At 40.6% G+C, this 72,089-nt stretch overlaps 1 long non-coding RNA gene across 2 annotated transcripts; it reads right to left on the reverse strand.

Annotated features, from left to right (window-relative positions):
- Positions 1 to 7,296: 7,296 nt before the first annotated feature.
- Positions 7,297 to 38,587, reverse strand: LOC117347821. Of its 2 annotated transcripts, none has more exons than XR_004536844.1 (6): positions 38,541 to 38,587; positions 30,404 to 30,474; positions 29,450 to 29,533; positions 15,873 to 15,914; positions 10,481 to 10,572; positions 7,297 to 7,517 (listed from the first exon to the last, which is right to left on the reverse strand). It is a non-coding gene; the product is annotated as an uncharacterized LOC117347821 (long non-coding RNA). The 2 variants fall into 2 exon arrangements; XR_004536845.1 differs by lacking the exon at positions 38,541 to 38,587 and adding an exon at positions 32,662 to 32,866.
- Positions 38,588 to 72,089: the final 33,502 nt, after the last annotated feature.

The following is a 72,089-nucleotide window of genomic DNA, read 5'->3' on the forward strand; positions in this document are numbered from 1 at the left end:
GGCTGCCTTAAAAACGGCCGCCAATCATGTGTCAATGGCGCAATGGCGCCATTTATAGAATTGCAGCTTCAGGAAAGATAGGTCTACATTTCTGGTGCCTACCTTTCACTTGAATCACACCTACGGAGGCATTTTATGATGCCTAATGTCACTTCTGGCATTAGCCATGCCTACAGTGGTATAGGTGTCATAAAGAGCCTCCATAGGTGCGATGCAAGTGCCATTTTTTAAGACGCCGATCAGTGCCTACATTTTTTTTTTAAAGACTTAAAAGGTTAGGGCTCTTCAGCTTGGAAAAGAGACGGCTGAGGGTAGATAGGATTGAAGTCTACAAAATCCTGAGTGGAATAGAACGGGTACAAGTGGATCGATTTTTCACTCCCTCAAGAATTACAAAGACTAGGGGAACGCTCGATGAAGTTACAGGGAAATACTGTAAAAACCAATAGGAGGAAATATTTTTTCACTCAGAGAATAGTTAAGCATTGGAACGCGTCGCCAGAGGTTGTGGTAAGAGCGGATAGCGTAGCTGGTTTTAAGAAACGTTTGGACAAGTTCCTGGAGGAAAAGTCCATAGTCTGTTATTGAGAAAGACATGGGGGAAGCCACTGCTTCCCTGGATCGGTAGCATGGAATGTTACTACTCTGGGGTTCCGGAATCTTTTATTACTCTTTGGGATTCTAGAATCTTGCTATTCTTTAAGATTCTTGCTACTCCTTGGCTTTTGGCCAGGTACTAGGGACCTGGATTGGCCAATGTGAGAACAGGCTGCTGGGCTTGATGGACCATTGGTCTGACCCAGTAAGGCTATTCTTATGCTTTTATGTTTTCAACTTAAGTTAGGCGCTGGTAGGGCATTTACCGGTGCCTATCTTAAGGTGCCGTTTATAGAACATGGGTCTTAGGTGCTAATTCATAGACTAGTGCCTACATATAGTTAGGCTTGTAATTGCCATTTTCTCCTAACTTCCACTTGAATGCCTATAATTAAGTCTCAATTGGTGGTTAACTTGTGGTGCACTATACAGAATTAGGGGGATAGTGTTTTTTCTTTAACAAGAGGGTCAAACAACTATCCATCCCTAATCACAACTTGCCCAGTCATGTGATTGATGTTGGTCTTTTTCCTAAAAAAATATCCAATTTTGTTGTCTAAATAACCTTGAGGTGAAACATTGAACTATTAAGTTCAGGACCAATAAAAAATCAAACAAACATGCTGATAATTTATGGAGTTATACTGATGAAAGTCAGTGGAAAAGCCTAAAAGTTATCACAAAATGTAAATTTTTTTTAAAGAGCATATTTAATTAGCTTACTTATTCATTATTTAAAGTACTTTGTGAGGATATGTAACTAAGCTCCGTTAAGCAGCTAGCACAGGTCTTACCATGTGCTAGTCTTTAGCATGGGCCCGTGATATAAAAACTCATGATAGTTGCTTAAGTTTGAAGTTTATTAGGATTTTATATACCGCCTATCAAGGTTATCTAAGCGGTTTTTACAATCAGGTACTCAAGCATTTTTCCCTCTCTGTCCCGGTGGGCTCACAATCTATCTAATGTACCTGGGGCTATGGAAGATTAAGTGACTTGCCCAGGGTCACAAGGAGCAGTGTGGGGTTTGAACCCACAACCCCAGGGTGCTGAGGCTGTAAATCCAACCACTGCACCACACACTCCTCCATGTAGGTAGGTAGGGGCTTAATGTAGGTAGGGGTAGTAACTGGGTGTGGCTTGGGTGGATCAGAGGAGTGGCCAGCTGTGGATAGCTGGTACACAAATCAGTTCCTTGTGCTAGCTGTCAGGACTGCCAAAAGTGGGTGGGACTTTGAGTTGGACAGAGGCTTATTGGAAGGATGGGATGAGGAGGTTGGGCCATCAGATTGGGGGTGTTGGGGGTATAATATCAGATAGGGAGTATCAGTAAGATTGAGGAATCAGATGGAATGTATTGGGGAGGCTGGAGCTTCAGATCAGTCAAGGAGGCTGGGGAATGGGGTTGGGGGCTTGGCAGGAATGTGAGTGGGAGAACACTGCTTTGACATATCCATGACTTATATATTTTTTGAATTTATTTATGATTGGGCTGTACTGTGTTACTTTTAGTGGCACTGCATGTAACTTACTGCTATATGGTAAAGCTCTGCCCCGTGCCATAAATGCAAGGTAGATGCTAGGTACACCTCCTTTTTTGACATGTTTCGCCGATTGCTGTTTCAAGGATGCCCCTGGATGAGAATGTGCACGTTATATTTTCTTCCCCCATATCTCTTAAGGATCAATCAGCAAACAAGATTTTTATTCACCAACTACCTTAAGCGCTCAACAACACTCTCACCAGCTCTTCCCTGGATCAAAATAGCATCAGCGTCATAGAGTAGAATTTAAATCCCGACTTTAACTCCTCCCTTCTTCCATCCTCCACCAATCAGAATCTCCCCTAATCGGAAAAGGCTAGCCCACTCAATTTTCACATTTAAACCTAACGGAGATATTGTATTTAGCAGATAAATCCATTTTTTGTTCCCTCCAAAATTTCTTCTAAATTACCACCTCCCCTCTCCCCATCCCAGTCTGCAACATGATCAATAACCTGCCAGCCAAGCTGTTCAATCGTGTGTCCCATAAGGAGGAGTTAAAGTTGGGATTTTAATTCTACTCTAGGATGCTGATGCTATCTTGGTCCGGGGAAGAGCTGGTGAGAGTCTTGTTTAACGTTTAGGGTAGTTGGTGAGTAAAAATCTTGTTTGCTGATTAATCCTTAAGTAAGAGATATGGGGAAAAATATAACGTGCTCATTCTCTTACAGGGGCATCCTTGAAACAGCAATTGATCAAACATGTCGGATTAAAGCCCCTGACCAAGCGTACTGAATGTATCGAGCTCATTAAGCTAAGTTCTTATTCCTTTACCTAAGATACGTTTAAAATGTTAAAACTTCTTAAAAAAGCTGTTTATGGTTAGAAGACACTTAAAAAACTAATAAATGTATATCAAGAGGGATAAATTTTTGGACCAGTGACGATCAGATATTTAAAGCTTGAGAGTATTCAAGCCCTGAGTGGTATCGCTGAGGTCCTGGGAAGCTGATCTATATGTATGTATGTAATATAGATTTCATTTGCATTTGCTATAGAGCTCTTAATATTATAATAATAATAATAATTTTATTCTTATATACCGCCATACCCAGCGAGTTCTAGGCGGTTTACATCAGTTAGATTAGGATCTGCATAGACAAGCAGATTTACAACTATTTATCAGAATTACAGCTTTGATCGAACTAGAGAGAGGAGGTGGAAAGTCAGGAAAAAGGGATGGCATCATGAAGGAGGGGGGGGGGGCGAAGTGTTATTGTCCAAACAGTAGTGAAGCATTACTATTGGATGTGCAAGGAGCAGACAGCGTTTGCAGAAAACCAGGAACAATTGCAGCCAAATGCAACAGTCGCCTACTGGCCAGATTTCAACAAAATCCACTGTGCAATTCGTCTTTGGCTCTAATCAAGTGAGCAATCTATATTTTACAAGCAAAAATTGAATTGTCATTTTATTCTTTCTTCCATATATCACAGCACAGGTGACTCAAGGTCTCTTAGCATATCTTACCTGAATCCTTCTCTCACAGGGATTAAACTCTCTCACGTCGTTTTGTGCAAGCCCCAGGGAAAGCTAGGAGGTTGTAGAGTTATCTCCCTTGATATAATTCTAAACTATACAACCTACTACCTCAACTTGGATACTTGCAGTCAAACAAGCTGGAAAACACCATACAGTCAATGCAATTCCATTCTTTTTTAGGGAAACATATAACCTCTAACACGTTCTCCTCTTCCTCTCTGCTTAAATTCCATCGCTCACCTGTCCAATAGCTGCAAAGAGACGTGCACTTGGACTTAAGATTGAGGTTTTCGAGCGATCGCGCACGAGCAGATTCATCCATGATGAGGATTAGTCCATAATTAACCATGCAAATTTAACATAAAGGAAAAGTTGTGAGGAAAGATGTGAAAAAGATGTTTTATTGACCTTGAAGGGAAAAAGTATCATGTGACCACAACCATCTTTATATACGCTACAAATAGGGTTCTTGCCATCTTGGCAAAATTATTAGGACACTACAAGGTGAAGATAGGCAAACGATCATACCACAGTACAACAACCACATATAAAAAGCACTGAAATTGAACTTGCAGATTATTTGAACCCCATCTTGCTGCAATTCTAAGGCAAGAAGGATGTCAATAAAACATCTCAGTTCCTCCCAAAGGGAAGGCATAAGTTGATTTCAACTGGACATGGCAAATAGTTTTGAGCATTAGTCACATACACCAGACACTTAAGAGCAAAATTTTATCGCTGGCCTTCATTGCTATGAGGAAAGTACTTAATAAAAGGCTAATAAAACAGATTTCTAATGGGGTCCTCAGAGTAGATGAAAGTAGCCTCAAATAATGCACATCTGCTAGAAGACAAAACCAAGAAAGCGGGAACACTTTCTTGGTTTTGTTGTCTATTTCTGTGGGGTATGCTTCCTGTTTGTTTGGTTTGCCATCTACTAGACAAACCAAAATAAGCTAAGAATAATTAAAGGGGCCCTTTTATTAACAGGAATTAAGCTGTTAACATGTGATTAGCATGCACAAACATGCGTTAGAGCATTTTGCTTGTTTGTGTATTTTTTGGGAGGAGGTATGTCATGGGCAAAGAGCAGGTATGGAAGCATTAACCCGTTATCACATACTTAACATTCACCAATTATATAACACAGAGTTAAACAAAGAAAAACGAAGGCCGATAAAGACCATATGACCTATCTCAGGGATCTCAAAGTCCCTCCTTGAGGGCCGCAATCCAGTCGGGTTTTCAGGATTTCCCCAATGAATATGCATTGAAAGCAGTGCATGCACATAGATCTCATGCATATTCATTGGGGAAATCCTGAAAACCCTATTGGATTGCGGCCCTGAAGGAGGGACTTTGAGACCCTTGACCTATCTAGTCTGCAGGAGCACTTAGGACTGCTAGTTCAAGCTCAGTCCTTGAGAGCTGCAAACAGGCCAGGTTTTCAGGATCTCCCTAATGAATATGCATGAGAAAGATTTGCATGCCCACTATATCCACTGTATGCAAATCTATCTCATCTGTATTCTTTATGAACCAACAAATCCTCCACTTGTACATACAATTCACACTCCTATTACTAACTTACAAGTGTGTTTATGCCACAGCACTTCATATCTCTCCTTATATGCCTCCCCCAGAACTCCGTTCATCAGATAAGGGTAAAGATAAAAGCAGCTTCTCCTCCACTGTCAGTTTCAGACTTTGGCCTAGATTTCACCTTTCCGATCTGGTCCATGGCCGAGTCTTGCAAGGCGACCGGTTCACTAGAGTCCCCATGCAAATGATCTGATGGGACGCACGCCCACAAGCAATCCCACGGACCCCTGTAGAGCGATCGAGACGTGTGCGCAAGAAGCATTTCAACTTCGCGAGCCCCGCTCCTGCTCTTCATTTAGGCAGGGACCTGGGGAAACACCGCCCACTCTCTATAATGTCCGCCCAATCAGCGCTATAGGGGGAAGGTTGCCAAGTGGAATGCACTTCATTATACGCTAACAGTTATTTGATTCATATCTTCAGGGCTTTGCTAGTTAAAAATTGCTTGCCCGACAACTCAAATTACTGTTGTTTTAGGACTTTCACTTTGCAGCCAGACTACGGAACAGAACACATTTTAAAACCACGGGGTTAAAATCTATTTGCAATGAAAATCTATTTGTATATTAGATTTACTTATTTCCTTCAATAAAATGTTATAAATTAAAACCGCGGGTTAAAACCACAGGCTGGCAGAGAGCAGGGCGCTTTTTGCACAAGGGAGATGTTTTATTTTGATGGTTTCAGGGTTGCAGGGCTGGGATTTCAGGGCGGCAGAGAGCAGGACAGTTGGCAAGGTCCTCAGCAGGTGCTTCTTTTAGGATCGGCCAAGCCCAATCGGCGTTCCTTCTTCTGTTTAGTGAATCGCTGCCTTCCTACTTTGCATGCCATTTCCCCTCATTTGCATGTGCGGATCAGATCGGGCAGAAGGATTGTGAATTGGGTCGGGATCGGAAAAGGCTCACAAACTGGTCGGGACATGTTCGGTGAGCTTAGTGAATCCAGCCCTGCGTTCCTTTCATCTAACTGCCCCATATTCTTGGCATAAACTACCTGAGTTCATCTGTCATGCCCCTTCCCTTTTTTAAAAGCAGACTGAAACCCCACCTTGTTGATTTAGCCTTCAGTCCATAACCCTACTCCCCTCTGTCCACTGCTCACCACCCTAGCCAGCAGACTCCATCCCCCCTAACTGTAACCCCACCCTGGCATCCTGTTTATCTGTCTTGTCCATTTATATTGTAAGCTCTTTCAAGCAGGGACTGTCTCCTTTGTGACTCTGTACAGCGCTGCGTACGTCTGGTAGTGCTCTAGAAATAATTGGTGTCAGGTCAAAAGCGCGCCGGGACAAAGGTGCGATCAGACAATTGAGCGCAGCGTGGAGGCGCGCGCCGAAGAAAATTACTGTTTTTAGGGCTCCGACGGGGGTGTGTGTGGGGGAAACCCCCCCACTTTACTTAATACAGATCGCGCCATGTTGTGGGGGCGTTGTGGGGGGTTTGGGGGTTGTAACCCCCCACATTTTACTGAAAACTTCACTTTTTCCCTGTTTTTAGGGAAAAAGCTAAGTTTACAGTAAAATGTGGGGGGTTACAATCCCCCAAATCCCCCACAACGCTGGCGCGATTTGTATTAAGTAAACTGGGGGTGCTCCCCAATAAAAACCCCCGTCGGAGCCCCTAAAAACAGTAATTTTCTTCAGCGCGCGCCTCCGTCTTGCGCTCAGCTGTCGGCGCGCATCTTTGTCTTCCGCGTTGTTGTCTATGAACCAAATAATTAATAGTAGTAGTGTTTTTTATGTTAATTCTATGGAGGTACCACATTTTAATGACAACGTTAGCAATAAAATATATTTTAAAAATCCCCTCGTTGTGCTGTGTTAAATCTGGACTTAAGAGTTCAGTAAAATCCCGCGTAATCATGTGTTAAGCCCAGATTCTAGTGCATTTTAGTAAAAGGGTCCCTAATCTATCTGAAACTGGTTTCGTTACTCTTTGTAAACTTGACTGAAATGAAACATGAGATGCCAAGCCACGGTTCTCTTGATATACTGCAGCTACAAATTTCAAACTGTTTCAGCCTTCGTACTTTCCCCAATATTTTGAATTCCAGAAAGAGAACTCACCTTCCGAATCTTCAACTGTCTCTTCTAGTCTCCTCTTTGATGATTCTTGTGTACCTTGATAGACGACATAGCTGCGTGACCATTCATCACATTCCCACATGCGCTATCAACAGATCCTTGAAGCTCGCAGACCAGACGGTGGTGAAAGATGTCAGCGAGCTTCTGAGATACCACTGCTGGAAATATGAGCTACCTGAAATACATTTTTCCCTTTTAAAAAGGGAATCCTGTTGGCATAAAAAAAAAAAATAATAAAATAAAAATACAATTTATTCCAGTTTTCTATCCTTATCTCTTTTTATATGACATTTTGCAATAGATATTGCAGAATACATTTGCTATTTGGTCCTTAGAGACAGCAATCCAAAGCCCTTGAGCACAGATGGCTTTTTGTTATTTGCACTGAGTCAGATTGATCAAAGGTTCTTTCCACAGGCACAGACTAGAAGGAAGTCCTTGATAAGTCAGGCATGTTACTCTATTGTACTGTTATTTGGAATTGTGTTCTAGTTAGCCAAGCCTATAACAAATACCTTTCAGAAAATAAGAAGATTCAGTAATACTGCCAAATGGGGACATAAAGCCGGCCTAGCTGCAATGGAGGTAGTTTTCAAAGAGAAACAATCCAGGGCCTGATAAGCATAAAAAGCCGAGCTCCTAAATATACACTCCTGATAGGTCACAAATTTAGGGGCCTATCTTTAGCCAAAGTTAGGGGCATAGGTTTACAGCCTTGATTTAAGAGCTTAGAAGATTTTAATTGTACATTTTAGGCCTGCCATTCATTTGCCCAGATTTATAAGCCTAATTTATCAGGCTGTTGCAGAAAATCGGTCCCAAGTGTCTAACTTTTCCTCCCCACTCTAAATCTGTCCCTGCTGCCGCCTACCCTTTATGCTTCTCAATTTAAGAGTTTAGTGAAATTTTGAGTATAAATTTAGGGGGAATTCATCAATTGTCGCTGAGCGATTTCGCATGCGCTTAACCACATTAGTGCATACTAATGATTAGCATACGCTAAACACATATGCTAAACAGCATATGCTTTTACAAAGGTGCGCTAGTGTTTTTAGCGCGCGTGCGCTAGCTGAAAAATTACCACCTGCTTAAAAGGAGGCGGTAGCGGCTAGCACGCATGGCATTTTAGCGCGGGCTACAACCGCTAGCGCACCTTTGTAAAAGAAGCCCTAAGATGCCCCTAGGAATATAATGGACATCGGTGGCATAGTAAGGAGGAGTGCGGTCTTCCCCGGGTGCCATGTTGGTGGGGGCGCAGATACCCTTTCTCCTTTCCACCCCCCCCCCAGCTCTTCCCATTCCTCCCTTCCACGTGCACCCCCTTCCCTTCCCCCATATCTCTAGTTGAAGTTGTTGTTCGTGGTGGTCAACATGGTGCTCTTTGCGACCCCCATCAGCTCTCCCACGGATGGCACTTCTGGGTGAGGTCAGAGGGAGAGCTGACGGGGTCACATGGAGCACATTGTTGTCCACTGCGAGCAATAACTTTAACTAGAGGTACAGGGAAGAGAGGGGGTGCGCACAGCAGCCAGGAGCGGGGGGTAGAGCTGAGGGTAGGGCTCCAGCATCCTAGGTGCCTCTCACCCTCGCTACGCCACCGATGGACATCTTAGCGTGCACTAATGCGATTAGCGAACACTAAATTGCTTTGCACCTGTTGATAAATTCAACCCCTCCCCCCCCCATTAGCCCCAGTACATTTTGAAAGAGTCCAAATTAGGTGCATAACTTTCAAGGTAGAAGCATAAATCCCCAGAATACTGCTCCCTCAGTTTTCCTTTTGCCTGTCCGGTGACTGGTGTCATGGTGGTCTTCATTGGCGTGGTTCCCGGTCCTGCTTCTTTGGTGGTGGCCGGTTGACCTGGTTCTGCAGACTGAACTTACTATCAAGCTGCCTCAGAGACTTTTCTATCACTTAAAGTTGTTTTATTTTATTTTTAATTTTTTATCCTCTTTCATTATTTCTACTTTCTATTATTTTTTATCTCGCAAATGAATTACATATTTTTATTTTAATCAGGTACTTTAGCTAGATTGTGAGCCTTCGGGACAGATAGGGTAGTTTTTCTCAAGTACCTAATTTCATTTTAGTTTGATACATTGCAAACCGCTCAGGTCAGTAAAATGCAGGAGCGGTAGATCAAATCTTAAATAAACATAAACATAAGTTTTCAGGAAAACAATGCACACAGATTTAAAAAGAAACAATATATGTTCCTTATTTGCCAATCCATATTTTCTTCTACCCACCCCCGATAATAGAATAGGTACAAAGGTGACAGCTTTGAGACAAGCCAGATTAACTTGAGTAAATGGCTTTGAAAGCTATTGTCTAATTTACTGCCGCAGAACAACAAATATTTGATCATTTGAAAAATATATTTCCTCCCTTTAGGTGATTACTCAGCTATGATGGCACACAGTAGTTCCACATTACAGAAACTCTAACAAACATCCTTGATTATAGAAAGTGGAAATCTTTTTCCACAAAGTAGTTCTTGCAATATATTTGCACTAAATTATATGGTAATAAATCTTCTATATAACCAGGTTTCAAGTTTCATAAATTCTTTGATTACATCACAAAATCTCAATTCAATGCGATTTACATCAGATAAAAATATAAAATAATAAAATCCACAAATATCACATATACTGCTAATTAACATTAAAACATTAGGGAAGAGGGTATCTTAAATTACAATATTAAAAAAATAAAACCAAAAATAAAATTGGGTATAGGTTTAGAACACACAGGATGGGAGACAAATACCCTCATATTACAGTGAATCTCCTTGTCCTATCCTAAGATATAGTAAGACTGATCTAGTAAAAAGCGTCTTTAAAAAGCCAGCTCTTCAGAAGACTTTTAAATTTGTTCAATAGTTTTTCTTCTCTTAGATTAAGTGGAAGTAAGTTCCAGATGTGGGGGCCGAAACAGAAAAAATCATGTCTCTCCTAGAGTATATAACTTTTAAAGAAGGGACTGTTAATAGGGCTTTGTCTTCTGATCTTAAAGATTTTAATGGGAAGTATGGTATTAAATATCTTTCTAGATTTTTGCCTCCCATACCATCTGTTATGAGGAGGGATCAATGCTTGAGCTTTCTTTTCTGTAAGAGTTCTTTCCTAGAATTTTGAAAAGAAATTAGGGTGGTCAGCACAGACTTACTATGCATCATGCAACAGGTATCTTCAGCTTTTACCGATAGGACATGTTTTCAAGGGCAGCACAAGGTCACCAGGAGGAGAACACATGAGAAACTGCAAGAAAAAAAAAATTAAAGATGATCCTGGAATTGCATCTTGTGATACAACTTGGACTTTCTCTGATGGAAAGTCCAGAAAGGATGTGTGAACCAAAGAGATAAAACATTAAAATCAGGCATTAGAAAACATTTTCTTCTAGTTAAAACTGTGAGCTTACACAATAAACTTGCCAGTGGCGTGCTGAAGCTGAAGGAAGGCAAGAACAGGATTAGATGATGTTGTGCTTCTGTAAGGTGTATATCACTTTATAACTGGAGTTCTAGTGATGCTGGCATGTGTGTATGGGCTATGGGGAGGGAATGAATGAGCCAGCCTGAGGGTATCCGATGCCCTAAGCGAGAAATCAGCTAATAACCCCAGCATTGAGGTATAAAACTTATATCCCATCCAATCCAAAATACTTCCCAATAATTATTATCTGCTACTTAGGGCTCCTTTTACTATAGTGTGCTAGCATTTTTAGTGCACGCTAAAGATTAGCGCAGGCTAACCACGCGCTAAATGAAAAATACTAATGTAAGCTCTAGGGAGGCGTTAGCATTTTGCGTGTGCGGCATTGTAGTGTGCGCTAAGCGCGGCTAAAACCGCTAGCCACCTTAGTAAAAGGAGCCCTTAATTTTATACTGAATCATTTTTTTATTAATAATATTAACATTTCTAGAATGGTCCATCAAATCCAAGGCTTAAAACATATCTCATGGCATGATGATACATCAACCAAAGAAGCAGAGAGAAAATAGATTCAAAAACAAAAAAGGATTCACATAGAAACGCATATAACCCACAAAGAATCCTCTCTAGAAATCATACTCTAAATTAATTCTAACATTATGTTAATGTGATGAGATAAAACAATATCAATACATAATATCATTTATAAATATATTTGCAATTTTATTGCTAACATCATATTGCTAACATCATAAATTCATTAATGAATTTATGATGTTAGCAATAAAATTGCAAATATATTTATAAATGATATTATGTATTGATATTGTTTTATCTCATCACATTAACATAATGTTAGAATTAATTTAGAGTATGATTTCTAGAGAGGATTCTTTGTGGGTTATGATGATACATCAGCCACAGCCCCCTTCCCCACCCTCAGCAAATCAGCAAGCTAAGAGTCCAGTACAGAAACAGGATTAGACGAAGGCCTCAGTTATCTGTCAGAGAGAATCAAAGATCACCATGTAGGCAGATAGATCTTGATATAGTTGTGAATGCTATCTAGATTTATTTATATCTGTATCTACTATGTTATAGTTAATCGGCTACAATTAACAGTTGATTTCCTAAACTTAGCAGGAACATAGGATTTCTGTTTTTAATCCATATTTCCAGAAACACTTAGAAACTCATATATTTTAAAATGAGGGAAAAAACCGAGCTGGGGGGGGGGGTGATACATTTTGCTCCTTCTAGGGAAGCATATGACTTATGAAATGATGTAATCTTACATTCTTCAGTATAAAGTTCCAGTAGCTTGTATGGGTCCTGTCAAAAATGTTTTCTTAGCAGACTGTGATATCTTATACCATACTGTGTTAAAGTCTTCACACCCTTTTACATTTTTCTCATTTGGTTATTTAAATTAAAAATTCATTGAAGTAGGATTTTTATTTTTATTTTTTTGCTGATGTACAAAAACATATGCTTTACACTTTCAATCTGAAAGAACAATTATAGACATTTAAGAAAAGGAAACTAAAACATCTTGATTGCAGAAGTTTTCACAGCCTTGGTCACAGCAAACCCAAATTAGCTATTTGCTTAATTGCCTGAACTAGGTCCACAAGTTAAACAAAGCCTATTTGTGTCCATTCACAGTAACTGATCTGATACAAGTACTGCACTTCTAAATGAAGAAACAAGTTCTTTCTGTTATATACAGTGAACTGAAGCAAAGGTCTAAACATGCCAAACATAGAACTTCTGAAAAAAACTCCAGAATAAAGTTATTCAAAGATAGAGATTTAAGACAATTTCTGTGTTTGACTATTCCCTTTGGGCACTGTTAAGTTTGTCATTGCAAAAACCTGATCTAAATTTCTAACGCGGGGAGCATGAGCTGGTGGATTTGAGGGTGATTTCCTTGATACAGCCCCTCGGGGCGAAACATAGCCTACGTCGGAGTGCTTACCCCCACCCGCGTAGCATCAGATGAGTATATTTATGGACTTACTTAAAGTATTTTAAAAAAACATTTAAAACTAATAATATATGAGACCGATTACGATTAGGGGTGCTGGTGTTCTGTATGATCTTTAAAGTTTAGTGGCATACAGATGGCACCACTGAGGTCTGTATGAAACAATACACTGAAAACTATCTAAGACTCTCCAGTTGATATTTTGCGAAGGGCATATACCAACATGAAATAAGCTTGAAACTTGAAATCTGCCCCCATATTTGTGTCTACCTGTGAATTATGCACTAGAGAGTATGGGAGATATGCATGTGTTTACAGAAGGGTACCATATTTAAGAGACGGCTCTGCTCAGTATAGCTTACAATCTAAATAAACAGACAACAAGTAAGAGTTTAGGGGGTTACTCAGGGTGCTTAGGATGAGGAGGTTATGAGTTAAATGCATTCTCGAAGAGGTGGGCTTTTATTCTAGATTTGAATAGTTCCAGGGATGGAGCTTGACATACTGTTTATGTTCCAAGCATATGGTGCAGCAAGAGAGAAAGGGCGCAGTCTGGAGTTGGCAGTAGAAGAGAAGGGTACAGATAAGAGAGATTTGCCTGATGAATGGAGTTCCCGATGAGGAGTGTAGGAAGAGACAAGAGAGGAGAAATACACTTGTGGGTCAATAAGAGGAATTTGAGCTGTATACGGAAGTGGATGGGGAGCCAGTGAAGTGACCTGAGGAGAGGGGTGATGTGAGCGTAGCGACTCTGGTGGAATATAAATCGTGCAACAGCATTCTGAATGGATTGAAAGGGAGAGAGATGATTACACAGGAGGCCATAACAATGACCCACCCCTGCCTCCCAGTCCTCTCCACACCTTACCTGGTGGTGAAATAGGGCAGGAGTGATCTTCCTACGCTCCTGCTTCATGCAGAGCTGTTAACAAAAATGGCTGCTGTGAGTTCCTGCTGTAGTCTCGTGAGACCACGGGAACTCATAGCAGCTATTTTTGTTGATGGCTCTGCATGAGGCAGGCGCATAGGAAGATCACCCATGCCCTGCTTCAATGCTAGACCACCAGGTAAGGTGTGGAATGGTCTGGGAGGTGGGAGAGAGGCAGGGGTGGGTCAAGGTTTAGAAACTTGCGAATAACCGAAGTTGCGAGTCCTAAACCCACGAATTTGGAGGGAGAAGTGTACTCTCATTTTTCTGCTAATCTTCCATTTGTGCATCGCACAAGGTGACAGATCAAGGAGGAAGGGGGAAAGTAGAGGGAAGGGGGTATGGAGAAATAAGAGAGGGGACCCAAAAGTAGGGAGAGTTATACAGAAACTAAGACTGTTAAATGTCAGAGGTGAGTCTTCAGGTTTTTCCTGAATGTAGTGTAGTTTGTCTCTGTCCTGATAACTTCTGGTAGGCCATTCCAGGCTTTTAACCCAGATAAGTTAGCATAGAGTGGAAACTTCACTTGTAGTGGAAGTTTATTATGGATTTCTGAACCCATGGGGGAGGATATTCAGCACTTTTGATCCAGGCTGAAGAGACTCATCTGGTTAACCTGCACCGAGCTGGTCCCTAGTTAATATTCAGTGGTAATTAACAGGAGAGTGCCACTGTATAGTAGCACAGATTGCTTCAGTCCTACCTGGGGCAGAGTCTGGCAGTGCTGGACTCATATCATAGAACTATCCAGGTGAGTAGAACAGCACAAAAAGCTGTGCTAACTGGCCTGGCGCTAAATATTGGTCCTAAATCTGCCTTCAGAAGTCAGCAGGTTGAATACTGACCAGAAAATATTTGGGACTGGAGACCTGCAACCCTTTGCATGACCTTAGGATTTCTATCATATTTATTCTAGCCATAAACATATTGCTCTGGTTTATCAAGCTCTTTTAAAAACGTAAGCAATGTAACTCATGAGATAACCAAAGAACAATATTTACAGCCCTCTCATAATGACTTAAGAGGGAACAGAGGTTAACTGACCATAGACAAACCGATGTTGTTGCTTTCACCACGCAGACACATCCCTGCAGATACGAGCTTGTGAGAGATTGGACCACAAGTTCGGATCTACGGGTTTGTGGCAGCGGGTACACACCTCTTCTTTTGTATACAGCTGCAGTAAATGAAATGTTCACAGAAGTTAGAACGCAGCAAAGCTCCTATGGGTGCAGGCACTAAATTTTGCCACAACTGAAGAAAGAGCCTTAAGGAGTCTCTTATAACTTCTGTAGATTACAGTACTCCCCCCAAATTCATGGGGTTACGTACCTGGAGTGACCGGGAATTGCGAAAAACTGCGATTATTGGATGCAGAAGAGGAGCAGGGATCAGAGGCGGGAGAGGGCTGTAGGGGTGGTGGCGGCGGCTGCTGCAAGTGCCAATGTGGGCGGTGGCGCTTGCGGCTCTGACCCGGACCGGGATCGCAGGTCAGGCAGAGCGGAAGGATTGATGTGGGCGCCGCTGATATGCCCCAGGGACTGTACCAGGGTGCTGACTGCAAGGCCACAGGCCAGCGAGATCTGCAAAATGGTGGGCAAAGCAGATGGTGGCAAGGAATTCAGCGAAAACAGCACGGACGAAGGCCACAGAACATATTTCCTTCTTCACTGTGCAGGTGGAAAAGAAAATTTGGCATAAGTATCTTGCAGCAGGAAAAACCGCGAATGACTGGGGCTGCGAACTCTGAACCGTGACTTCGCAGGGGAGTACTGTATTCCTAAGTTGGTCCAATAAGTGATCATCTTGGTCTGTAAAAATGTACGGTCCTAGTTTGCCCCTTGACACGCACAGAGCTTATGTTCAAATTGTCCCTTTCATTTCCCTTAAATAAGCAGAACCTACGAGTCCATGCATGCAAAGGGCAAAACAAGGACAGAATCAGCCTGTTCTCAACCTGGAACTAGTTAGCAACCCAGCCCAGATGGTTTCCCTTAATCTCCAGTTTCACATTTTCAGTTTTAATGCTCCCCCCAACAAAAAAAATCCACAACAAATTCTTAAGGCTTGCTGAAATCTTCCCACTACAACACAATCAACACTTAAAAAGGAAAAGAAAGATTCTACAACTACTGCTGTTTTTTGTAGATTAATTCTATGGATCTTCCTACTATATTTTAATTCTACTTAACTGTTATCTTACTGTACCTGTATTATCCTCTGTCGTTTTTATATTCTGCAAACTGCAAACTAGAGGCAAAAAAATAGAGGAAAAAAAAAAACAGCCATCACAATGTGAATTAATGCAGTGCCTGAAGAGAATACATGCACAGACTTCTCAATTGCTCCATATCCTTCAGGCGCATGAAAGTCAACTTGTTCTGTCCATAGCAGTTTATTTCTTGCAACAGTGAGGCTGTAAAATACCTTTAATACAGAATTCATTAACACTTTCTTTTATCAAGCTGCACTAGAGGTTTTTAGTGCAGGCTGGTGAGATAAGTGCTCCAACTCGTACAAATTCTCTAAGGGCTCCTTTTACAAAGGCGCGCTAGCGGCTTTAGCGCGCGCTACTATGCCACGCGCACCAGCCGCTCCCACCTCCTCTTGAGCAGGTGGTAGTTTTTCGGGTAGCGTGCGCTAATCCGACGCGTGCGCAAAAAAAAAAACGCTAGTGCACCTTTGTAAAAGGAGCCCACAGTGTTGGAGCATTTACCGTGCTGGTCCAAATCTTTTCCAGAGAAGAAAAAAAATGGTAAAACTGGAGGGAACGATTTGAGGTTGCAGGGAGGAAACCTTGGGAGCAATGTTGGGAGATTCTTCTTCACAGAGAGGGTGGTGGATGCCTGGTATGCCCTCCCGAGGGAAGTGGTGGAGAGGAAAACGGTGATGGAATTCAAAAGAGCGTGGGATAAAAATAGAGGATCTCTAATTAGAAACCGAAGGATATAAACTAAAGAACTAAGGCTGGTATTGGACAGACCTGCACGGTCTGTGTCCCATATATGGTGATTCGGTGTAGGATGGGCTGGGGAGGGCATCAATGGGAACTGCATTAATTTGGAACATGAGAACGTTACTGGCCAGATTTTACGACAGATATCATGCAAACAACGGGATGGTTGGATAGGCTGGAGTGAGCCACAACACTGAGTATACCATGTTAGGATTAACCAACAACATTCACTATTTCCTTGAACACCATAGATCTGTGGTTCTAATTTCTTTAGACTTAACCGCTGCTTTCGACACCATTGACCACAACCTGCTAATTAATCGACTTGAATCTATTGGAATCATTGACCAAACTCTTGAATGGTTTAAGTCTTTTCTGTCTAACCGTTCTTCCTTCATTAGATTCAACAATAGTATTTCCAAAAGTTATTCATTAGAATATGGTATTCCGCAAGGTTCAAAACTATCTCCTCTTCTATTTAATATATTCCTCTCTCCTCTTCTAAACATAGCACAATCTCTAGGTTTCACAGCTTTTGTCTATGCAGATGATATTCAGCTCATTCATCCTTTGGATCCAGAAACCACCGATGACATTGTAGCAATTAACAATAAACTGGCAATAATAAAAAATTGGTTAACGACAAATAAATTATCTTTAAACATTAACAAAACAAAAACGATGATTTTTCCTTGGAAAAAAGATTTAACTTTGAGTTCTCCAATTTCGATCAACAACACCAATTTAGAACAGGTCACTTCTTTAAAAATTTTGGGAGTCACTATCGATAATAAGTTCTCTTATCATGAGCATATAAACAATATAGTTAGATCTTGTTTCTATAAACTTCGCTTGATTCGATCACTAACTAAATTCTTAGAACCAGAAGCAATCAACATTCTCATTCATTCCCTCGTTATGACGAAATTAGACTACTGCAATTCTCTCCTCTTTAATACAACTTTGAAAGAAAAAAGAAGGCTGCAGCTCATACAAAACACCGCCGTGAAACTAATTCACAAAAAAAAAAAATACGATCATGTTACTCCGCTGTTGGTTAAATCTCATTGGCTTCCCATAAGCCATCGATTCACTTTTAAATTGTTGCTTCTAGTGTTCAAAGCCTTAAACTACAACGAACCCCAATTCATTAACAGATGGCTTATTCCCTATAGTACGACACGCTCTCTTCGTTCTTCTTCAACTAATCTTCTTTCAGTTCCTTCTATTAAAATGATAGGAACTAGAAGACAGGATATGTTTTCAGTTAATGCCCCTCAATCTTGGAATCTTCTACCCCAACACATCAGAGAACTAAAAGACCTAACTCAATTCAAAAAAATGTTAAAAACTTTTCTTTTCAAAGATGCGTATGGTGATTATGAGCAGTAAAAATTTGACATTCTTATTTACATTTTCGGTTTTTTTCTTTTTTTTAGAATAAATAAAAAAAAAAAAAACAGCCATCTTTTTTCCCACCTTTTGTTTTTTTCCTTTTATGTTTATTCCTCTCCTCTATCAAAATTGTAACTATTTCCCTATTTATCCTCACATGTCGTGTTTGTTTTACCTTCACATTATTGTGAATTTAGGTTTTTTGAGTAGTTTGGAAAGTATGTTTCTTGTCTATACAACAAATTTGATTTTATGTCAATTTTAATATTGTACTTGTTTCATTTATTAATACATGTTATTTTTATTGTACATCGCCTAGCAAATTTATAGGCGATTCATCAAGACTTAATAAACTTGAAACTTGAAACTTGAAGGCAACTTCAGCATTTGGAACCTAGGACAATAGCAGGTGGACTTTACAGAAATATCAAAGAAGAGGCAAGTGAATTTAATCATGTATTTTTTTAATGGATATAACTTATGGGCAGACTGGATGGACCGTTCAGGTCTTTATCTGCCGTCATTTACTATGTTACTGCAAACCTCTAGCTCAGTTTGATAAAGGCCAGCCTTACTAAAGCCAGAAACTGAATCTTAACTTCATATGTATCCTAATTCTGAAAGCTGTTACATGGGTGATAACCTCACAGTTTGATATTCTAAAAAAAAATGTGTTGTTTTTTTTTGTTTGTTTTTACATAGGACAGCAAAAGAAAGGTATTAGCGGTCCATTCCTTCCTTTAAGAAACAGCTTTTGGTGATTTCTGTATTTATTTATCATGTCAAAGACAAATGGATTTTATGATTTGCAGGTGCAGTAACTTATTGAAGCTAAATCTACACTATTATCTTTATCAATTTTACCCAAGCTGTTCCAGTGTCGAAGAATATGAAGTGTGAATGAGTTGGGGGATAAGGAAATAGGAGTTATATTTCTATTATTATTTTGTTCTTAAATGATCAGCACATGCAATTGATACATGATTTGCTGATATGTTTATAAATCCTATTAACTTGCATGTTTGAATTGTGTTTAATATGTAGCATTTATGTATGGAATTTATTTTTTTATATAATCTATACTCCACTCTGAATAGTCCTAAACAACTAAACAGATGGGATTTAAAGTGTAATTTAAGCCTAAACTAGATTAGGCATACTAATATATTTAGAGAAAAAAGTTTCAGGTAGAAAAAACCGCATAGATAAATCAAGGTATAATTAGCTTAAGACGTCTTTCACATAGCCATTGGACAATGTGACCTGCCAGAGTGAAAACCCACTAATTGTTCATGGTGTCTGATATGTACTGGTTGCAGCTAATTTCGATCATGTATAATATTAGCAGAGTTATGCAATGAGGGGTGTCTGTGCCAGTGTTTTTATTACAATCAAACAAAGGGATTTGTTAGGACATTTCTCCACTTTATATTTTTGGCAGCTCTGCAAAACAGCTGGAATAAACTTGTATGCGGACAATTATAAAACCAATCTGTTTTCCATTAAATTGCAATTATTCAAACATTCTTTCCCTGTCTAAATTAAAATCTGAACTAGAAACAAAATACTTCCACTTATTCAAACAAATGAGCATGGAAAACTATTAAAAATGAACACATATAATATTCCCTTTTACAAAGAAATATACATATATAAAAATCCATTTACAGTAAAAGAAAATGTTGTAATATGTTTTATACTGGCTTGATTAATTTTAGTTGGAAGTATATCATTTCAGACTTCATGCCTCCAAGTTGCCATGTTACAGTTTTATTTTTTTTATTTATTTACACTTTTCAAATCAAACTCACAAGAATCCACTTGTTACAGAAAATCACAGCTTAGGTATAGACATAATCCAGAGGAAAATTATGAATATACTAAACAAAGGGGAAACAAATTTATTAAAAGAAAAACCCCTTATACATTTAACAAATATCTTTTCAAACTCCTCCTTAGATCTCCATTTACACCCCTTGAGAAACAAGAAAATTAATGAGAAAAGGAGGTCTATTTTTACCACTATTATATGTTACTGTAGAAAAGGCTTTACGTGTTTCCGGCCAAAATTTCTCTTACAGCCCTTTTCAAACTATAATTAAATTTTTTTGCTGTCCAAAAAGTTTCGAAGTGGAAGAGAAGGGTACAGACAATTTGAGCCAATCAGGGCCTAATGTCCCTTCTACTGCTTCTCAATTTGCATTAGAAGGGAGAAAGCCCGTCATTCTCAGCACACGGCCCTGTAGGCAGGAGGGAGTGGATGCCTGGAATGCCATTTTTATAGTAAAACTGGAATGGCCATTGCTATGGTAAAACTGTGTTTTACATGTGGAAATAGCTTTGAATATTGCCTTTTGGGACGTAAGGAAGTTCTTCTTCACCCAGAGAGAGGTAAAAAAACTGGAATGCTTTTCCAGAGGCTGTTATAGGGGAAAATACCCTCCAGGGATTCAAGACAAAGTTAGGCAAGTTCCTGCTGAACCAGAACGTACGCAGGTAAGGCTAGTCTCAGTTAGGGCACTGGTCTTTGACCTAAGAGCCACCGCGTGAGCGGACAGCTGGGTACGAAGGACCAATGGTCTGACCTAGCTGATTTAAGGCATTTGCATGGCTGGTAACATTTTCAAAGGGACACACTGCATGAGGTTTCCCTAGGACAGAAGTTAAAGAGCTTAAAGCTCTTTCATGTGGAGAAGACAACCAAGGGGAGGCATAATATAAATCTATAAAATTATAAGCATTGGTGGAATGGATAAATAGAGAACTTTCAAATAGTACCAAGACATGAAGCTAATAGACAGCACTTTTACGACAAACTGGAGAAAATATTTTTTCATTTGGCACACAGTTTGCTGCTGAGCATGTGGTGAAAGCAGTTGGCATTATCAGCCAAGCAAGCCTGGGAAAGTCACTGCTTATGTGTGGGTGTGAGCAAGAAGGAATAGCTCTGCTTTTTGGGCTCCTTTGTAAGTTGGACTGGCCACTACTGGAGACAGGATACTGGGCTTGATGACCTTCTGTTCTGACTCAGTTTGGCCTTAGTCTTTACTGCCTGTCCTTGAAGTCTGCCGATGGGCCAGGTTTTCAGGATACTAGTAATGAATATGCATGAGAGAAATCTGCATACAGTAGTGGTGGTAGTCATACATGTGTATTAAGGGTATCCTGAAAGCCTAATCTATTGGTGGCCCTTGAGGAATAGCAGTGAAGTCAAGGCAGTATGTCATAGAAACATAGAAACATGATGGCAGATAAAGACCAAATGGCCCATCTAGTCTGCCCATTCGCAGAAACCATTATCTCTTTCTCTCTCCAAGAGATCTCACGTGCCTATCCCAGGCCCTTTTGAATTCAGATACAGTCTCAGTCTCCACCACCTCTTCCGGGAGACTGTTCCATGCATCTACCACCCTTTCTGTAAAAAAGCATTTCCTTAGATTACTCCGGAGCCTATCACCTCTTAACTTCATCCTATGCCCTCTCATTGCAGAGTTTCCTTTCAAATGAAAGAGACTCAACTCATGCGCATTTACATTACAGAGGTATTTAAACGTCTCTATCATATCTCCCCCTCCCGACTTTTCTCCAAAGTGTACAGCCCTTGGAAGATCATCCCATGGTCCATGAAGCCATAACGCTCTCAACGACACCATCCACATAGCCACGCATTCATCTCCAGGGTACAAGCTTCTCTGCCCTGGCCTTTATGGATACACTGCAAAGTAGCCACAGTTGAATTATTACTTATCTCTTATGTCCTCCCCCTCCAGTGCTTACAAGCTCTAGTCATCAACTGCACCCCTTCATCTGGAAGTCTTACACCTCTGATGTCATTAAAAGAAAAATTCTGCATTTGGATGCCTGTATTTATGTAACCCTTACTCGAATAAGTGTACAAAATGCTGGCACTTATATACATAAACGTACATTTAATCAGGGCTTAATCTGTAGCATAGTAACATTGCAAATGTTGGCAGGTAATGACCTGCACTGTCCATCTAGTCTGCCCAACAAGGTGACCAGAGCTGAATCTGGCACTCTGTACATGTAAAATTGAGCAGAAACCATGGAGCTAGGGGCAGGGGGGCAGATGAGATAAGGGTAGGAGCAACAGGAGAAGAGAGGCTGGACTAGGGAGCAGCATGATTGTTCTCTGCCCTGCTTTGGGTCTTCCCTGTTTTCCTCTTTCATGTAAGCTGCCTGGAATGGAGGGGCTGGATCGGACCCCCCCGTCCTGCTACGCCGGAGTATGAAAAAGCAGTGGCAGAATTGCATTCCAGGCCATTTGCGTTTAATCACAAGTGCCAGCAGGGCACTTGAGCGAGATTCTGTAATGGTGCATGTGAATGGCATAGCACATAAATGCATGGGGTAGTACACAAGAGAGAAGCATAGGCGGGACTGGCAGGAACACACATAATTTACAGAATACTATCAGTGACATGCATCCCTGTGACATTTACATGATCAAAATTATGACAGATCTACGGCTGGTATAACAATGGGCATGTTAGTACCAGATTACACTAGTACACTATTTGATAATGGAATTTGGTGTGCAAATGCAATTATAGAACAGGCTTTCACTGGACAGCACCAGGGACCTAAATGGAGGTGTCCATTTATTGAACATTCCCCTAAGAACTTAGCTGTAAATTAAATTAAATCCTCCCTATGTATATCTGGCAATCTTTGTTACGGTACTCTTTCAGTTTAGGAGATGTTTGAAAAGCAAACAAAATGCTAGGAATCATGAGAAAAGGGATGGTAAATAGTATAATATCTCTGTATCGCTCCATGGTGCAACCTCACCTTAAGTATTGTGTTCAATTTTGGTCACCTTATCTCAAAAAAAGATATAGCAGAATTAGAAAGGGTTCAAATAATAGTGACCAAGATGATAAAAGGGACAGAACTCCTCTTGTATGAGGAAAGACTAAGGAGGTTAGGGCTCTTCAGTTTGGAAAAGAAATGGCTGAGGGGAGATATGGTTGAGGAGAGACTGGAAGCCCTGAATATGTATACCCTAGAGGAAAGGAGAGACAGGGGAGATATGATTCAGACGTTCAAATACTTGAAGGGTATTAACGTAGAACAAAATCTTTTCCAGAGAAAGGAAAATGGTAAAACCAGAGGACATAATTTGAGGTTGAGGGGTGGTAGATTCAGGGGCAATGTTAGGAAATTCTACTTTACGGAGAGGGTAGTGGATGCCTGGAATGCGCTCCTGAGAGAGGTGGTGGAGAGTAAAACTGTGACTGAGTTCAAAGAAGCGTGGGATGAACACAAAGGATCTAGAATCAGAAAATAATATTAAATATTGAACTAGACCAGTACTGGGCAGACTTACACGGTCTGTGTCTGTATATGGCCGTTTGGTGGAGGATGGGCTGGGGAGGGTTTCAATGGCTGGGAGGGTGTAGATGGGCTGGAGTAAGTCTTAACAGAGATTTCAGCAGTTGGAACCCAAGCACAGTACCGGGTAAAGCTTTGGATTCTTGCCCAGAAATAGCTAAGAAGAAAAAAATTTAAAAAAAATTTAAATTGCATCAGGTTGGGCAGACTGGATGGACCATTCGGGTCTTTATCTGCCGTCATCTACTATGTATATGTTACTAAAATCCTGTGTGATATAGAACGGGTAAAAGCGAATTGATTTTTTTCTTCATCAAAAATTACCAGTATTGTAACTAGTATATTTGACACATGGGGCAGATCAGTTTTTAACAGCCCCCTCTTCTATATAAAGAAATGATTTTTAGCAATAATTCACGAGTCACACAACAAGGGTATATCTAGGAAAAGGCAGCATCTTGAACACTGCAATGAGCACTAGAACATCAATATATCCATTGTAAAACTAAATAAGCCAGATTAAGACAGATCGATTCTACTCAGTCAATGCTAACAGAAAACTATACACACTATACACAGATACTCCCTCACCCTTCGATCTTTAAGAGCTGCATGACATCTATTTAATAATAAGAATTCTCACACTTTGATTCATGCCTTTTTTACATAAAAAATTGACCATTGTAACATCATTTATGCTGGAAATTTCATCTGCTAATCTCTGACGTCTTCAAACATTGCAGAATACTGCTATTAAATTGTTAGAACATAAAAATAAATTCAATAATATTACACCACTCTTTACAATATCATTGGTTACCAATTTCATATTGCACTCAATTTAAAATTCTGATGTTAACTCATAAATCACTTTATACTTTGGAACCTAGTTATTTGAATTCACTAAATATTCCTTATACTCCATCACATGTGCTTAGATCCCTTCAAGACAATAGATTATGATTGGCAACAGCCAATAAAATCAATTGGGAATCCACTCAATGTAAAGCTTTTTTTTATTTAGCACCCAGTTCTTGGAATATACTTCCAAGTTATATTCATCTTGAATTTAATTGTAAAGTTTTTAAGACTAGTAAGGCTATTCTTATGTTCTTTTTCTAGTTAGTCTTTGGTTCAGATATTCCCTTAAATTATCATATCTATTAATAAGGTGTACATGCACCCTTTGTAAAGTGGTTTGTTTGTTTTTCTCTTATTTTCTTGTATGGTTTACTAGGTCTATTCTGTACATTATGGAGTTTTTTCTTTCTTTATTATATACTAGCTGATTACCCGGCGTTCCCCGGATATTTATTTATCCTAATCATCTGTCATTTTCGATAATTTTTGCATGTGATCCCCTTTCCACCCTCAGAGTATTTTTTCCCAGATAGTAAGTCATATGTATACCAAGTGTGGTTGAAAACTCTCTGTGCATTTCAGAGTTATGCTGAGTATTCATCTCAGCGAACCCAAAAAGTATGGATTAGACAGTAAAATCTGTCTTTTTCAATAATTTTTATGTCACCCCTTCCCACCCCCACAGTATTTTTCCCCAGATAGTTACTGATATGCATACCAAGTTTGGTTGAAATCTGTCCATGCGTTTCAGAGTTATGCTGGAACATACATATACACACACAGATACATCCGATTTTATACAGAGAGATATATACTGTATATATATTAATGTTAGCCACTGAGAACTGTTGTACGCTTCAGCAGGATATCAAATTTTAATAACCATAAACATAATCTAAAAATAGAAATAAGTAGACAAAAGTTAAGCTGAACTGCCAAGAAGCTAGACTCTGCATACAATGCAACACCACAGAAACAATGACATGTCCCCTAATACTGTGCAAAATAAAGATAGAATACGTAAATTTGAAAAACTAACAAATAGCAATCACCACTTAAAAAATTACTACATAGAAGTAAAACAAAAAATGGAAAATAAACAAATACCATTTTATTGGACTAATCCATTTTTCAATTAATTTTCAGAGGCTAAAACCTTATTAAGACTGCAATTAATTCAAAATGCTGCTGTTCATTTGATTTTTGGTCTGAAGAGATACGACCATGTAAGTCCCTTTTATATCAGATTGCATTGGCTTCCATTTGAAACCAGAGTAATTTTTAAAATTTGGGTGCATCTGTTTTAAAGCACTTTTTGGCTTATTACCTTTTTATCTGGTTTCTCATCTGAAATTATTTAAGTCAAATAAACATACAAGAAATTCTGGTATGTTCATCTTCCCTGCTCGAAAGGCTTGTCTATATAAAACTTTTTTTGGACAGAACATTTGCATTTTGAGCAGGGAAGATGAACTCCTGGATATGCCCTTTGATTGTTCAATCCCAATCTTATTTTAAATTTAGGAACCTATTGAAAACTTATCTATTTGATAAAAACTTATCTATTTGTTAATTTTTAACAATATATTAATGATGTTGTTTTTTTAAAATAGGTATATGTATCTTATTGAACTGTATTTCTTCACTGAAATGTTTCTTGCTGTAAACCATCCAGAACTACTGGTAGGGCCGTATACAAGAAAATAAATTATTATTATTATTATTATTATTTTTCAGGTCAGTACAGTATACTGTTGTTATGGTATCCTGTCCTGACCTGAGGAAGGGAGTTTTGGTCTCCAAAGTTAGTAAAAAAATGTATTAAAATTAGTTCAATAAAAAGATTACCTTATTTCTATTTTCCATTTATGAACGTTTATCAATACTGCTTCAATACTACTTTATTCTAAAACAACAAAAAAATCTTTTTTCTACCTTTTGTTGTTTCTGCTTTAATCATCTTCTTCTCCTCATTCTCTTCTTTCTATCCAGCATCTGTCCTCATTCTCCCTTCCATGCAACATCTGCCCTTTCTCTCTGCCCCTTCTATCCACTGTCTACCCTCTCTCTCTCTCTCTGCCCCTTCCATCCACCGTCCACCCAATCTCTCTCTCTCTGCCCCTTCCATCTACTGTCTGCCCTCTCACTCTCTGCCTCTTCCATCCACTGTCCGTCCACTCCCTTCCATCTGGTGTCCATACTCTCTCCCTTCCATATGGCATCTTCCCTCTTTCTATGTTCCTTCCATAAACTGTCTATCCTATGCCCCTTCTCTCCTTTGTACTTGATTCATATCAACTTTACCTCCTCTCCATTTTTCTCTCTCTGTCTCTACCCATCCACTATGCTCTGGCATCTCTCTGTTTTCCTTTCCTTCCTTCCTTCCCACCCCAACCCATGGTCTGTCATCTCTGTCCCCTTCCATGCCCCCCATGCACTGGCATCTCTCTCCTCTTTTTCCCTTCTATCTCTCTCCCATCCATTCTCTGGCATCTCCTATCCTTCCTTTCCCTCCCTCCTTCCTTTTCCCCTGGTCTGGTATCTGTCTCTTTCCCTTTCCTCCCCCCATGCCCTGGCTGGATGGCATACATCTGAGGGAACTTAGGGAAGTTCTGGCGGCTCTGCTGGCTGATCTTTTCAATACTTCTCTAGAGTAGGGAATGGTACCAGAAGCCTGGAGAAGGGTAAATATGGTTCTGCTCCACAAAAATGGAATTAAGCTAGAGGTAGGAAACTACAGACCAGTAAGTCTGACTTCTATGATAAGTAAATTAATGGAAATGTTTTTAAAACAGAGAATAGTGAAGTTTCTGGAATCCAATGGATTACAGGACCCAAGGCAACATGGATTCACTAGAGGCAGGTCTTGTCAGATAATTCTGATCAATTTCTTTGACTAGGTGGCTAAGAGTTGGATAAAGGGAGAGTAATAGATATAGTATATTTAGATTTTAGCAAAACCTTTGACACTGTTCTACAATGGCATTTAATAAATAAACTGAGTGCCCTCAGGATGGGCCCCAAAGTGATGGATCGGGTAATTAACTGGTTAAGTGGAAGGTGACAGAGGGTAGTGGTAAATGGAGATTGCTCTGAGGAAAGGGATGTTACTGGTGGTGTACTTCAAGGTTTAGTTCATGGATCTGTTCTTTGTAACATATTTGAAATTAATATTGTTGAAGGGCTTTCAGATAAGATTTGCATCTTTGTGGATGATACCAAAATCTGCAATCTGTAGACACCCTTGATGGTGTGGAAAATATGAGGAAGAACCTAGTGAAGCTTGGCAGCTAATATTTAATGATAAGAAATGCAAGGCTATTCATTTGGGCTGCAAAAACTCAAGGGAACAATACAGTTTTGGGGATGAAGAACTTTTGTACATAAAAGAGCAGAATTTGGGTGTGATAGTATGTGATGATCTTAAAGTAGTCAAACAGGTTGAAAAGGCAACAGTGAAGGCTAAATGCTTGGGTGTTTAGGGAGATGAATGGCCAGTAGTAAAAAGGAGGCAATGATGCCCCTATATAAGACTCTGGTGAGGTCCCATTTAGAATAATGTATACAATTCTGGAGACCTCACCTTCAAAAATATACAAACAGGATGTAGTTGGTCCAGAGGATGGCTACTAAAATTTTCATCAGCTGACAGGCTAAACCTAATGGCCAAAGATAGATCTGCTTTTTAGGTGGTTTCTCTAGCCGCATACCTTAGCTGGCCAGCCGACAAATATCGGCAGTAACCGGCTATGTCACATGCATAGCTGGTGAGCCAGATTAATAGTGGGAGATAACCGGCTGTCTCCTGCTGAATATTGTGGATAACGAGCAAATGGGACTTCACCGGCAGGAAACTATTTCTGGCTGGCTAAGTCCCGCTGAATATAGGGGAGGGGGGGGGCAGTCGGAATATGTATTCTTTGGAGAAAAGGCAAGAGAGGGAAGAAATGATAGAGATGCTTAAATGGCAAGTCTCTTTCAATTGGAATGAGGGGGCACAGGATGAAGGTGAAAGGGGAAAGATAGACTTAGAAGTAACCTCAGAAAATACTTTTTCATGGAGAGGGTGGTAAATGCATGGAATGGTCTCCCTGTGGAGGTGGTGGAGATGAAAATTGTATCTGAAATCAAGAAAACTTGGGGCAAGTACATTGAATCTCTATGAGAGAGAAAGGGATAAGAGATGGCATAGTTAGGCAGACTAGATAAGCCTTATGGCCTTTACATGCCTTCATTTTTCTCTGTTTCTCCATTTTCTCTGTTTCTGTGTTTCTATTCTTCCTTCTATTGTTGAATTTGGAACTCTCTTATTTTTGGCCTTTTCTAACAGGGACAGAAAATAATCTTTGTTTTCTTCACTCATGAGCTGAAGATGATTTTTTTCCATTTTTCCTGAGAAAATTGAGAATAGTACAGAACACAGCTGTTCGATTGATATTTGGATTGAGGAAAAAAGACCATATCCGTCCCTATTATCGTCTGTTACATTGGCTCCCGATAGAGGCACGAGTACTATTCAAATTTTCTTGTATCTGTTTCAAGTTGATTTGGGGAATTGCCCCAACTTACCTTTTAACTCATTTTGCGTTATATAGCCCAATGAGGACAACTAGGAGTTCTAATTTATTTGTCTATCCAAAAATTATTGGTTGCAGATACAAGACTTTTTTGGATAGGACCCTTGCATTCCAAGCAAGTAAGCAGCAGTCCTGGTGGGGTAATTACATCGGTGGAGTCATGATGTCTTATGGTGCATTTCGAAAAGTAATCAAATCAGCGTTGTTTGACAAATTCATTTCCTAAAGTGGATATCAGGGTAAACAAAAATTTTATACTGAATATTGTTAAGTAAGGTGTAGTATTTGTAACTATCTGTATTTTGCTGATTGTCCAGCCTTCTTCTGTGTAAACCGCCTAGAAATTGTTTGATTATGGCAGTATAGAAGAATAAAGTTATGTTACGTTATTGTTTCAAATGAAGCAGATTAGCTATGAAAATAAAGTGAAATGCTCTGCTTATATTTTGTCAGAAAATCAGGACCTTTCCCTACCATAAGTAGCTTTGCAAATTACCAATGAAAATGACAGGGGTGGTTGGTCTTCTTTCCAACAACCCATCTTCCGTCACCATGCAATCAAAGAAGTTGCAAACCATACAAGAGAAATGGAATAATGGGAAGAAAAAAAACTAACTTTGTGATGCCTTAACAAAACCTACCAGTGGATATATAGTGAAAGCCCACATCACAGGAATGTATTCGGTCACTGGAAGCTTCTGGAATTTTCAATATACTTCAGTAGCCTGTCAGAATGTAGACGTCTGATTAGTCAGTGGGCAGAACATTTGTTTTAATGGCCGGTTTTTAGATACATTTAGTTTTGGTCTGTTCAAAATGCTGCTTCATTTTTCCTATGTGCATTTCATTTACTTGGAAGTTAGAAATCGGATGTCTATTCATTTGTATTACTAGTCTTTGTGAACTGCATAGAACTTAATGGTATTTGCGGTATACAAGTGAGTTTTATGTTATGTTAATAGTAACATAAGGTGAGTTTTATTCAAAGACACTAAATCATAGGAGAATGAAACAGAAGGTACAAGGCCTCTTCAACCTGTCTTCTGTACCTGTAGCACCTCGTGATTTTCTTGAATCCTTGAAATCAAATAGCCAGGAAATTTCTTGGCCAATACAGCAGAAACCTTGGTTTCTTTCTTTCTTTCCCACACAAAGCATTACCAGTGAAAGGATCTGCTGACAGTATATGGCCTGGACCAGAGGACCCTTTAAATTCTAGATCTTGCTGAATTCAGAGAACAATATTTCTTTAAACTGTACACAAAGGGTGAAACAGACAATATTGGGAATGGCTCTACATGGCTAATTCTCTAATATTCCAATTCTCCTTAAATACTGGGGAACTACAAGTGGAAACCAGTTATGACAATTCTGCTGCACCATTCTTGGTCACAAAATCAGCCAGATATTTTAATAAAAGCCTTTGGACCTGATTTACAAAGGCTTTTCTGCTGTTCTGACCATATGGGCAAAACCTGTGAAAGAAGCTCCATATATTTTTGTCTCAAAATATTGACCCTGCCCAAACAATGAGATGTATGGAATCTGAAAGAGGAAAACATGCAGGGAGGAAAAGAGAAATTTTGATGCCTTACTGCATTCATGTCCTGTGGGCTTCAGGTCCAAATTTCAGCCCGTGCACCAACAACAGCTTATCGGATGCATCCTAAAAATAAACAGAAATCAATTAAAACTTTTAAGATTTGACATGGGCTTCCTGGCTTCAAAACAATATCTAAGAAGCTAAAGGTGGTAGAAAATTCTGTGATACAACATTTGCAAGGAATAATAGTTGAATAATAGTTGTCTTTGTATATGTGTGTATAAATCTGTCAATGTATACCTTGTGGTATACCATATGGCTTAAAATATATCTTACACCACTATATTCCCCAATGTCAAAAACTGCTTAACCTTAATACCTGTATCTTCTATAATATCACTCATATCATAGTGCTTATTTCAAGAATATATCAATTATATGAATGTGGCCTCAGGTACACCCCTTCCACCATTGTTAAAAAAAATTTTTGGGTGGGGATATCGGTGTATGGATGTCCTCATTGGCCTACATTCTCACCTATATATTTTTTTTATCGGGTTTTAAAGTTTTTTTTACATGCATCTGCTTTTTTTAGAAGTTTTTTTTTATAAAATGTTAACCAAATCTTCTGACAAATTTTATTCTTAACTTGAATTTTGGACCATCATAAGTAACAGTGCAAAGTATTAAAATATATCTTAACACAACAATAGGTCTACTCAAAAATGACAACCAATATAGAGTGTGAAATTGTAGTCAGCAATGGATAAACCCATCAATCTTTTACCATAGGTGCTATTTGAAACTTGAAAAACTGAAAGCAAAGTAAAAATCAATGAAGAAATATCTTTAATTTAAAAAATATATATCTTAAAACAAACAGGCTCTTATCTCAGAAAAGGGTGTGGTTCCCCAAAGGTTAAACGTGGCACATTATTTCCCGGAATAAGACTCCCGTCAGGCAGACAACCCAGCGCCATTTTCATCTTTGATTTTTGACTCTGGAGATAATGGTTGCATTTAGTGACATGATTGCTAAGGAAAGGCCACCTTCAACCTGCTTGTAGCTTTCCTGGCAGCCACTTTGTTTTCCTCTTGTGTGCCACCTTGGATCTTTTGGCTGCCAGTCCATCTTTTCTTTTCTCAAATTTAGCAGAGCTGAACAGAGAGGGGGTGGAGGTGGACAGAGGGTGATTTGCTTTTCACTTTATTCTCCTCAATCATGCATATTGAAATCGGTAGTGCAGCAGTTCACGGGAAAAAATTGTTTTGATTATGGCTGAAAGATGACCCACATGAAAGAATATCGTGTGAGTTAGGTATCATGGTTGTGGCTCTCTGTCCCAATTTTCAAGGTATGATCCCCTGAAAAAAATAAAAATCTAGAAGAGACAATGCCCTAGTATAGGATCTGAATCTTGTGCCACGTAAGATTGTTGATCGCATTTTCTGGGCTCTGTCTAACCTCTCATTCTTCCTATTTTAGCTGAAGTTTTGCCCATCCCTTCAACCAAAATGGCTCCTTCCCACAGGCACCTTAAAACAAAAGATCCCACATACTCCCTTTTAGAATGGTTGCTGCCAAATCATGCAATCTATTGAAAGCATCAATTTTATGACAATGCTTAAAGAATATTCTATCAATTAATCCCCTTGAAGGGGACATCAATGATATACCACTTCTAAATATTCAGAAACAGTCTTAGTTCTCCTCCGGCTACTACAACTTTACAAAATGAAGTAAGAGACATGTTGGTGGATTTTCCAAGACCCTGGGGGTTTTCCAGATGGGAGAGAGCTTCAGTAGTCACAGGGAGACCGCCTATGGTGGTCACTCTGCCTCCCACAGCATTCCTGTGGCACCGGCTCACACCTTCACCATCAAGATAAATAAATGAGCGAATAATCATTTTTAAAATCCCTTCAAATTAAATTGATAACATGCAAAAGTGCTGATCAGCAGCAGGGCAAAAGGAAAACATTTATACGGTTGAATTGTGCAAACAAACCAAGACATAATAAAGCAGCAGAAAATGAGTAACAGAGCCTTGGTGAAACTCACTTAATGATTTCATTTAAACTCTGTACCAGTTTATAAAGCGTTAAGTATGACTAAGCCAGGGCTAATGCATTAAAGCCTTCATCGAAATGAACAAAAAGATGTAAAGATTCCAAAACTGACAAGACTCACTTGTGATTTTTTTTTTTTTTTTGCTTTCATTGAAATGAAACGGCCTGCTGTTGGAATACTCTCCTGGTGCCAAATGCCTTTAACTCTTTCCTCTAAAGAAGTGCTCCCTGCTATCATACCTGCAAAATGACAAGACTCTTAGCAATACGAAGGAGCCAACTTGACAAACCGAGGTGTCTTCTGCCCCTATTCTCCTCTCCAGGATTTTGGAAAGGAGCTGCACTCAGCCAACACGTCTAAATGTATCACAAAGCTTCTGGTTTTTGCCACGCTGCAGGAACAGTGGAGAGCCAGTCGCGGGCCCAAAGGCGCACACAAAGAAGAGCGCAGAAACCTAGTGACGACGCAAGCGCTGGAAGAAAATGTGCTCACTGCAGAAATGGCAGCAAATATAGAGTTCCTCCCCACCAAACCTCCTCCTCCACCAGCATCCCCCCACCCAAGCAGAGAGGCATGGATGGACGCAGTGGCTCAGAAAGATGTTGGACGAGTCGACACTTACTTACCAGATACATCTGACCATTTCCTAGAGCACTTTTACACATTTTGATTGCACGACTATCAGCTGCATTTCAATGCGGGTCTCGGATTCCTTCGCTGCCCCCCTGTTTTGCCATCTTAAAATATGGTCCCGATAGTTCAACTCGGGGAATCAAAAATAAAACCATAGCAAAAACAGGGTCACAATTATTCATGTTGGCTTTTTTCCCTCTCTTTAGACTTTTCAAAACTCAGCTGTAAGTTTCCTTCTTCACCGCTGCTTTCTCCACTCTGCCGCTTAACAACAGAACAGGGTCACATCTGTTTGAAAAGCGGCCAAGATAAAATTTTTTTTAAAAAAGTTTTGGCTGGGTTTCTATTTTTTTTCTCTCTTTCTCTATGGAGCGCTTAAAAAAAACCCCCAAATAGGCTAAACTGAAAAGGAAACTCAAGCACGGCAGTCACTGCTTGCCCTGCTGTTCAATTTTGAGGGTTTGTGGTACAGTTTCCAGAGGTCAGCCCAAACATTATTCCTTTTTCACTGTTAAGCAATACATAGATTTATGTATGCAAGTGAACATAGGTATCTATAATGTAACTACATGTACAATTACACCTGAACACACTGTATATACAAAGGACCTTGCTTATTAAAAGGCATCCATCTTACGTGGTCTACTCTTCCTAATCTACAGTTTTTAATATATTTTTACTGAACCCTTTTTTGCATAGAGGCACAGACAAAATAAAAAGTTTAAAGTGACTGATTATTTTACCAAGCCGAAAGGAGGGATGCAGGGTAATTCACCCCTCTCCCCTGCCTCTGTCTGCAAATAGGGGAAGACTAGAGAGCAACAAGCCTCAGACTGTACCACCAAAAGCTAGCGACAAAGGAGAAGGAGAGGCACGCAAATTCACCCAAGTACATGGAAAAAATGAGCAGAAAATTAGCAGGCAAAAGGGCTTTGTTCACCAGTGGAATTAGAGACTCGACGGAATACAGACTCAGAGAAGTTACTAAGGAGACTTGAGCATAAACTCCAAGCTTTTCATGGTCTTTTTCTTCCTTATTCGATCCTGTATTCTGATCACGCTGCACTGCGGTATTACTGCACCAAACCAGTACATTAATCTTGGCCTGAAACATGCTGACTGGCAAAAGAAAACTGTACGCCCTGTATAGTGGCTTTCATGCTGTACAAGTAAAAGCAGGTGGGGGCAGAAGGGAAAAAACTTTATTCAAGACAAGGGAGCCAGGGCCCATTTGTAGTGCTGCTGGTGACGGGCTGGGAAGGGGGCAGGGGAAGGGACTAGAGAGTGGACTTTGAAAGATTAATGTCAGATACAGTATACGACTGGAGCACTGGTGATGTTGTCCTCCCCAACACTCACCCTCACACACACATACTTACCACACAATCCCTTCCACCACCTTGCAAATATCAGGATGTTTCTAAAATCACTTCTCATGTTTTACAATGCACAAATGTGTACGCTGTTTCCCCTTTGTCCTGCTTGCATTTTGGTGACATATGTGCTCGTGTAATGTGTGTGTGTGTGCATTTATATATCTTGACTGGCTAGAATGTGGACGATGAGGGGGTTCCCTGCTCCTGCTCTTTTCATTATAAATGGCTGCTGGCACAGGCTGCAGGTTGGCTGCCTGGAATGTAAAATTTATGAAACAGCTTTTCACATAGCCAAGGCACAGTTGTTTCCTTTAACTGCTTTTAGCATTACCAGCTAAAGAAAATGATAAAAAATAATGACAAATCATGTCTAAGGGTCAGTCACTGTAATGCTGCATCGTGGGGAGGAGAGTCATTTTCCCCATAGTGAGTCTTTGTACTGCCCTATCATCCCCAGAACCAGAACCAGGCACTGCCATGATGCACTGTGGGAAAGAGAGTCATTTTCCCCATAGTGAGTTTTTGTAGTGTCCCAGAACCAGGCACTGTCATGCTGCATTGTGGGAATCACTTTCCCCAGAGCCCAGTTTTTGTAATGCTACATTATGGGGATCATTTTTTCCCATAACCAGTCATTGAAATGTTGCATGGGGGCCTCTGCAGAGCTCATTACCAGAGCTGGTGACTGTAACAATGTGTCAAGTGAGTTGTTCTCCCCAATGTCAGTATTACATCAATGGCATACTGGGATCAAGCACTACACCAGTAATTGGCGCGGTATATGATTATTTCCAAGTGCATCTCTCGTCCACAGGGTTGGGCAACCTGTGATCCACCATTGACTTTTATGTGGCCCACAAAATCATGGGACGTATACACAGAAAATGGCTCACACAGACACCATTAACCAGAATTATGTCATCAGTAGAACCGCTGAAGGAAACAACAATGGGACAAGACTTGTTTGGAAAAACAGAAGTATACTCTTACAAACCATCATGATAATTATATATATTCATTCAGTCATCACATTATTGTTGGCAGTGAATTATATAGTGAATACATTCATTTTCTGTGTGTGGCCCGCTAGAGATAGAAACCTAGAAACATGATGGCAGATAAAGGTTAAATGGCCCATCCAGTCTGCTCATCTGCAACATCCACTGTCTCCTCCTCTCCCTATTGGCTAAAGCTCTTTACACCTGCATTGTGATGTCATAGAGCTTTATGGTTATAGATACATAGAAATATGATAGCAGATAAAGGCCAAATGGCCCATTCAGTCTGCCCATCCGCAGTAACCATTTTCTCTTCCTCTCTCTAGCATTCATGTGGCCTTCTGTATAAAAAGGTTGCTCACTCCCGCTCTACAGGAAGGCGCATCAGGCAGAGAAGAGGGCATGGGTTGCCCAGATAGATATCTGATTGACCAAAAGCCCCTTCTTATTCTGTAATGTATTCAATTAATTTTCTTTTGTTAAAATGCTTCTGACCCACAGATTAATCAGTGAAATTGTCCATTTCTGTACTGATGATGTTTCATTTGCCTAGGAAGAATGACTTCAACCCTCCTTGTTCACGCCTTGGTCTGTATCACACTAACTAAATGACAAAGATTTCTAGCATGTGCCCTCTGTTTCTGTCATGATGGACACACTAAAGTGGCACTCCTCAGCCATGTGGAAATGTTGCCGATCAAATGTGTTGGTTATCATTGCTAAATACTAGATGGAATGTGAAAGCCAAACACTTAGGGCCGGATTCTGTAATGGGTGCCTACAAAGAGAGGTGCATAAAGTTCGGTGCCTATTGTATGTCAATCATACTTTGGCACCCATTGCAGAATCACGCTTAGTGGCGCCTAACTTAAAACTTATAATATAACTAGATAGGTTTTTTTATTTAAATATACTGTATTTTTATTAAATAACACAAATCTTAACACTATATTATACATTAAACATAAATGAATCCATATTGCACTTCCAGTTACTAAAATCTGTATTATCCCACAGTACAGTGGAAGAAAACCTGGAGCTTGTACTCAGTCCATTCACAAGCCTTTTCTGATGAAAATAAAGCTGTTCCACATCATAGTCTATGTGTATTATTTCATTTCTCCAGTATTCTCCAATGTTCCAACGAACATATATTGATTCTTAGACAAAGCTGTTATAATGCCTTCTCACTCCAATTCAAACTGTGTCCAGCCAGCCCGACGTAGCACTACGTTTCGCTATTATAGCGTCTTCAGGAGCTGAAACTGTGGCAGGTTTTCAGCTTCTACAACATAATTACTTAAAACTTAGGCACCTGTATTATAGGCCAGGGTTTTTAAGGCCTACATTATAGACGCCTAAGTCTTTCTTCACCCCAGCACATACCTCCATATCAAGAACACTGGCCTGAAATTGGATTTATCCCTCTATGGCAAATTTTTTAGAAAAGTGAACCAATGGTATTTTCTTTAATTGAGGTTTCTACTCTTATGAGGGAGAGGATTTTCATTAGCCTAAAAGTATGTTGCTTGCCACAATAATGGCATGGCCTCTACAATTTTCTAGTCTCTTGATACAAAATGTGCCTTCCCAAAAAAACACCTCCACCAAAAATGGATTCTGTAATACTCAATTCAGTCCTTTAAAACAGAATGGGAACGTGGGAGGACAACCTATGTCAGTGATAGGCAAAACTATAACCGGACGACATTAGCTCTGCATGCCATCTCTCTTCCACAGGGTTGGGCAACCTGTGACCCACCACTGACTTTTATGTGACCCACAAAACCATGGGACGTATATACAGAAAATGGCTCAAACAGACACCATTAACCATGAGAAATAAAATCCAGTGCAAGGTAATGGAAAGCATGTGTGTATGGGTCATTGTGATTTGAGGATTTTTGCTTCAAGGAGCATTACGCATGTGAATGACCATTGGCCAATTAAATGCTATCTTCATTGTTGGCAAAGAGATCTTGTTGGTAATACAATGTGAAGCCGGTTATTATGAAAGACTTGTGTCAGGAACTTGTGTCGGCTCTGCTCCACTTGTAAACAAACTGCTTTCAGGAAATATTTTAAGAAGGGGCTTAGAGGAAGTACTGACTTCCAGAAGAGGAGAGACCCCCCTCCACTGCCCCCTGCCCCATGGACCTCTCTTTCCACTGCAAGCATTAGACCTAAATCTGTCTCACAGCAGCAGCAAAGTCTCATGATGACAGCGTGGGAGCTGGAGACTGAGCTCTCAGGCTTCAACCCTAGAGAATGTGATCGAGGCAATCAACATAACAGAGCTCAAGAGATTTGGACAAGTTCCTGGAGGAAAAGTCCATTAAAAAAATGATTAAACAGACTAGGGAAAGACTTTGGGGTCCTTTTATCATGCTATGGTAGGGGGTTTAAAGCGCGTAATACCGTGCGTTAAACCGCCTGCTGCGCTAGACGCTAACGCCTGCATTGAGCAGGCGTCAGTTTTTTTAGCCGGCCGCGGGGGTTAGCGCGTCATAAAAAGTCCGATGCGCTAACCTCGCTAGCGCGGCTTGATAAAAGGTCCCCTTTATGTATCTTTGGAAATGAGCTATAAAAATTATTCAATTTTGGGGGGACCTGCTGGGTAAATGTGACCTGAACTGGCCCTGTCAGAGACAGCAGGATGGAATTGATGGTCATTGGTCTGACTCAGTGTGGATTTTCTTAATTCTTATGACCTGGAATCAAATTCAGATCCCTCTACATGGCAGGGGACAACCATTGCCACTGAGCTGTTGGGTTGGTTTTGTTTTCATCTAATACTGTCCTGTTAAAACCCTAGGAAGTTGTCACTGTGATTGAGAGTCACAAAACTCATGTAGTCCCTTTATCTATCACATAACAATTTTTTCTATAGATCACATAATTTCAGCTAATTGAAGAATTATTATTACTCAGTCATATAATAATCATTTTTAAAAGACAAGAACAAAATGGTCCTTTGAAAGGCACATATCCATTTTCCTCCATTAAAAGCTCTTTTTTTTTATATAGTTCAGAAATATTTTATTACATTTTAGAAAACCACAAACAAAACATTTGGTGCAGTCCCTCATATTAATCATAATAATTGAGTACCTGTGTGATCCAAATAATGCATTATAGTTCACTGATACAGAAATGGGTACGGATGCCTCCAGGTGGAAGCCAAAGCTCAGTTTCCAGGACAAGGACAGTCCAAGGCAGCATCTAAAAGAAAGAAAGGGCAATTATTATCCTTCCCTAATTACAATTTGGTCAGCCGAGGCCCAATGTCACACAAAGAGTCAATGAAAGAGCTAAGATTGGACAGAGGCACTGGAAGATATGGGAATTGGTCAATGGCAGATCTTAAATTAGAATGAAGGCGTAAAGGTTCTTGATTGAATCTCTGCTTCAGATCTTCCATTCCCTGGATTAGTTGGGGGCTGAAGGGAAATGTGGTTATTGTTTAAGGCTGACACCTGGTGGCCAGATTCAGAGCTTATGATTGCTGGATTCTGGAAAGAGCTCTGGTGCATGAACTCTGGGCCACGAAAATGGACTGCGGGGGCTATATGCATGTTGGAAACCACTATATTAATGCCTAACACAGCCTCTTTGCTGGCACATCTCAATGTAATGCGCACTCAGTTAAATGTTTGTTACCCTACCACTTAATCTGTACATGTCTGTTTAACGTTTAATATTTAATATATATTTGATATAAGCCTAATCTGGAGATTAGCTCTAAGCATTTTACAATAAAAAGGTTAAAAATATTAAGGTGGAAAAGAATGCCAAAAATTTGAAAGGCTAGAAAGAACCACATAGAACATGTAAAAAAATAAAAATACAATAAGAATTGAATAGTAACTATGTAGGCGACAAATTACACAAAATTTGTTTGTGGAACAGTAACTGGGAATCAGTGATAAAGCTTAAATGAAAGTGTGAAACAAACCAAAAAATGTGTCCAAAAATCAGGAACAAGTCTGAAAAATCTGAACATAAGACAAAGATTTTTTTTGCCCGTGTCCATTTCCACTTAGGGCTCCTTTTACTAAGGTGCGCTAGGGCTTTAACACGCAGAATAGCATACGCTACATTGCTGCGCGCGCTAGACCTTAACACCGGCATTGAGCTGGCGTTAGTTCTAGAAGCATAGCGCGCGGTAATTTCCTGCATGCACTAAAAACGCTAGCGCACCTTAGTAAAAGTTGCCCTAAATGCCTAAAACTGCATAAAACTGTTTGCAAATTGTTCTCTTTGAATCTGACTGTTTAGCCACCTTTAAAGTACCTATTACTGGGAAAGCACTTAAGACCAAGGGGAAAATAGCTGCTCGATGGGTACTTTCATTTTCAGGAATTCCAAGTAAAAATACATATGAATTTCCAGTATGAAAGTTGATACAAACTTATACCATATGAAAGTACCCATCGATGTTGTCCCTTTACATATAGTTCAAAACTTGCCCCCAAATGGTATTTGAGTGTTACCATGAAGAAAGGTTAAAAAAACTGCGGATGTACTCGCTGGAGGAGCGAAGAGAGAGAGGGGACATGATTGAGACCTTTAAGTATATTACTGGGCGTATAGAGGTGAAAGACGATATCTTCAGTCTTACAGGGCCCTCGGTAACCAGAGGACACTCGCTGAAAATCAGGGGTGAGAAATTTCGGGGTGATACTAGGAAGTACTTCTTCACCGAAAGGGTGGTCGATCATTGGAACGAGCTGCCTCAGCGGGTGATTGAGGCCAGCAGCGTATTAGATTTCAAGAAAAAATGGGATATTCATGTGGGATTTCTAGAAGAGTAAGAATCAGGGAGTGGGTCATTGGTATGGGCAGACTCGATGGGCTATGGCCCTTTTCTGCCGTCATTTTTCTATGTTTCTATGTTTCAAAGCTTTTTAAAGATCCAAGTTTCCAAGTTTTATTAAAATTTGTTTTCCCGCTTATCAGATTTCTAAGCGGTTTTACAATAAAATTTTAAAATGTGGGATATACAAACATTCATCATTAAACAAGACAATATATATATTTACATGGACATTACGGACTGACAATGATTACAGGAGGGAAAAAATACAATTTTGAATAGGATAGGAAGACGTAAAAGGGTAATACAAGTAGGAAGGGTAATTAACGTCGGATAGAGGATGGAAGAAAATTGTAAGATGTTATAAATCAAATGCATCATTGAATAGAAAATCTAATCTAATCTAATCTAATCTAATCTTCATTTTATATACCGAATCAGAGTGTCACTATCACCAACGACTCATCTCAAGTAAATTTAGCGAGCCTACGTGAACATCCAGGAACCTCATTTGTATGTGGGGTCTTTTGAGAATGACTTGCCTTTTTGAAATCATTACAATAGCAACTTCGGTAGCAGCCCATCGGATTTTATAATGAAGTTTTGAGAATCTTCCTCCATGTTCCTTCTCTTACCATCATCTTATCACATCGTTTCACTATTTAAAAATTTTAAAATTACTAGACAGGAACTCATGAAGTATCTATCTTGCATTGGGGAACTCCAATTGCACAATTCTGCATTCAATCATTCCACAAGCTTCCTTGGATTTTAGTGGCATCTGCATAAAAACAAACTTTTTTATTATCTGATACCTAGATATTGGCTCCAGGACCAGTTTGAAAAACTCTACTAATCACCTTTCTTTCCACAGTTGACTTTCATTTATCAACCCCTTGTGTTTTCTATCACTCAACCATCTTGAGGCCCAGCTCCAGGCAGAATATCAAAATCTTTGCTGAAATTGATGCACCCACATCCAGCACTTCTATGGCTTAACTCTTTGTATTACCCAATCAAAGAAGTTCATAGTCTGACTCAATCGCTGGTAAATCAAACTACCTCAGATCCTGCAACCTGCTGGATTCAAGTAAAGTCTCCTCTGATGTGGGCCTAATTACCCTATAATTTCCCACTCTCCCTTTATTATATATTTATACTTGTAGCACATAAAATGTTTTCTAGCACAGTATCTTATATACCTCAATTTTCTGCAAGGAATCTATGCAGTTTATAATAAGATTTAGATCTGGTTCTTGAGGTACATTGTTAAGAGAAGAATTGATTTAGAAGGAAGGGGAGAATAGTAAGGAAGTAACTATAGTGAAAAGAGGTATGTTTTTAGTTTCTTCCGGAATTCAAGGTAGTTGATGGGTTCTTGGGTATATTGGAATTTTGTTCCAAATGAAAGGTCCCCGGTATTCGAAGGTAACTAAATATTTTCTTTCGTCCTACTTGTTGAAGAGATAGAAGGGATAGTTTGTACTGTTGCGTAGTGTGTGAATTGAAAAATGAATGTGGACTTAATGTCAGAAATTAGTCCTTCCAAGTTCTCTCTTTAGATAGCCTGCATGATCCACAAAGCAATCTTGAACTGGATTCTTCTTTTCATCGGCAGCCAGTGTAGTTACTCTAATAGTGGACTTGCTCTCTCATATCGGTTCCTTTTGATAATTAGTCTTGCAGCAGTGATCATCCACAAGCTTATAAAGTTGGTGCTTTGTAAGGCTTTGTTTACATTGTAAAGGCTGATAGGGAGAAATACGTATGCTCAGTAACCAAACCATCCAGTTATTACATAAGATCTCCTCTGTATGGGAACACCATGAATACAAAACTAGGTTGAGACAACCAGCAGTAACAAACTATTTATGTCTACACCGTTTAATCTGAAGAAGGCCTAATATATTTTGGAATGCAGTACTCCCCTGAAATTCGCGGGGGTTCCGTCCTGCGAATTTCAAAAAACCGCAAATGCGGTTTTGAGTCTGTAAAAAGGCAGGAGAGGGCGCTTGGGTGCCGGTGGGTGCAGTAAATCATACCCGGTATGCTCCGGGCGGGAGAGAAGGAGGAATCAATTAATTGAGTCTTGGTCTGTAGATGTTATGTGTTTAATTATGTGTGTATTTTGTACTCTGTCTAGAAGGATTGATATGTAGATAATAAATGTTTATAAATAAATCAATAAGTATATAACACATTATTAAGCTATACATACAATTATTCATTTTCTAGAACTATGGGCCTCATTTACTGAAGTGTGTTAACCGGTTATTCAGTTCATTAATGCGCATCAATTAGAGTTAAGCACACTGGAGTAAATTCTATATGTATCGCCTAAAAAAACTGTGCCCCCCAAAATTGGCGTTTAGTGCTACTCTATAAACCACCTCCAGAGTTAGGCTTGGTTTACACATCGCACCCATCTGCGTGACTAACATGTAGGCATAGGCATTTATGTCAATGAAAACTAGGTCAAAATGCCTGCAGATCAAGCGTATTCTATAACGGTGCGCCTAACGTTTGGAATGCCCATGACCTACTATTACTACTGCTACATTAAACATGCAAGAGATGGGCCCTTCTCGAAAGAGCTTAGAATCTAATTAAGACAGACATAGGCTTATCCATGTTACTTAGGTGAGGAAATGTAAGGGACTAGGGGAGTAAAGAGGAAATGGCAACAGATATGGGCGCTTTATAAGTTGGGAGGGTAGGGCAAAAATGTGGGTTTCAACCTAGATTTGAACACCATGAGGGATGAGGCACAACATACAGAGTCAGGCAGGATGTCCCAGGCAAAAGGTGCAGCAAGGCAGAAGGGATGGAGTCAGGAGTCGGCAGACAGGAGAAGGACATCGATAAGAGGCATTCACCTGATGAACAGAGCTTCCGGGGTAGAGTATTGGGAGAGATACTGTGGAGTTGCAGAATAAATGCAGTAAAAGGAGTCTGAACTGGATGCAGAGATGGACAGAGAGCCAGTGAAGCGATTTGAGGACATGTGTAACGACACCGGCGGAATACAAAGTGTGCAGCAGAATTCTGAACAGAGGGAAAGGAAGAGAGATTGCTTAGCGGAAGACCTGTGAGAAGTACATCGAAGTAATCCAGGTGAAGGTGACGAGAGCACGGATAAGGGTTTTGGCAGTGTGCTTGGAAAGGAGATGTTGGATTTTAGCAATGTTGCAGAGAAAGAAATGACAAGGGAGAGAATGTGGCATGGTGGTTAAAGCTAAAGCCGCAGCACCCTGAGGTTGTGGGTTCAAATCCATGCTGCTACTTGTGACCCATTGGAACAGTTAGGGGAAAATGTTTGAGTACCTGAATAAATTAATGTAAACTGATCTGAGCTTCCTTGGGAGAATGGTATAGAAAATTGAATATTAAAAAATGATGGTGGTCTATTGGATATGTGAAGAGAAGGAAAGAGATATGGGTGAAGCTACTGCTTGCCCTGGATCGGTAGAGTGGAATATTGCTACTCCTTGGTTTTGGCCAGGAACTAGTGACCTGGATTGGCCACTGTGAGAATGGGCTACTGGGCTTGATGGACCTTTGGTCTGACCCAGTAAGGCTATGGTCTGATCCAGTAAGGCTATTCTTATGTTCTTATTCTTATGACACAAGTGAAAATGATTTCTGAGGTTCTGAGTCGATGACACAGGGTGGATGAATATTATCTACTGAGATAGAGAATGGAGAAAGGGGATAGGAGAGAAGCAGGTTTAGGAGGAAAGATAAGGATTTCAGTCTTGGCCATGTTTAACTTTAGATGATGGTGAAGCATCCAGGTGGCAATGTCATACACACAGGCTGATACTAACGTCTGGATTTCTGTAGAAATTTCAGGCATAGAGAAGTATATTTGCAAGTCATCAATGTAGAGGTGTTACAAAGCCATGGGAGGAAATTAGGGCACAAAATATCAATATGTACTCCAATCTATACAGAACCATCCACTGCCACAACACATCCACGGTGGAGAAAAAGCCTCAGGTTTAAAGAGCCCACCCCATTGAACTCCTAAAAGGAGAACATAAAATAAGGTAGCTCACCTTCAATCATTGGCTGAAAAAAAAACTCCACCCACCAATTGACTGTTCAACGTTCCTGGCCACTATCAGATATACATCTTAAATCTAGTGGCCAGGAACATTGAACAGTCAATTGGTGGGTGGAGTTTTTCAGCCAATGATTGGGTCTAGCTTCTAGTTTATTCTGAGATATGTTGTAATTTTGGGCATTGCTCGATACAGACTGTTGCACTTCTTGATTTTAATAAATATTATATTTTAATACACATCCTGCTGTCTCCAGGAGCTGGTTTCACCTTTTGTGACTTTGGATACTTTCACTTGTCCTGTGGAACCTTGGTCCTTTCCCTTGGATTTTGGGCTCGCTGTGTTTCACTGTGTGCCTCTTCCAGATGAGTTGAGGATTTTGCTGCATTTTTGTTCCAACCCTTCTGTGGGAACTCTTTCAACAATTGTTGACTGCTGTAACCTTTTAGCAGGCCCAAGTTCTTTATCAGAATTCGGTCTTCTGCTGTGAAAACCATTTTGATACAAAAACTGTTTACAAACTATTATCTGCTTCTGCACGTATCCCATAGAAAAAATTCATTTTCAAAAGGTAGTGTTGTGGTGCGGTGGGAAATATTTACAATATCTTACATCAACTTCATTCAGGACATGAAGCACTGAATTTCATAAAAATCGGACAAGTTATGTGGAAGATACGAAACCTCACCCCATTTTAATGTGATTTTTTTGGTTCACAGTATATGTAATCTAATCTAATCTAATCCTTAGGTTTGTATACCGCATCATCTCCACGTTCGTAGAGCTCGACGCAATTTACAGTAGGAGAAATAGGAAGGAACTACAACAGAGGGTTAGAGGTAGAAGTGTGAAGAAAATTTAGAGGACTTGGGATGCCAAGATAAAAGAGTTTCCTTGATTCCTAAGTTGGAGGGAGACTTACATTTTTTGAGAAAAGCCAGGTTTTCAGATGTTTGCGGAAAACTTGGAGAGAGCTCAAGTTCCAAAAAGGGGAGGTAAGGTTGTTCCAGAGCTCAGTGATTTTGAAGTGGAGGGAGGTCCCTAGCTTTCCTGTGTGGGAAATGCCTTTTAGCGAGGGGAAGGATAGTTTTAATTTGTGGGAGGATCTGGTGGTATTAGGGTTTGAGGAATACTATAGATAAGACATGTTTTTATTTATTTATTCAATTTTCTATACCATTCTCCCAAGGGAGCTCAGAACGGTTTACATTAATTTATTCAGGTACTCAAGCATTTTTCCCTGTCTGTTCCGGTTGGCTCACAATCTACCTAATGTACTTGGGGCAATGGGGGGATTAAGTGACTTGCCCAGGGTCACAAGGAGCAGCGTGGGTTTGAACCCACAACCCCAGGGTGCTAAGGCTGTAGCTTTAACCACTGCGCCACACACTCCCCATGTCTATCTGTTTAGCTAGCAATGTGTCACCGGTTGTGGTTTCACCTTGCTACAGTCAGAAATGGATGGTCTGATTAAAGATGGGTGGGCTCCTTTAAAATCAGGCACATCTGTATTCCATAAGACAGAGTGCCTTTTTCTTCTTTGCACCATCATTATGGAATGCTGTCCCTCCAGATGTCCAATCTGAAGTCTCCCATATTAAGTTTAGGTCATCTTTGAAAACACATCTTTATAGATCGATGTTCGGGGAAACACAGGGGATTGGGCTGTGACCAGTCAAGTTTCAAGTTTATTTAAAATTTCTTATACTTCCCAATCAGCCTTCTAGACGGTGTACAAATTTGTAAAAACAGAAAACGAGTTTGAGGTGACAATACGTCCCCAAACTGTAACTATAAAAACTTTTAAAAACTATTAAAAACAAAGACAAACAAGAACAAAAGGTATAAGGCAAGAACTACATTAGGCAAAGTAAAAGAGAACAATTAGAGAAAAAACAATAGGGAGGGCTGCTGTTAAACTCAATAGTATTTTCGCTCAATTGCCCTTAAAAGGACAGTTAGGCCTCAAAGGCATCAAGGAAGAGAAATGTCTTTAGCTTCATCTTAAAGTTATTAAGATTTGATTATTTGCGTAAATAATTTGACAGAGACAATGACAGAGAAGATAGTAGACCTCGTTGTATATATAAACTCCAATGACGGTATAGAGAAAAGGTTATTAGCTGTTGATCTTAGGGACCTAGAAGAAATATAAGGTGTAAGAAGATTATTTATAAATTCAGGTTGATTGTTTTGTCTAGTCTTAAATGCTAACAAAAGAATTTTGTAAGTGATTCTGTGTTCCACTGGCAACCAGTGAACTTCTTGCAACAAGGGGGTGACATGGTCGGATTTCTTTGCATTGGATATGATTTTTATGGCGGTGTTTTGTATTATCTGAAGTCTTCGTATTTCTTTTTTGGTTATACCTTTATAAAGGGCATTCCAATAGTCAATGCACGAGATCACGAGAGAGTGAATCAAAATGTTCAAGGATGCAGCATCTAATAGTTTTCATAATGATCTGATCATACGGAGCCGATAAAAGCAACGTTGGACCACTGTACTGATATGAAGATGATAACTAAATTTGTTATCAAAAGTTACTCCAAGTAGTTTAAGTGAAGGTACGGTTTTAACAGATTGAGATTTGAATGTAAGAGGGGTCTGCAAGGAAAGTCCTTCCTTGTTGGGGAAAAATCATTATTTTGGATTTTTCGATGTTCAATGATAGCATATGTACGTCCAACCAGGAGTTAATCTTTTCCAATTTTTGGTTTATAAATTTTATTTCTGAAGGATTATTTAGATCTATTGGGTGTACTAATTGGACATCATCTGCATAAGCAAACATTGTAAACCCGATAGATTGCCCTAATGTTAAAAGGGGGGCCAGAAAAATATTGAAAATTAAGGGAGATAAAATAGAACCCTGAGGAATCCCATAATCAGTAGTAAATGAGTCAGACGATGTAGAATTAAACACTACCTTGGAAGAACGATCTGTAAAAAAAAAGATAAAAACAGTCCAAGACCTGGTCTTTAATACCAATTTCACTCAGACGAGACAGAAGAAGCTTATGATCAATCGTGTCAAATGCCGATGATAAATCTAAAGAGATAAGTAAGACAGACTGGTAGTGGTCGAGGTGATAGAGAATTTTAGTAGTTAACCCAATAAATGAAAGTTCTGTGGAATGATGTTGATGGAATCCGGTTTGGTTTGGATAGTGCTGATGTTTCACGTATTTTGGTTATTTCTGTGGCGTGCCTCTTGTGTGTTTGTATACTCTCTTGTCATCCATCAACTCTTTCTTGTTTTCGATGGTGTTTTATTCTTAATAATTTTGTCCTCCACTATAATTTGTCTAGGAGAAAAGGCAGTATAACAAACAGATAACAACATAAAGAGAGTAAGCATTTACCCACCTGGGTTTGGCCATGTTATGTCAGAACCAAACTCCTTCCTGTCCACAGGTAGCCAGAGACTTGACCACTATTTCATTTAGCTAAGAAAATTGTTGGTTTTGCTAAATATTTCAGTTCAATAGTCTTCAGGAAGTCCACAGAAATCCTATGAAGAGTATTTTTCCAGCATGAAGCCTGGCAGAACAAAAAAAAGGAGTGAAATCACAGAATCGTTACGGAAATCTTGATTGTATATTGTCCAAGCAATGGTATATTCATCAGTCTCTGCTGACCAAAAAATGAAAAACCTTTTGCGTTCTGGCCAATAAGATGTCTTTGCTACCAGCGCCCGTTTCCATGGTTACAGAAAAAGCAAATAATAGCATGGCTTTAAAAAGTTATACTGCTCCTCATGATCAAAAACTGACTAAAATGTGGACAAATCAAACGATGTAAATTGATTTTTTCCTTCCACTAATGAACCACGTGTGGTAGCAAGTTTCCAAAATGTGCTACCCTATATGGTAAAGAATGGCACGGGGACAAATTTTTCCCCATCCCCCCGGGAGCTCATTTTCCTGTCCTGTCCCTGCCCCATTCCTGCAAACTCCATCCTCATCTGCCCAAGCCTCAAACACTTTAAAATCATAAGTGTTCAAGGCTTGTGCGCTTAAGGCAGAGCTTACAGAAAAGGGGCAGGAACAGGGACAGTGACAAAACTCGCCGACACAGGATGGGGAAATTGAGTTCCTGTGGGGATGGGGGAAAATTTGTCCCTATGTCAAGCTAGGAGCATGTAGAACTACCCTCTCCCTCCCCTTTAATGAAGTCACGATAGGGTTATTTTTATCATGGCTGGCGATTTTTTTTTTTTTTTTTTTTAAACCCTAACATGGCTTCATAAAAGGGGGTGATTGTGGTAAAGTAGGTGGGTTACCCCACTCTGGAGTGCATCTGAGCCTCGTCTCCCTGCTCTTGGAGCACAGGGGTTTCCACGCTGGTCCACTGCTGTCCCCTGGTGCCTGCTGAAAGAAGAGAGGCCTGTTCTCAACAAAAAGAGACAGAGTGAAGCTCCTTATCGGCACGAGGATTGGATGCTGGAAAATGGGGTTGATCGTGAGTTCTGAGATCCTGAAAGAGACGGGAGGAGGACCCAACTCTTGGGTTTTGCCTGATCTGCTTGAACCAAGGTAAAGCAAGCACTGGGGAACAGAGTCACAAGAGAAAGAGTGGAAAGAAGTACGATTAGAAAATAGAAAATCTGCCTACAAAAAGTGAATGAAAGAGGTGAAGAGCAAGAATGAAGAAGAGGAGAGAGGCTACTGACCAAATTAAAGGAGAACCAGGACACAATACAGAGAAGTCAAGATTTTAAAAACTGTACAGTCTATAAAGAGCTGGAAAAAGAGAGCAATAGTCAGAAGAGAACAACAGTTATAAATCCTTTGAAACCTGTTATATTATTTGCCTCATTGTCAGAGCTTTGCTTTTTTGCTAAGGCTTTCTGCTTTGTTGCTAAATTCCCAGGCTCTAGTCATCTTTAGCTGAACGAAGACTTTCAGTATTAAACCAAACTAAATATAAAAAGACCAAGAAGCTCTGCACCTTTCTCAAATTCTCTATCACATTTGCAAAGTTCCTAAGCCTATCCCTTTACAGACACAGGTTGTCAAACTACTGCTACTCAGATATTTTCTCTTAAGAGACTCGAATACTTTTTCAACAATGGCAATTAAAATAAGAGGAAAGCTATATTTCTTGCTTTCTTGTTGCCACTTGACAAATCTTCAAAGCAAAACTGTTTGGATTAATCTTTAGGGGGGGAAATGATTTTATAGTACATATTTCCTGCCATTTTCGGGCCAGCACAAGTCATGGTCTGTGGGATCAGAAATAGAGAGAGAAAAACTACTATCTGATGATTCATTAGTGACTACAGGGGCTGAGTCATTCTAAGCTTCCTCCTCTTCTTTGCCCAGGGGGAAATAACCCATGATGAATCAAACCTAAAACATTTAAGCAAAGATTTTCCAAGCCCAATTAAACTGGCATTCCAGATGAGTTTTTTTTCCCTACCCCTTTATTCTTTAATAGCTAATGTAATTCATGAAAATAAACTCACTACGTCACAAAATGAATTTTATCACTTGATCCTGAAGTGAGAGAACCATGCATACAGAACAACATTTCTACCACCTTTTCCCTATCTCCATTACCCCAAAAGTTACAAGGAATCCCCAGCAATCTATACTTCTCCCTTCGTATTCGCGGTTTCGATTATTCACGGTTTTTCGCTTGCTGACTCCTCCCCCCAATTACATCAGCTTGCATAGAGAAATCTCTGATTCCAAGCGTTTACAAAGAAAATAGCTGATTCCCAGCACTTTCTTCACTGTGTTTTGCTTCTCCTTCAGGAACAGGCCAGGTCTCCCACCATGTTATTCGTGGTTTCACCATAGTCACGATGGTTTTTAATAGAAAACAGCGAATAACATATGAAAAAGTTATTCACGGTTTTTCTGTATTCGCGGGACTGCTAATCACAGCGAATACGGAGGGAGAAGTGTACAGAGAATGAAAGCCATCTTATCTAACAACACTTTAGTGCAAAGGTACAGTTGTTAGAAGCCACCAGGATAGTAGCATCTGTTTTCCGCTTCCTTTCTGGGATCAAGCCTACTTCCTTCACAGTTCACTCGATCCCAGCTGACCTGGATGGAACAGCCTTGAGCCACAGGTACTACTACTTACACCAGGGCTGTCAAATGTCAATCCTGAAGGGTCGCAATCCAGATGGGTTTTCAGGATTTCCCCAATGAATATGCATGATATCTATTAGCATACAATGAAAGCAGTGCATGCAAATAGATCTCATGCTTATTCTTTGGGGAAATCCTGAAAACCTGACTGGATTGCAGCCCCCAAGGACTGACATTTGACATCCCTGATCTACACCACTGGGCCAGGCTAGAGAGGAATTTAAATGGGAAAAATGATGCATATCTATAGAGGAGTTAAAGAATCTAAGTGTCCAACAGAGATTCTTGAAGACCCAAGGCTGATTTGCAGATCCATTTCAGATTTATTTATTTTTTTAAAATAAAAAAGGAACAGAAAGGCTTCCTTGAAATATTTTTAGGTCCGACAACCTTAACTTTGAAGTAGTGTTTAGTGATCCAAGAGGGCTAGGAGAACTTGCATCAAAAACATGAGGAATAGAGATTTCAGCTTTTTCTAATTTTAATTTTTTGTTGTTGTATTTCTTACGATTTTTAAGATGTAGAATACAAGACATTGCCTATTTGTATATATTGATTCAATAGTTACAGGCTAACAGCTTGCACCGTACTGGATCGGACATATCACAGCATTCCTACGCCTCTGCCTCCCTCTCTGACAGCACTGATCTGGGAGGGCCTAACTTGCTATATGTATTGGAAGTAAGGAATAGTGAGGCCTGGCCAATATCTGGTTAGAGGATCGCCACACAAGAAGTGTACCATAGATAGTAGAAAGCAATAACAAACACATGTAGTATTCTGCTAAGTAAAAAGGTCACAGGTACCATGGTGGGGCCATGATCACTTAACCCTCAAACACTTAGAAAAGGGGGTGAGGAACAGGAGAAACAAATAAATCAAGTCTACATCTTAAAAAAACCTGTCATCCCAGTTTAAGTGCACGACCTCAATTTGTCCCCAATCTAGCTTCTGGGAGCCCAAAGCAGGCTATATGTTCATTAGAGTTGTCTGCACAGCTCTGGTCTAAAGGACGAGTCTTGATTCTCAGGTCTTAGTTATCTTGAAAACCAGATCATTTTGGTGGTCTTATGGATTAGCTGTGGGAGATGACTTGTTTGAAATCTGGCGGTGGTGGTGGGGGTATCACTGACATTTGAATCCTGAAACTCACCAAACCGCACACCTCAGTCCTATAAAAAGTGCTGGAGGGAGCGAATTTAGCATCTCATGCTGAAATTGTGAGATGAGCATTATATGAACAGCAATATAAGTCATACCACTGGACACCGCCTCTGATGGCCCAGGTCACGTCCTTCTCAAGTATATGCCCCCTACTAGTATATCATTCTCATCCCTCTTAGCTGTAGCTTGGCTTATAAAGCCAAAATGTCATAAGCAAAGAAACGATAGCTTCTTATAAAATCTCCCCGGAGAAATGTGACCTACCCCTCAGCAGACAACTGAAAGAAGAGCTCAGGAAGGAAGGATGAGTGAAGAGAAGTAACATCAAAATGGTGGATGTGAAGCAACCCTGACACTAGTCAACAAGAACAAACTTATGTAGATCAGCCATGTAATATTACTGGCCAGTAAATAAAACAATACAAAATGAGCATTAAAAATACGAAGGGAGAGATAGTCCAAATGGTTCAACTGGGTAGCAGAGGTTCCTGCCTGATTCATTTGCCTTAGCTAGCTCTATTTCTGATATCCAGTGCCACTGAAAATCAGCTGTGAAAGCCATCACGCTATCCAGTAAGAACTTACCTAGTTAGTTGCAATTTTCAGTCCACTAACCGGGTAAGTACCTGGATAAAGTTAGGACAACAAAGAGGCAGTATTCATTTTATCTGCTTAGCTTTCCAAGCCCTGGTCTGAATATTGGCCTGAACCTGGATAACTGCTGGTGGCCACACGAGACCCTGATATTCAATGCTGCTGCACAGATTAGACCCTAACGCTGAGTATTTGGGTCTAAATCAGCCTGTAGCAGCTTTAAAACCACTGACCATTACAAGCTAGTGTGGGGAGTGTGTGGCGCAGTGGTTGGAGTTACAGCCTCAGCATCCTGAGGGTGTGGGTTTGAATCCCACGCTGCTCCTTGTGACCCTGGGCAATCACTTAATTCTCCATTGCTCCAGGTACATTAGATAGAGTGTCATCCCACTAGGACAGATAGCGAAACATACCTGAATGTAAACACTTTGGGGCTCATAATCGAAAGAGGAAAAACGTTCAAAAACCGGCCTAAGTCGGCACTTGGACGAACATTTCTCAAAAACGTCCAAGCACCGATAATAAAACTGGGTTTTGGATGTATTTCTAAATGATCTAGGCCTTCATAGTGCCACTCAACGTCCAAAGCTAAACGGGGCGTTTCGGGAGGCGTGTCAAGGGTGGGAGTTGGGTGGGACGTGGGCCGTACAGCATGTATAACCAAAAGTTTAACAACAGAGCCTAGACGGAACTTGGATGTTGTGACTTAGACCATGTAAAACATGGTCTAAGTCACAAACACCCACCTAAACTCACCAGATAAGCACTGAAAACACATAACACAGATCCCCACACACTACCCCAGTGATCACCAACCCCCCCCCACCCCCATAAAAACTTTATTCACAACTTTAAATTTCAGCCTCCAGACCATCACCACCTGGCATAGGAAAGCCTAGGCGTCCAGCCCAGAGGCAGCTGAAGTCGTCTTGGGGGGTGGGTTAGGGACTATAGAGAGGAGGGCCCATGCCCATAAGCCCCTGTAATCACTGCATTGATACTTAAACATGTGCACTCCCCTATACACCCTCAAAACCCTTTTTTACTGGCATATAAGTGGTTCCTGGAGCCATAAGGGCTATTGGGGTGGTAGATAAGTGGGTCTAGGGGATTCTGGAGGTGGTTTGGGGGGCTCACCATCACCTATAAGGGAGCTGTAGTGAAGAGAAGCCATGGCACCCTTTTTGTGAAGTTCACAGCAGTGCCCTGTAAGGTACCCTACTATTTAGGTGGCATATCTGGGTGTGCAGTCCATCACTTTGCAGACCCCTCCCACGTCCAACAGGGCTTGATCTAGGCATTTTGGACTTGGACGGAAAGTTGGACAGAAATGTGGTATAAAGATGGACAATTTAGTGCTTGGACGATCAGATCGGTAGGAAGTATAATTAGACGATTTTCAAAAGTAAATAAAAATTGGACGTATCTTTTGAAAATGTGTCTTAGGCTCTTTTTAACTTTGGACGACTTGCGAGATGGACATAAACGGACTTAAACGTCCCTTTCGATTATGCCCCTCTTTGGCTATAAGTGGTAGATAATAAAATTAATAAATATTGAGGGGGTTAGAGGAGAGGCATGTGAAACTGTTCAGCAGGCAGAGCAAACTAAATATTACGCTTTACTTTCTCCTCTATTTGTGTGCATTAAGGTTCAATATCAGAACATACGTGTTTCCTTCCCTGAGGCTGAACCACTTTAGAATACTAGGGTTAATATTCTAAAGTACTTATCCAGAAAACAGTGCCTGCTATGCAGATTGCATCTCTGAATATTCTTACAGACAGCCTCCACACTATCTGAATATCCTTACACACCACCGTAGCTCTATCTGGATAGTACCTCTCAGTATCTTACAGACCACCTCTGCACTCTTCACGGTGCTGGGGCGGAGCGTGGGCAGCTAACAGGACAGAAAGGTGTTTTATGTTATCTGGATAACAACCTGACTATTGGATAACTTCTGGTGCTAACTACCTTATCTGGATATTCATCACTGGCCACACTCCAGGTAGTGGCACTGAATTTGCAGATATTTTTTGATCACCACAGCTGACATTAAAAAAAAAAAAACACTGACTGTGGCAGCTGAATATTGACCCACTGATGTCCCAGCAATTGCTCCCTGCTCCTTTGGGTTTCCAGTTCAAGTGGAACTCAAGCTGGAATATCGTGCCACAAGACTTCATGCTCATCTACCTGAGAGTTTTCCCTTATTTTATCTCAATCAACTTACTTTAGTCCAACTTATTTTAGCCAATTCTCTAAGGCTCCTTCCAGAACTCTCTGCAATTGTGGGTCCCAACCTGAGCCCCTAGGTGTTGCCAGATATGACTCCCTGCTCACCAGATACCTTTGCGGCATCTCCAGTCCTGGCTGACCTGAGGAGAAGAAGCCATACTCAGAAATCAAACACAGGTCCCTCCACATGGCAATGTACGGCTCTGCCACTGAGCCATCTAGCAGGCTCACTGCAGCAGAACACATTCACTGTCAAATTTTAACTCGTGAACAAGAAAAGCCACAACAGGAGCATGCTTTTCCAAAGAAGATAGGCCTGCCAAAGCCACATGCAGACCAATCAACTGTCAAGTGATTCCCGTGGTCTAAACCAATTCGCCTTTAATATATGTATATTTTGCTCCTGCTGAGTCATGGCACAGAGGCACTGTAGTTAAATGTGTCAGCATTTGTGACTCATGTCATCCAAGAACTATTGTAAGTTGTAGACTAGCAAAACTTTCTATCACTTTCATGTTTTGGACAAGCCACATTCAGCATTGAACACACAGAACTCATATCAGGTGCTTTATCCCTTGTGGATTTAAGCAGTTAAGACTCCTAAACCCTGTTATTAAAAGTCTTACTTTTTTTTTTTAGTTTGATAGTTTTGTAGAATAAGAACATCCCTCATGAACTTATATATAATCCACATAGGATGGACAGTTTTCAAAGACATTTCTGTAGATACGAGTTATCTGAAAAATGTCCATCCTATGTGAAGGTCAAACTGCCCATTTTGGGGCATTTAGTAGAGGTGTTCTTGAGGCAGGGTTAGGGCAAGATTTGAAAAACAGGCACATGTTTGTATTTTCAAAAGTATGTGCATTGTTTCGGTTTGAGAAAGTGCCATCAGAAAAAGGAGGTGCGGGTATTTTATCTTTCATAATTTTCCAAGTGTACATTTATATATTTAGTTTGAAAACTGGTGTACAGTCTTAGCAATGAAGGCAGTAAGGAAACTGTATAAAGTATGTATATAAGTGACGGGTGAAAAGCGTGCGAGACAAAGACGTGGCAACAATGCTGTCCAGACAATTGCGCGCAGGACGTCTGCGCGCTGGATTTAAACACTATTTTAAAGCGCGGCTGCCGTACTTATTCCGGAGCAGAGTCAGCAGCCGTGCTGAAGTGCAGGAAGGTCCTGCAATAACTGCGTCTGCTGGCTCTGCTCAGGAAGACGTAAGTGACGTTGGAGGGGGTGGACCGGCAGCCGCAGTCATCGCGGGACCTTGCCGCAACTCCCTGTGTCTGCTGGTCCACCCCCTCCGACGTCACTTACGTCTTCCAGAGCAGAGGCGGAAGATGCAGTCATCGCGGGAGAGAAAGGGGGCAGGGTGGTATGGAAGGGTGGTGGAGGGAGAGAAAGGGGGCAGATGCTGATGGAATTGGTATGCAGGGAGAGAGACATAAGAGGGAAAGATACTGGAGGGAATTGGGTTGGAGGGAAAGAAAGGGAGCAGGTGCTGATGGAAGTGGGAGGAAGGGATAGGAGAGAGTGAAATGCCAGACCATGGGGGTGTGGGAGAGGGAAGGGAAGGAGAGGAGAGAGATGCCAGACCACTGGAGGAAGGAAGGGAAGAAGATGGATATCAGACCAATAGGGATGAAGGGAGAGATGGAAGGGGGAGGCATACAGTTTCTGGAAAGGACATAGAAGGAGAGAAGATGCCATATAGAAGGGGCAGAGTGAGGGTAGACAGTGGATGAAATGAAAAGAGTGACAAGAAGATGAGGAAAGCAGAAACCAGAGGCCTAATGTGCTTTTCTTCTTCTGTATTTAACAATGTGCCTGATAGTAGAAAGATTTATGTTACTATTGCTCAGATGACATGCAAATCTGAATATTTATATTTTTTTGTATGGTAATATCCATGGAGAAGCATGCTAGTTCTGATTAGCTTGTTTGAACTCTGTCACCGTTTTCCTCTCTACCACCAACCTCTCTGTAAAGAAGAATTTCCTAGCATTACTCTTGAGTCTACCACCCCTCAACCTCAAATTATGCCCTCTGGTACATTGTGCATGGTATTTTTTTGTAACCCACCCTGAGACTCATGTATTAATGAGCTATAAATTTAAGAAAGGAATACATGGACAAATAAATAAATTACATCTATGTGCAATGTGATATGTCTGGTGTCCTCTATTATGTCAACAGCATCTGACTCAAATTAAATCACACATTCAGATTTTCATGGTGTGCTGCCTGGAGCTTTTTACCAAAATTTCCAAAATTGCAAAGAGCTTGTTCACTACAATGACGGTCAAATTTTCCTGGCTCTGCTCACAGTAGCTGCACCCTTTTTGTCATAAGCATAGTTTGGCTTCTAACTTTGGAGTGGAGGGGAAAGGAGTTTTGAGGTCATATTGGTGGTAGTGGAGGAGGTGGTCAACTCAAGCACCAGTAACTGGATCAGCTGGGTGGGCGCAATGTTCCCATATCTCCCCCTTCCCAAACTATACCTATGTTTTTCATACATCAGTCTAGCGGATTGAAATAGCTATTTCATTAGGGGGTTCATATCTAGTTCCTGAAGTGACAGGCACGATGATTCTCTAACCTTCCAACACTCCTCCACCCCACTCCAGAGAAACTATTTGCTTCCTTGTTAGGTCAGAGTTCCATGGCTGCTGTGCTGGGAAAGGCTGTAGCTCATTGGTTGAGTTGCTGCTTCTGCACCCAGAGGTTGTGAGATCAAATCCCAGTGCTGCTCCTTGTGACCCTTGGCAAGTCACTTAATCCTCCAGTGCCCACCACTTTGAATGTAAGCTTTGAAATGCCAAAGCCACCAAAAAGATGGTATACAAGTCCCCATTCCCTTTAGATATATTCCTTCAGTTGACCACTGGATACATTAAGGTATTTCCCCTACACTGCTCACTAACCTTCTCCCACCCCAAGAAAATCTGAATCTAGAACAGCAGCACTTGGTATAGGAAAGCCTAGTAGAGCATCACACAGGTGACTTAAGTTACCTGGTGGATGGGCTAGTGAACCATAGAAAGGAGGTGTCAGGCCCATAAGCCACACTAACCATTACAGTTATGGTGGAAAGTGTGAGCTCACTAAAACCCACCAAAACCCTACTCTACTGCCACATAGGTGCCACCTGCAGCCATGAGGGCTATTGCAATGGTAGAAAGGTGGATATAGTAGGTTGGGGGGGATATATAGTGAGATGTACTTCTGGCAGTCTTTATGTGAAGTTCACAACAATGCCTTCTAAGGTGTCCCACTACTAGTTCATCACTATGCTGGCCCCTCCCACACCCAAATGGTCTGGATTTGGACGTTCTCAACTTGGACATTTATTTGGATGAAAATAGGATACAAAGTTAGGCATCTTAAGGGTTGGACATCCTGTTGGCTTAGATGTCCAAGTAGACAATTTTAAAAAATAATTTTTGGGATGTCTAGCAGTTCAGCATTCAATAATTGATGTTTCTGTGCTTCTGAATGTGGACATTTAGAGATGCCCTTTTCGAAAATGATCTTAAATGTCATTAACTCAAATCTTAGCAGGACCAGCAGGTCGGCAGAATCATTACTAGTAAGTGATTTTTCTTGGAGACAAATAATGAAATAAAGCCCTCCTTTTCACTATTGTCATTTTAAAGCAGCAAAAACTGCCAGGAGAGATCCCATGATCTACATATTTACAATCAAGAAATGAACAAGCCCTTTCTACTTTGAAAAATGCAGGAGGTAGGAGCATGGAGTCTGCAGGTTTACGAAGTTGAAAACTATCAGTTTCTGAAGCGCCGAACAGGATCCTGTCACACTTCTCAAAAGCCCTCGATCGTCAATCTAATAATTCTCCTTGCAAAACCCTACTATCATTATTGCCTTTGTTTTATATATCTTATTCATTTAAGATTTATTAAAGCAAAGCACTATGTACACACAAGTAGCATTATACAAGTGATAATAATGCACTTGGATGTATACAGCAGCTAATTAGAACAGCGCTTGCCCAAACAAATTTTTATACCAGGAGGCTCTGTTACATATTGGAAGCAAATATGCTGCCAGACCAGGGACACTGGCTCTTGGTGCTCACCTAGTGTGACAGCATTTAGCAAGGAAGGGGTTATGGAGGGACAATGCCACCATTGATTATTAAAGTTGGATAAATGGATGCACAGAAGGAGAGAGTCACAAAACCATGGTTACAAAGAGCCTGGAACATAACAGAGATTGGAACTTTATCCATAGACCAAGCATTGTTCCACAGGTAACAAGGCCACTATCCTTCAAGGGGGACGGAAACACTTTTATATGGCTGACATGACATACCCAATATACAGATAAAGTATAATACAAGCAAAATAAAATGTCTAAATCTTAGATGCACATTAGGAAAACACTCCTTATACGAGTACATATAATCAATCATGTGTCATCTTTGGTATGCTATCAAGATGCATGAAGATACATTGATACAGGGATACTATCAATGAATGAGAAATATCAGAGAGGAATAATAGACAAGAGAAGTCCTTGTCCTGTAGCACTTATAACTTAAGTGAGGTAAAAAAGAGAGATGAGAATGGAAAACTTGCAGTAATAATACTGGAAATTGGAATGACGAGTGAGGTGATTAAATTTGCAGATGACACTAAACTGTTCAAAGTTGTTAAAATGCATTCAGATTGTGAAAAATTGCAGGCGGACTTTAGGAAATTGGAAGACTGGGCATCCAAACGGCAGATGCAATTTAATGTGGACAAATGCAAAGTGATGCACATTGGGAAGAATAACCTGAATCACAGTTACCAGATGCTAGGGTCCACCTTGGGGGTTAGCGCTCAAGAAAAGGATCTGGGTGTCATCGCAGACAATATGATGAAACTTTTCACCCAATGTGTGGTGGTGGCCAAAAAAACAAATAGGATGCTAGGAATTATTAGAAAAGGGATGGTTAACAAGACTATGAATGTTATAATGCTGCTGTATTGCTCCACAGTGCGACTTCTTCTGGAGTATTGCGTTCAATTCTGGTCTCCTTATCTCAAGAAAGATATAGCGGCACTAGAAAAGGTTCAAAGAAGAGCGACCAAGATGATAAAGGGAATGGAACTCCTCTTGTATGAGGAAAGACTAAAAAGGTTAGGGCTCTTCAGCTTGGAAAAGAGACGGCTGAGGGGAGATATGATTGAAGTCTACAAAATCCTGAGTGGAGTAGAATGGGTATAAGTTGATCGATTTTTCACTCTGTCAAAAATTACAAAGACTAGGGGACACTCGATGAAGTTACAAGAAATGCTTTTAAACAAATAGGAGGAAATATTTTTTCACTCATAGAATAGTTAAGCTCTGGAATGCATTGCCAGAGGTTGTGGTAAGAGCGGATGGCATAGCTGGTTTTAAGAAAGGTTTGGACAATTTCCTGTCCGTCACTCCCTCTTTTAAATGTTATACTTTGTACTTCGCATTAAATGTATGATATTGCGTTTTATCCAAATTTTATTAAACTTGAAACATGGGGAAGTCACTGCTTGCCCTGGATTGATAGCAAAGAATGTTGCTGCTCTTTGGGTTTTGGCCAGGTACTAGTGACCTGGATTGGCCAACATGAGAACAAGCTGCTGGGCTTCATGGGCTGACCCAGTAAGGTTATTATGTTCTCAATAGCCCTGAATATATTTATCCTAATATCTTAAATAGAAACAGGAGGCACAAATACATCCAGTTGAAAGGGGAGCAATCATAGGTCTCAGGAAACATCTCAGTTTTAACTTCTGTGGTGCCCAGTTTTAATGTACCTTTGTATTTCTGAATTAGACTTTTCCAAGGCATAAAAGTCCATTCCCTGTGAACCACAGTTCAGTTTTCTTGCTACTTCATTCTGTTCTCAGATTGTCATTTCCTCTTTTTAACCATTCCAGACTGAATAAGATGTGTCCCGGGTAATGAAGGAGAGGCTGTGGTTGGAAGTGGTTGTGACTCAGAGCTGTGGATTGTAGGGTTCCTAACCACACCAACATCCTTGGTAAATGACTGCAGTTTCTCTTCCTGGCTAGCGTACTGGTGACCTTTCTCTCTTGAGCGAGTGATGTTTCCCAGCTCATACTAGAGACCACTCCTTCCCATCACCATCTCAAAAATATTTGGCCCAACCCTGACACAGTTTGGAGTGGTGAAAACAGCATGTACTGATGCGAAGGAAAGCTGATCCATCTGCATAAATGTCATTAGTTTTAGTTTAGTATTATTTTTAGTCTGCCTTTATCCAAAGTGGATTACAAAAGCATACATATACAATAAAACAATTACGAGTACATACACCAACAAAGATTGCTTTCCTGTAAGACCCAGACATCTTTCCAAATTAGGGTTATTAGACGTCTGGATTTACCCGGACATGTCCTCCCCCTAGGCGATATTTGGCATCTCCCCCTAGGCTCAAATTTATTAAAATTGCCTTTTGAGTGTTTTTCTTTCCAAATGCACTGCAGGGCAGGGGCGTAGGCAGACATCCAATTTTGGGTGGGCCTGGGCTCAAGGTGCTTAGACAAAGGAACCCTACCCACTGTTCTCCGCTGGCAATCTGGACTCTCAACTCCCCCTCCCCCACCTCTTCCATATACCTTTTAAAAACTATTTTGCCAGCAGCAAGCAGTGACCGATGAAAGTTGCTCAGGCCTGCTCACAGCCTTCCTTCTATGTAGGCCCGTCTATGTGGAAACAGGAAGTTGAATCAAAGGGAAGACTGTGAACCAGTGCTGAGCAGCTTGCATCAGTCACTAGTTGCTGCTGGCAAAGTGACATTTAAAAGGTCATATGAGGAGTCTTCAGCTGGCAGGGATCCACAACCCCCATTAGCCACATCATAGGTCTTCAGCAGCTGGGTGGACCTGGGCCCACCTATGCCTACACTACTGCTGCAGTGCAGTGTTCCAGGCAATAAATCTGGATCCCCAGAGTTATGATGGTGTTAGTCTTATAGAGTGGCACTCACAAGCCAGGCTAAGCAGTACTGTATATGGTTCTCCTTCCTGCCAAAAGAATGCTGAAGCAGCCCACCCTCCCAACCCATGAGATCAAGAAATCAAATCCAAGTAAACATAGAAACATGATGCTGGATAAAGGCCAAATGGCCCATCCAGTCTGCCCATCTGCAGGAACCATGATCTCTTCCTCTCTCTAAGAGATTCCACGTGCCTATCCCACACTTTCTTGAATTCATACAGTCTCTGTCTCCACCACCTCATCCGGGAGACTGTTTCACACATCTCCCACCATTTCTGTAAAAAAATATTTCCTTAGATTACTCCTGAGTCTATCAACTCTTAACTTCATCCTATGCCCTCTTATTCCAGAGCTTCCTTTCAACTGAAAGAGATTCGACTCATGCGCATTTATGCCATGTAGGTATTTAAACATCTCTATCATATCTCCCCTCTCCTGCCTTTCCTCCAAAGTATACATATTGAGATCTTTAAGTCTGTCCCCATATGCCTTATGACGAAGACCACGTGCCTTTTTAGTAGCTTTTCTCTGGACCGACTCCATTCTTTTTGGATTTTTTTGAAGGTGTGGTCTCCAGAATTGTACACAATATTCTAAATGAGGTCTTACCTGAGTCTTATACAGGGGCATCAATACTTCCTTTTTACTATTGGCTATACCTCTTCCTATGCACCTCTGTCATCGTCCACTCAACCAGTTCCTGACCCATCCTGTCATTTTGGGGCCCAACCCGAGGGTACTCAGTTTATTTATTAGATGTCTGTATAGAACACTGTTAAAGACTTTGCTAAAATCTAAATACACCACATTTAGCATACTCCCTCTATCCAAATCTCTGTCACCCAGTCAAAGAAATTGATCAGATTTGTCCGACAAGACCTATCTCTAGTGAATCCACTGGATTCCAGAAACTTCACCATTCTCTGTTTTAAAAGTGTTTCCATTAATTTGCTTACCACAGAAGTCAGACTTACTGGCCTGTAATTCCCTACTTGTTCCTTACTTCCACTTTTGTGTAGAGGGACCACATCTGGCCTTCTCCAGTACCACTCCTGACTCTAGAGAAGCATTGAAAAGGTCAGCCAGTGGAGCCACCAGAACTTCCCTAAATCCCTTCAGCACCTTTGGATGTACACCATACGGCCCCATCGCTTTGTCTACCTTTAATTTAGCTAGCTCCTCATGAAGACAACCCTCTGAAAATCAATCAGGATCTACCACTCCTCCATTCCTATTCATTTTTGTCTTCTGTGGTCCCACTCCCGGTACTTAAGCCATGAACACAGACCAGAAATATTTGTTAAGCAATTCAGCCTTTTTTTTAATCAGCTTCTACATATTTCTTTGCTTCACTTTTGAGTCTCACTGATATATCTAAAAAAATGTCATCTTCCCGTTTTACCATGTTAGCTAGTTTTTCTTCCATTTGTAACTTTGCTTTCCTGACTACTCGACCAGCCTCTCTTAACTTTTCCAGATATTTTTGCTTGCCTTCCTCTTTCTGTGATCTTTTGTAGTTTTATGAAAGCTAACCTCTTATTCCTTACCTTCTCAGCTACAACTTTTGAGAACCAAAGCGGCCTTCTTTTCCTCTTACTTTTACTTACTTGCCTCAAAAAAAGGTTTGTCGCCCTTACAATAACTCCTTTCAGTTTTGCCCACTTCATTTCTACTCCTTCCAGACAGTTCCTTGATGTAATCCCCCATCCGAACAAAGTTAATTTTTTTAAAAGTCTAGAACCTTTACTTTTGAATGAACCCTTTCTAAACTCATCTTAATATTAAACCATACCATGCAGACATGGGACATTGGACAACTAAATTAACCCTAAGCCATCTGAAACTTTTCCAGATATTTTTGCTTGCCTTCCTCTTTCTGTGATCTTTTGTAGTTTTATGAAAGCTAACCTCTTATTCCTTACCTTCTCAGCTACAACTTTTGAGAACCAAAGCGGCCTTCTTTTCCTCTTACTTTTACTTACTTGCCTCAAAAAAAGGTTTGTCGCCCTTACAATAACTCCTTTCAGTTTTGCCCACTTCATTTCTACTCCTTCCAGACAGTTCCTTGATGTAATCCCCCATCCGAACAAAGTTAATTTTTTTAAAAGTCTAGAACCTTTACTTTTGAATGAACCCTTTCTAAACTCATCTTAATATTAAACCATACCATGCAGACATGGGACATTGGACAACTAAATTAACCCTAAGCCATCTGAACTCATCTTGGTTTATAAATTTACAATATTAGATTCTTCATATACTGCCTTTCTGTGGAACAACCAAAGTGTTTTATATATTATATATAGGTGCTTTCTCAGTGGGTCCTCTGACTCTCTAGGATGGCCATTTAGAGCTAAGGGATTGGGAGAATTGGCTGCATCCTTCCTCAGATCTAGGCTCAGTTTTCTGTCTGGGTCCATTTCTGGATTACATACTAGGGCATTTGATTTTTCTGTTTTAACTGATAAACACTGGTAAAACACTCCAAAGCACACACACACACACAAAAAAAAATTCAAATAAGTGTTTTATTGGAGAAACACTGGGAAAAATATCAACTCCCATAGCTTATTTGGTATCCTCCACTCAGTTTATGTGTCTATGATTTGCAAGTGACACAAATATAAGAACCCAGTAATACCAATTGTTTCTACCCATGAAGGACTCCTAATTAACTGGAAAATAAACACATAAGGAATCGATATTCAAAGTGATTTAACCAGCCAGAAATGGTTCTGGCCAGTTATATTGCCTGCTTGGTGCTAGCCACTAATTTTCAGCCAATCAGTACCTCTGAAAATAACCGGTTAGCGCCATTTTGTGCATCTTCCAGGGGTGCAGTCAGCACTTGGCTGGTTAAGTACCAATATTTTGGCCAGTTTAACAACATACATAGGACCACATAAAAGTCAGTCCTCTTTATATGGTAACCCATAGATGGTTAAGTGCTTAATATCACACTTAACTGGCTATGCGTTTGCCAGCTTCAGAAGCCCAAAAATTCAATGCCAGTTACTGGACATGACCCAACATTGAATTTCCAGATTTAACACAGCTGGCTGAATATCAAGCCCTTAATTTACAATATACTATTTATTTATTTTTATTTATTTATTAAATTTTCTATACTGTTCTCTCAAGGGAGCTCAGAACGGTTTACATTAATTTGTTCAGGTACTCAAGCATTTTTCCCTCTCTGTCCTGGCGGGCTTACAATCTATCTAATGTACTTGTGGAAATATATTCTAAGGGGAAAGCAAAAGTTATTGGATCATTATGTAACTCCAGGTTCAATCAATCTAGATTTTAATAGATGACATTTCCAGGCCCAGTTTAGTTCCAAATTTTAAAGTAAAGCTGGGCAGAATTTGCTTAGCTGTCCTGGTAGAAAACAGAGTGGAATGTGGGATGCGGGAGAGAAGAAGGAGGGAAAAGAGGTTCGGTATGCAAGAAGAGGTGTGGTGACCTGAGTCCAGAGTTATTTGCCATACTAGGTTTAACTTTCAGCTGTAATATTAATACATTTAGAGGGCTCACAGCACACACACTGAAGTCCTGGCTCATAAAACTGAAGCAAAAGAAATATCCCCACAAGTCGAGACTGGATAACATTTTTGGAGGACAGGTCACAGGTGTTTGCCAATATCAGACTAAGTTCAGGCCCAAACAGATCAGAGCTGGCTGCACCTGACATACTTAGAATGCAATGAACATCTGCCCCTCCAGTTGCAAGATGGGGTTTGAATCCATCCAAGCCCAAACCAACTTGGGCATCCCTAGTCAATATAGTTATATGGCAAGGGTGCAGGAGAGCAACTAGTGGAAATGGTATAGAGTTAGACAGTGCAGGTCAGATCCCTGATGAGAGCAGCTAAAAAGCAAGGACAGGGGAAGATTAAAACAACATAAATTCCATGAAAGAGAATGTTGTCTCCTAATACGCACTACTTGTAAATACTGTATGATCACTGTTTTAAAACTGAACTGCTTTCCATTTCTCTCTTCGCCACTCCTGCCCCCCACCCCCACTGTGTTCTGCTGCTACTATCATCAGCACAGGACCCATCCAAGATGAGCACCCCAGAAGCAAAAGAACAATTTCTATTTTTGCTGGCACAGGTAAAGCTTAAAGAGTTCTTTCAGGCCAGGCCAATAAAAACAAGCTGAAAACTGCTGAGTGCAGTACTTCCTCTAAGATCTGCTTTCATTCCCTTCTCAGAGAAAAGAAGGGCCCACTTTGCATGCAGTCTAATTTTATTTTATTTTTTAAGGTGGAGCATATCTCTATGGCTCAAAAAGCTTCACCATAAAGCAGCCTAAGAATGAACAGACACAGCTTATAGTTCTGGAGCAATTTTCAAAACTCTGCCGGCAGGTACTCGCAGATTTTGCAACAGTTCTGCAGTACAGTACAAGGGAAGTACAAACATGCTCTCCCTTTGAAAACTGCCCCGAGGGATATAATGCGGCTTGAGGGTTTCTTTTACTGAAGGTTTTCTGTGCAGAGGTCTTTGCCAGTTTCTCCTCTGTGGATACTTTTTCTGGCAAAACAACGCACATAGTTTTGAAAGTGCAAAAACTATGTGTGTTGTTTCCTCCCCTGAACCATCACCGCCACAGGAATGCCTCCACAAAATGTGCCCAATGGGGCTCATAATCCCAAAACAAAAATGTCCGAACACCGTCATAATGCCGTTGTACAGGGCCATGGTGAGACCTCATCTGGAGTACTGTGTGCAATTCTGGAGGCCACATTACAGTAAAGATGTGCGCAGAATTGAATCGGTTCAGCGGACGGCCAACAGGATGATCTCGGGGCTCAAGGGTCTCTCATACGAAGAGAGACTGAACAAATTGCAGCTCTACACTCTCGAGAAACGTAGGGAGAGGGGAGATATGATCGAAGTGGAAGATGATATTTTCTTTCTCAAGCGACCCTCGGCCACAAGAGGGCACCCGCTCAAACTCAGGGGCGGAAAATTTCATGGCGACACCAGAAAGTATTTCTTCACAGAGAGAGTGGTTGATCATTGGAACAAGCTTCCAGTGCAGGTGATCGAGGCAGATAGCGTGCCAGACTTTAAGAATAAATGGGATACCCATGTGGGATCCCTACGAGGGTCAAGATAAGGAAATTGGGTCATTAGGGCATAGACAGGGGGTGGGTAAGCAGAGTGGGCAGACTTGATGGGCTGTAGCCCTTTTCTGCCATCATCTTCTATGTTTCTATGTTAATCACCAGGACATCCAAGTGCTGATTTGCAAAATTGTTTTTCTGGACATCTAGCAAGGTGTGTCTAGAGTCTGGGGGGAGGGATGTTGGGAGGTGTTTTGGGCATATTTTGAGCTGGCTTAACTTAGACAACTTGCAGCGATAATCAAACCTTTCCCAAGAAGTCCTGGACCGAACTTAGACAGTTGGAGCTTGACCTGTTTTAGAAGCATCTAAGTACTACAAAGGTCCCCAAACTGACCAGGTGACTAGGGTTGCCAGACGTCCGGGAAAACCTGGACATGTCCTCCTTTTAGAGGACTATTCAGATGCTGGACGGACTTTCCAAAACCCGTCCGTTTGTCCGGGTTTTGGAAAGCTCCGACGCACTCCGGCTGCATTTAGAGGGCCTCTGAGCATGTGTGGATGATGTCACACATATCCCTTGCTTGCTCCACGACCTCCAGACATGGCCGGAGCTCGTCGTGGAAGAAGAGAGGAGGCTTTGTGGGGATGAGGCTGGAGGCAGAACTGGGAGGGCCTGTGGGGTGAAACGGGGCCTAGCCAGAGGCGGAATAGGGTAGGGCTATGTATCCGGGGTTTTGCAGCCCAAAATCTAGTTACCTACAGATGACCACTGGATACATGAAAGTATGACCCCCCCCATGCTCCCCCAAAAAATCTGAATGAAAGAGTACATACCTAGCTCTTGAACAGCAGCATATAGTATGGGAAAGCCTAGTAAAGCAGCACACATGTGTCTTAAATACCCTGGTGTGAAGGCTAGTGAACCACAGAGAGGACGACCCAGGCCCATAAGCCACTCTAATCACTACATTTATGGTGGAAAGTGTGAGACTACCAAACCTCATCAAAACCTTACTATACTGCCATTTAGGTGCCACCTGCAGCCATAAGGGCTTTAGGAGTGGTAGATGGATAGGTATAGTAGGTTTTGGGGGGAGTTTGGGAGGGCTCATCATAAATTATAAGGAGGGGGTTATGCTGAGATGTACATTTTGTACCCATGAGAACCGGCTATTGGGCTTGATAGACCATTGGTCTGACCCAGTAAGGCTAATTCTTATGTTCTTATGTTCACAGCAGTGTCCTCTAAGATGTCCCACTGCTCTTTTGGTATGTCTTAGTGGCCAGTCCATCACAATGATGGCCACTTCCATGTCCAAATGGTCTGGATTTGGAAGTTTTCAACTTGGACTTTTCTATGGTTGAAAATGGGGTATAAAGTTATGCGTCCTAAGTGTTGGATGTACTGTCGGCCAAGACATCCAAATAGCCAATTTTCAGTAAAAAGAAATTTTTTTTGGGGGGGACGTCTAGCTGTTCAGCTTTCGAAAATGGACCTTTATGTGCTTCTGACTTTGGACATTTTGTGGGAAATGTCCAAGTTGGAGTCCTCTTTATTGTGGAGTCCTCTTTAGTGGTACTACCAGGTACGTGTTCAGTTGCTATTGTCTAAAACATGAATCTTTCTAAACTAGGGATGGTTCACCTCTGGTAACGGTAGGAAGAGTCCCCATTTTGGCTGACACACTAACACAGTAAATGACAGCAGAAAAAGATCCTCATGGTCCTTCCAGTCTGCCCAGCAAGGTGACCACTCTATGTAGGCTTGGATCACCCATGTTTAAATGCTGGTTGTGAAGTCAACATCATGCCAAACATGATGGAGATGATATGTGGTGTATTGCTGACAGTATTCAACTTACCAGTCAAGATGCCTTCCCCTCCCCCCAAAGCTACACAGTTCCTCCACTCACAGTAAGTGACAATAAAATGATCATGAAACGATGAATAGAAAAGGTGGAAACTTGAAACTACATCAAGTAAAATTTAAACAAGGAGGAAAAAACCTCAGACGTCCTATGTGCAGCAACTACACAATATGCCATCACCACTAAGGATCCTTTTCTCTCATCGGCAAAAAACTTCCAAAGAGATTTGTGGAAACCCACATCACTTAGGCAAATCACTGTTTCTAACTTAATCAAAATGCGTTTTCAAATTATATATAAAGCTAATACTTATCTTTCTTTGTCCCAAAGGAACCCATTTCACCAATGGCTTTGTCAGGGGACTCAGTAGTGCGGCATTCAATTTGATTGACCTATCTTAAAGGTAAATATGGTTCAAACAGATTGAACCTCTCCTATCCATTTAAAACCGTTTGTATATCTCTCTGTTCTTTTAGTAAATATCAGTTCTGAACCCAAATTCTGGCCTGAACTGAAATATTTAGTGCTAGTGGAGAGTGTGGATTAATCTACCAACACTTCCCTTTCCCCAGTTATACTAATCCGGACCGGAACCCAAAATATAGTGTCACCTCTCTGAATATGTGTGCCCAATCTGCTAAATTTGTGACGATTTCAGTGTCACCTTAAAAGATTCCTCGAACGAACCTTCTCTTTCCAAGCGGCCAAACTAAACTCATGGCTCGCCCAAATCATACTTGACAGCTATTCATACCTCCCCTTCAGAAAAAAGCTCAAAACTCTACTTTTTAACGGACCAAATCCCTAACGCTCCCCTCTTCCGCCGTAACGCTACCCCCTCTCCTCCTTAGAAAACTGATGAAACCCCTCCTTTGCAACAGACCTATCCCTTAGCCCCCCCTTCCCCCATCTAAACCCTCCTCTCCCCTCTCCCCCCCTTACTTTCCCACCCCCCCCTCCAAGTTGGTTGCCCCCCCCCTGTTTCCATCTAATATGCTCTTATCTAATTTCCTCTCTTAAACTCTATTGTATCCTACTGCAGCACTCTGTATGTATCCCGTATTGTATCCTACTGCAGCACACTGTATGTATCCCGTATTTAGCCCTTCCCCCTCCTAAATCGTTTATGTAAACGAGTTCGTCCCCACGATTGCCTTGTTATGTTCTTCTTTTTTCGAATCGCACTGTATGTAATTCATCTACCTGTTGTGAACCGCCTTGAACTCCCTGGGTATGGCGGTATACAAAATAAAATATTATTATTATTATTATTATTATTATTAAATAGCACATACTGTAGTAGTTTCCTATTACCTTTGCAATAAGCAGATGCTTGGATACTTTAATTCTGGTCTCCTTATTTCAAGAAGATATAGTGGCACAAAAAAAGGTTCAAAGAAGAGCGACCAAGATGATAAAGGAAAGACTAAAAGGGTTAGGGCTCTTTAGCTTGGACAAGAGATGGCTGAGGGGAGATATGATTGAAGGGTACAAAATCCTGAGTGGAGTAGAACGGATACAAGTGGATCGATTTTTCACTCTTGTCAAAAATTACAAAGACTAGGGGACACTCAATGAAGTTACAGGAAAATACTTTTAAAAGCAATAGGAGGAAATATTATTTCACTCAGAGAATAGTTAAGCTTTGGAATGCATTGCCAGAGGTTGTGGTAAGAGCGGATAGTGTAGCTGGTTTTAAGAAGGGTTTGGACAATTTCCTAGTGGAAAAGTCCATAGTCTGTTATTGAGAAAGACATAGAGGAAGCCACTGCTTGCCCTGGAGCATGGAATGTTGCTACTCTTTGGGTTTTGGCCAGATACTAGTGACCCGGATTGGCTACTGTGAGAACGGGCTTGATGGACCATTGGTCTGACCCAGCAAGGCTATTCTTATGTTCTTATATTCTTAAACTTGAATTGTATATTTTAATACTTATCTTGTATGAGTTCGTTTGTCCTATGGATTAAGAACTGGTTGAAAGACAGAAAACAGAGAGTAAGTTTAAATTGTCAATATTCTTAATGGAGAAGGGTAAATATTGGGGCTTCCCAGAGGTCTGTGCTGGGACTGCTGCTTTTTAACATATTTATTAATGATCAAGAGATGGGAATAACTAGTGAGATAATTATATTATTTGATGACACAAAGTTATTCAAAGTTGTAAAATTGCAAGAGGGCCTTGGGAGACTGGGCATCAAAATGGCAGATGGCATATAATGTGAAAAAGCGGAAAGTGATGCTCAAAGTATAACTATAGCTATGTGATGGAAAGTTCCACATTAGAAGTCACTGCCCAGGAAAATGATCTAGGTGTCATCGTTTAAGATACATTGAAGCCCTCAGCTCAATGTGTGGTGGCGGCTAAGAAATCAAATAGAATGTTAGTCATTATCAGGAAAAGAATGGAAAACAAAGATGAAAATGTTATAATCCCCTTGTGGTACAGCTACACCTCGAATATTGTGTGCAAATCTGGTCACCATATCTCATAAAAGATATAGCAGAATTAGAAAAGGTACAGAAAAGGGCGACAGAAAGGATGACTCCCCTATGAGGAAAGGCTAAAGTGGCTAGGGCTCTTCAGCTTGGAGAAGAGATAGCTCAGGGGTGATATGAAAGAGGTCTATAAATTACTGAGTGGAGTGGAAAGGGTAGATGTGAATCGCTTGTTTACTCTTTCCAAAAATACTAGGACTAAGAGGCATGTGATGAAGTTACTAATTAGTACAGACTGGAGAAAATATTTCTTCACACAATGTGAAATTAAACTCTGGAATTCATTGCCAGATAATGTGGTGAAATCAGTTAGCTTAGCAGGGTTTTAAAAAGGATAACTTCCTAAAAGAGAAGTCCATAGGCCATCATTGAGATGGCTTGTGGAAATCCACTGCTTATTTCTAGGATAAGCAGCCATAAAATCTGATTTTCTCTTTAGAATCTTGCTAAGTATTTGGGGCCTGGGTTGGCCACTGTTGGGAACAGGATACTGGGCTTGATGGATCTTCGATTTGTCCCAGTATGGCAATTCTTATGTTATGAGGAGTGGTCCACTGGTTAGTGAAGTGGGTTGAGAACCTGCGGCACTAGGTTTGATTCCCACTGCAGCTCTTTGTGATCCTGGGCAAGTCACTTACCCTTCCATTTCCTCAGGTACAAAAACTTAGATTAAGAGCCCACTAGAGATAGAGAAATTATCTGCTTATTATAGATGTAAACTACTTTGGCTATGCCACAGAAAGGTAGTAGATCAAATTATTTTAACTAAAATTTTATTGGTTCATAACAAACATCTAGATTAGACTATACATTTGGGAATGGAGGAGAGCATATGGATCCCTGGGGTTGATGGTCCAGTCTCATGAATTGTGCATCTCAGAAGTCGTAGCACTAGAAAGGGATGAGTTGCCTCCCTTTCATGTATGTATCCCTGATCCATGGCTGGATCAAGGGACTGTGGTGCCCTGAGGAGTCAACTTTTGCTTTGGGGTCCCGTCCCCCCTGCTGTAATGTGGTATCTCTCTCCCCCCCCCTCCTCAGAAAGCATGGGCAGGCACGTGGGATCTCTTAGGAAGAGGAGTAGATAGTGGATGCTGCGGATGGGCAGACTGGCTGGGCCATTTGGCCTTTATCTGCCATCATGCTTCTATGTGTCTATTAACAAATTTACTTAAGTGAAAGTAGAAAGGTTATTGCCTAATAAAATAGTTTTT

This window comes from Geotrypetes seraphini, chromosome 13, assembly GCF_902459505.1.
Source record: "Geotrypetes seraphini chromosome 13, aGeoSer1.1, whole genome shotgun sequence".
Taxonomy (NCBI): Eukaryota; Metazoa; Chordata; class Amphibia; order Gymnophiona; family Dermophiidae; genus Geotrypetes; species Geotrypetes seraphini.